This window comes from Prunus avium, chromosome 1, assembly GCF_965620075.1.
Source record: "Prunus avium chromosome 1, drPruAviu1.hap1.1, whole genome shotgun sequence".
Taxonomy (NCBI): domain Eukaryota; kingdom Viridiplantae; phylum Streptophyta; class Magnoliopsida; order Rosales; family Rosaceae; genus Prunus; species Prunus avium.
Genome location: NC_142284.1, coordinates 55,367,224 through 55,435,485, shown reverse-complemented (window position 1 = coordinate 55,435,485; position 68,262 = coordinate 55,367,224). Strand labels below are relative to the sequence as shown.

General features: G+C 37.5%; 8 protein-coding genes and 1 pseudogene across 11 annotated transcripts; 6 read left to right on the top strand and 3 right to left on the bottom strand.

Moving 5' to 3' along the window:
* Positions 1 to 5,924: 5,924 nt before the first annotated feature.
* On the top strand, positions 5,925 to 7,986 carry LOC110753716 (GRAS family transcription factor). Its single transcript, XM_021954666.2, has one exon. It carries the CDS (start codon positions 6,055 to 6,057, stop codon positions 7,594 to 7,596), a length of 1,542 nt encoding a protein of 513 aa, XP_021810358.2. The 5' UTR covers positions 5,925 to 6,054; the 3' UTR covers positions 7,597 to 7,986.
* Positions 7,987 to 12,653: 4,667 nt separating this feature from the next.
* Positions 12,654 to 15,502, top strand: LOC110753440 (Pyridoxal phosphate (PLP)-dependent transferases superfamily protein). Its single transcript, XM_021954355.2, has 2 exons — positions 12,654 to 12,975; positions 14,212 to 15,502. The coding sequence occupies exons 1-2, from the start codon at positions 12,754 to 12,756 to the stop codon at positions 15,358 to 15,360; spliced, it is 1,371 nt and encodes a 456-aa protein (XP_021810047.2). The 5' UTR covers positions 12,654 to 12,753; the 3' UTR covers positions 15,361 to 15,502.
* Positions 15,503 to 18,331: 2,829 nt separating this feature from the next.
* Positions 18,332 to 19,984, top strand: LOC110753831 (inorganic phosphate transporter 1-4 pseudogene; annotated as a pseudogene).
* Positions 19,985 to 23,267: 3,283 nt separating this feature from the next.
* Positions 23,268 to 25,786, top strand: LOC110753963 (uncharacterized). The gene is made up of 3 exons (XM_021954960.2): positions 23,268 to 24,477; positions 25,092 to 25,320; positions 25,431 to 25,786. Exons 1-3 carry the CDS (start codon positions 23,573 to 23,575, stop codon positions 25,593 to 25,595), a joined length of 1,299 nt encoding a protein of 432 aa, XP_021810652.1. The 5' UTR covers positions 23,268 to 23,572; the 3' UTR covers positions 25,596 to 25,786.
* A 10,292-nt stretch (positions 25,787 to 36,078) lies between these two features.
* On the top strand, positions 36,079 to 38,357 carry LOC110753904 (RING/U-box superfamily protein). 3 transcript variants are annotated; one of them, XR_015833016.1, is made up of 4 exons: positions 36,079 to 36,572; positions 36,716 to 37,396; positions 37,751 to 37,888; positions 38,032 to 38,357. XR_015833016.1 is itself a non-coding variant. In XM_021954891.2 (3 exons), exons 1-3 carry the CDS (start codon positions 36,203 to 36,205, stop codon positions 37,783 to 37,785), a joined length of 1,086 nt encoding a protein of 361 aa, XP_021810583.1. In that variant the 5' UTR covers positions 36,079 to 36,202; the 3' UTR covers positions 37,786 to 38,357. The 3 variants fall into 3 exon arrangements, 1 of the variants encoding a protein (XP_021810583.1); XR_002526214.2 differs by having other exon boundaries at positions 38,029 to 38,357; XM_021954891.2 differs by having other exon boundaries at positions 37,751 to 38,357.
* Positions 38,162 to 42,427, bottom strand: LOC110753916 (YbaK/aminoacyl-tRNA synthetase-associated domain-containing protein). The gene is made up of 12 exons (XM_021954906.2): positions 42,270 to 42,427; positions 41,572 to 41,631; positions 41,418 to 41,471; positions 41,227 to 41,287; positions 40,987 to 41,063; positions 40,731 to 40,780; positions 40,256 to 40,338; positions 39,555 to 39,625; positions 39,322 to 39,478; positions 38,868 to 39,010; positions 38,692 to 38,790; positions 38,162 to 38,480 (listed from the first exon to the last, which is right to left on the bottom strand). The coding sequence occupies exons 1-12, from the start codon at positions 42,306 to 42,308 to the stop codon at positions 38,406 to 38,408; spliced, it is 969 nt and encodes a 322-aa protein (XP_021810598.1). The 5' UTR covers positions 42,309 to 42,427; the 3' UTR covers positions 38,162 to 38,405.
* Positions 42,428 to 45,259: 2,832 nt separating this feature from the next.
* On the bottom strand, positions 45,260 to 46,526 carry LOC110753571 (ethylene-responsive transcription factor ERF012-like). Its single transcript, XM_021954504.2, has one exon. The coding sequence runs from the start codon at positions 46,336 to 46,338 to the stop codon at positions 45,598 to 45,600; it is 741 nt and encodes a 246-aa protein (XP_021810196.1). The 5' UTR covers positions 46,339 to 46,526; the 3' UTR covers positions 45,260 to 45,597.
* A 5,176-nt stretch (positions 46,527 to 51,702) lies between these two features.
* LOC110753256 (Peptidase M20/M25/M40 family protein) lies at positions 51,703 to 54,758 on the bottom strand. Its single transcript, XM_021954124.2, has 4 exons — positions 53,730 to 54,758; positions 53,497 to 53,634; positions 52,267 to 52,506; positions 51,703 to 52,184 (listed from the first exon to the last, which is right to left on the bottom strand). The coding sequence occupies exons 1-4, from the start codon at positions 54,579 to 54,581 to the stop codon at positions 52,095 to 52,097; spliced, it is 1,320 nt and encodes a 439-aa protein (XP_021809816.2). The 5' UTR covers positions 54,582 to 54,758; the 3' UTR covers positions 51,703 to 52,094.
* Positions 54,759 to 63,485: 8,727 nt separating this feature from the next.
* LOC110752966 (Thioredoxin superfamily protein) lies at positions 63,486 to 68,054 on the top strand. Of its 2 annotated transcripts, XR_002526090.2 has the most exons (4): positions 63,486 to 63,811; positions 63,912 to 64,001; positions 67,550 to 67,708; positions 67,835 to 68,054. XR_002526090.2 is itself a non-coding variant. In XM_021953751.2 (3 exons), exons 1-3 carry the CDS (start codon positions 63,539 to 63,541, stop codon positions 67,910 to 67,912), a joined length of 441 nt encoding a protein of 146 aa, XP_021809443.2. In that variant the 5' UTR covers positions 63,488 to 63,538; the 3' UTR covers positions 67,913 to 68,054. The 2 variants fall into 2 exon arrangements, 1 of the variants encoding a protein (XP_021809443.2); XM_021953751.2 differs by lacking the exon at positions 67,550 to 67,708 and having other exon boundaries at positions 63,488 to 63,811.
* The last annotated feature ends 208 nt before the right edge of the window (positions 68,055 to 68,262 follow it).

Genomic DNA, 68,262 nt, shown 5'->3' with positions numbered 1-68,262 from the left:
GCATGTACTAGTATTGTACTATAATTTGCTTCTTGATTGATATATTATTGTATTGAAGGGAATCTCATGCCATGGGAACCGACAAGGAATCTACATCTCTCCCATATAGCTTAGGGTATATACGGGTGCATATTTCTATTGGGTGAATTGTTTAATTATTGGATCGGAGTTGACAATAATTAAGTTCAAGAACCAATATATTATTCCGTATACGTCCATATATATATATATATATATATATATATATATATGCACGTATACGGAATAATATATTTGTGGAAAGCGGCCAACAATGGAGTGCTTTGACTTGAATTAATATAAAATGGCTTTTACCATGTTGCTCTCGTCACCCTCCATGCTCCATCAATGTACAAGTCAAAAATAAGATGTCTGTTTTATGAATTGGAAAATTTGAATTCATAACCTCTTTCAATATTGGGATCTAATATTGAGAAGAGAAATACTATTAGACTGTTAGATTATCAGTTAGTTGATTGAATAAATTTAAACAATCTAAAGAAAATGAGGATAGTCAATTTTGGACCTTTGGGTATACATGCATTCAAATATGCACAACTCTATTGAATTCGGGTCAGTTTAGGATTGTTGTCATTTTAAAAAAAAGATGTTTATGCTATGTTTTGAAAATAATTAGCTATAAAATAAAGCAATTCCATGTTTGGGCAATAATATTTTTAAAGTGTTGTTAGTATAAAAAGCAATACCGAAACCATTTGGTACCTTTTAATATAAAACTGTTGTAACTGTGGATGATGACTAAAATAGACATGATGCTTAACGTGTTGTGTGCTAACCATGTGGTGGCGGTGGTGGTGAGTGGTGGTGGGTGGTAGTGGTGGCGGTGATGGAGATGGTTTTAGAGGTGGTGGTAGTGGTGGTGGTAGAGGTGCATGTGCAGGTGGTGGTAGACGTGCATGTGGAGGAGGTGGTGGAGGTGTGGTGGGTGGTGGAGGTGAGGTGGTGATTTATGTTTGAATTTATAGTCCAAATTAACAATCCAACAACAAAATTTGCTATATATATAATAAGAGAACAATACTCAAGAATTGATATATACGTACGTTGATATATTTTAGAATTCATGGTTAACCGAAGATTGGCTGCAAATAACTAACAAGGTTTTGTAACAATAATGATAATGCTAATAATAACAAGGAATCACTCCAACAGTAGCATTATATTTAAAGAGAACTCCAATGACCCAACTAGAAGATCATGCATCCCATTGGTTAATTTTCAGAGCAATTTAATCCCATGGAACATTTTTAATTTTTAATTTGGAAAAAAGAAGAAGAAGAAGAAGAAGAGGGATTTGGTTTGGGGTGGGGTAATTTTCCCCTGGACAACCTTTAGAAGTGTCTGCCCTGACCTTCCATCCTCATCCAATTATTTTATGAACTCTTGATTTGAACATGTATAAATTAAAGAGACTTTGGGATTTAGAAAAATAAAAGCACTTAGTCTACAAAAAATTTCACTTTCTTCGATCTGCTCACCTACAAAATTGCAACATCAACAACTCACAAGTTATATATATGCAAATAACTGTGTCTCCATTTTCATCTCGAACTTCCTCTCATTCAAAAACACAAATAAATAAATAAAACCTAGAGAGAAAAACTGATGTTTTAAGTCTCTTTGACCAATCTCTCTGCCGTCCCGTAGGTCTAAGATTAGCGTCCCCGAAGAATGCGCGTGCTTCTCTTTCAGAAACATGCAGGCCTCTGGATTATAATAGAATTGTGATCCAATCAAGCAACTATTGATCTGGTCACTTATGACGTAATTCATGAAAGTAACATACACTTGTTTTCCTCTTTTTAGTATAAGAGTCACTGTCTTTGTCAAAGGATTGCCAAGCTGACTTTCCTCATTTTCATCTGTTGACTTTCTGCTGCGACTTCATCTACAAAAATCCTGGCCGTCGATTTAGTTGACTTTATTGAGCAACTATCACTTCCATTCGTTGGTCATGAGGGATTTACAAATTGGAACAATTATCCACACTCAAATATTCAATATCTTTTTTGGAAGGGGCTTGTAATTCAAGTGGTAAAGAGCAATTATCCCTGTACCTGAAGCTCTGTGTTCGAATCTCCCTCTCTCAATATCGCTTGCATAAAAAAAAAAAAATTCAATATATTTTTTTTCAATCAATAGGGATTCTTTGGCGGGTCTAATTAAGAGGTAAAAAAATTTGCTTTAAAACAAATAATTGAAAATACAAAGTTAAGGCATGCCTTGTCAACAAAATCCTCAATACAAAAACTATGCTTACCTGAAAAATCCATGCCACTAACAATCAGATGCCCAACACCAGTTTTCGCACGGTAGAGGAGACCAGGTAAGCATAATTTTTGTATCGAGGATTTTGTTGACAAGGTAGAGGAGACCAGCCTCGAGGGGTCTCTAAGATCTCCCTAATAATTCTCCTATGGAACGTTCTTGGGCTTGACAATCAATGAATGTTCCTACCATGAAGATCTTTCTTCGGAATTTTCTTCAGGCTAAGAGGCCAATCTTCGTCTCCCTTACTTGTCAGCTGGGGTTTTGGATCAAGAAAATTGGAGGTGGCGGTTGGTATTTGGCTGGATCTGCTATGATGCTCACAATACGTTTTTGACTCTGTACGAAGAACTATGATGCTTTCTTTAGATCATAGGAGGTTTTCTTGACAGTATCTGCGTAGTGATGGGATGTGTTTCAATGGTTTTTGCGGTTGGGTGATTGGCTGGATCTATTCTGATACCCATAGTACGTTTTTGACTTTATACGAAGAACTATGATGCTTTTTCTAGATCATAGGAGGATTTCTTTGATAGTAGCTACGTAGTGATGAGATGTTGTTTTAAGGGTTTTGTGGTTGGGGTTTAGGTTGGTTTGTTTTGTATAAGTTGTTTGACTCTTCTACTTAGTCAATAGCATGGGTGGTACTTTTTCCTACCTCAGGATTTTGTTTCTCTGGCAAGATTTTAACGAGGCCGTCGTTAACATGCTAATTCTTACCATGTAATGTTCGTTTCAATTGAATGAAATACCATCTTTTCTAAATTAAAAAAAAAAAAAAAAAAAGTTAAGGCATGCATTAGTAAAGTAGTAATGACTTCTAAAATTGCCTGGTCATGTTGGTTTTTTTTTTTTTTTTTTTTTTTTTTTTTTTCTAATCGTAAAACTAAAACCATAATTAAATGCGTTAACTTCTGTTTGGTTGTGGTGGTTCGATTCGGTGGTGCTGGTGGTTGAGCTGGGTATGTGGTGGCTGGTGATGATGGTTCGATTGACTAATTGGGTGATGGTGATGGTGATGGTTTGATTGGGTATGTGGTGGCTGGTTATGGGTTTGATGGTGGTGGTCTGACGATTGTGGCATTGTGGTGATGGTGGTATGTTTGATGTTTCGGGCTCGTGTGTTTGATGGTGGTGGTGGTATTCAGCCGGACTCGCGTGTTCAAAATATCACTGTCGCTATTTTGTGAATTACGTTTCGGGCTCGCTATATTAGACAAGCGAGTCTGATGTTTTTTTCTCCCATTGGACTATACAATCCCATTTAACTTAATCCCCTCCCTTACCAAACATAAGTTTCAAAGATTATTTAACCTAGTTCCGTGAGGCATAGTGACGCATGGCAAACAGGTCCTTAGTGTTATCCATCCAACACACAAGACATTCTTAGTGTAAAATTTGCAATTGAAAGTGAAAGAAAGGGAACTTAGTGGCTCAGTGGATAGCAGACAAATCAAGATTGAGCAAGCCTTAATTTATTTAATTCAAATTAATAAAAACTCATCTCTCTCTCTCTCTTGCTCTTTTGTTTTGGACTGATTAAATCCCATCTCTTTCTCACCAAAAAAAATTTGAAGTAAGTTGAGCTGAGCCGGTCGAGCCGGCAAGATTGAGGTGGCAAGGATGCTGATATGGTGAAAAAGCAGGGCAGTCAAACTCTGAGAGGAAGCTTTTGAACTGTATGCAGCAGCTGAATCGTAAGTGACACAAACAAAGGCTTCATGTGTTGTGGAGTTTAATCTGTATATGGTTAAAGCTTTGTCCAAAGGCCCTTTTCGCAACAGAGCTTTCACTTTGATGATTTCTACGCGAATTTAAGTGGTCGCTCTCCTGAAGTTCGTAATTGGTTGTCGGGAGCTTCATTTTGCTGCCATGCACTTGTTTTCTCTCATATCTCCACTTTTTTCCATTATACTTTTTTATTTTCAACACTTTCCCAATCCAAGATTTTTTATTTTATTTTCTTGTATTCTCACGGGGGACGAATGTACGTGAGTTTAATTACGTAATACATGTAGATTGCATATAAAATTTTAATCAATATGAGAGAAGAGTTTTGAACTTTTTCTTAGTACAAGCGAAGCAATAGTCTAAACTAGAGAGAAGAGAGGGGGATTCCTCACACACACACACAACTATGATGTCGTGAAGATTTGAACTTAAAACCTTTGGTCTGCAAGTCAAGATCTTTTTCATTGAGCTAGACTCCATTGGCAAAAGAGTTTTGAACTTAAGATCTCATCAAATATTACAAAGAAAATATTACTAAACTACAAATTGGTTGAGAATTTACGAATGATTATGTATGTAAGATTCATCCTAAACCTCTTTGTACTCACTACTCAAATTGGCCTGCCGTGAGGTTGATCTCATAGCAAAAAAAATGAGGAGTTATTGGATATTAATTTGGTTTTATTAATTCTTGCATTTTACTTATTGTATTGGGAAGCACATGTTGTTTGAGTATATAATCTTGCAGAAAATATCTGTTTTGTTTATTGGTGGTACTTTTATCGAAGTTTGAGGAAAAATGCTTTAATTTATCCTGTATATAATACTAGTTATCTAGACTCCATTGACTGAAGAAAAAGGTACTTGCTAGCTAGACTCCCTCGTACACGTTTTTTTATCGGATTTTGAAAAAAGATAAGAAAAAAAAATATACACGTTTTTTCTGTTATTGATCTTCTCTTTGTACACGTTTTTGGTATGCTTTTGCTATATTATTTAAAAAGATTGAAATGATAAAGGTTATGTTATTTAAAAAAAATTATTCAATAAATCAACGAGTACGTCTTCACTGTAAATTCACAATGTATACAAATGATAATCATAAGTCTAATCTTCAATACAAAAGATGAACATCCAACAAGTAACAAGAGTACTATTCAAAATTAAATACAGGTTTGCATTGTACAACTTTGCAAATGAACATCTAATTTCAGCATTGTTGAAACCCCATTTAACACAAAACTTGTAATATGTGAATTTATTTTGTAGAAAAACTAATTGAACCTAACAATGAGTGGAAAGGAAAGAGTTGTATTTGGTGAACTTATTACCTCATCCAATCCGATTACATCAATCAAACCAAAACGATGTCATGAATTTGAATTGAAGTTTAATTCACTAAAAAATAAAAATAAAAAATAAACTTTTGTTTTCACCAAACCCTGGAATTGTAATTCGAACTTTATTGTTACATCATAATGTTTCTCAAATTTTCTTTCCTTAAATTGTGATTGAAATGGATGCAAAGAATCTTGTGTTGGCCACACGCATTAAGAATCTTGTGTTTCTTAGGGTTGTTTGTTTAGGCTGCTAGGAGAGAGCCTATATAATACATTGAAGTAAAAATAAATAAATAAATAAATAAATATATATATATATATATATATATATTAAAATGAAATGATTAACTAAAAAAGATACCCAAAACCCAATTACTTAATTTAATTAAATTAATTAGGGGTTGAAAGTTAAGAATGTTAAAACTTAGGGGGCAGCAGAGCAAAAAGTCTTTAAACATATAATTAATCAAACATGATTAAGACCTGCAGTGTATAAAACCAAACTGAACCTTGGGTTGATGATCAGATAAGCCCATCAATTAGTCGATAATTAAACTCTTAATTATTAGCTTACATACTCCAAACTGTCTCTGGCTCTAGCTCCTTCTTCTCTCCAATCCCTCTTTAAATCTACCATTTCTTCATCACCCAACTAAGACCCATTAACCCAACTCGCATGACCCAGTTGCTATTAAGTTCAGCTATGGCTATGGCCATTGATCAAACATTTGGTGGGCATGCGTTCGATCTGGATTTATCTGGGTGCAGCAGCACCACCACCAACACCATGTCCTCCGATCACTGGTACGACTGGTCGCCGGTGGTCGACTGGGACGCGCTGGCTCCGACGGACCAGCTCGCCGGCGACGATTTCCACGAGCTCATCGAGTCGATGATGGAGGACCAGGACGGCAATGAGCTGAACTCGTCGTCGGCGCAGGACGAGGTTCACGAATTAGAAGCGTCTAACGATACCACGTCGTCGGGCGAAATTATGATGCTAACGGAAGAAGACGGAGGCGCTAACGGCGAGGACTCGAAGGGGCTTCGGCTCGTCCATCTGCTGATGGCGGCTGCTGAGGCCTTGACCGGCGCAAACAAGAGCCGAGATCTGGCTCGGGTGATATTGGTTCGGCTCAAGGAGTTGGTCTCTCCAACTGACGGTACTAACATGGAGAGGCTGGCGGCGTATTTTACTGAGGCCCTTCAGGGTTTGCTAGAAGGCGCAGGGGGTGTTCAGGGTAAGCATTTGATTGGGAATGGGGCCCACCGCGATCATGGACACCATCCGACGGACGTGATCGCTGCGTTTCAGCTGCTCCAGGATATGTCGCCATATGTTAAGTTTGGGCACTTCACAGCCAATCAGGCGATTCTAGAGGCTGTGGTCCATGATAGGCGGGTCCATGTTGTGGACTATGACATCATGGAGGGGATCCAATGGGCCTCTTTGATGCAGGCCTTGGTATCCAGGAAGGATGGCCCACCAACCCCGCATCTTAGGATCACGGCGTTGTCGAGGGGTGGGAGTGGGAGGAGATCAATCGGGACCATCCAAGAGACAGGCCGCCGTTTGACCGCATTTGCCGCGTCAATTAGTCAACCTTTTTCGTTTCATCAATGTAGGTTGGATTCAGATGAGACATTTCGACCGTCCGCTCTGAAGTTGGTCAAAGGAGAGGCCTTAGTGATCAATTGCATGCTAAACCTCCCACATTTTAGTTACCGGTCTCCGGATTCGATTGCTTCGTTTTTATCCGGAGCCAAGGCCCTGAACCCGAGACTAGTGACTTTGGTAGAAGAAGAGGTCCGGCCGGCGGGAGACGGAGGCTTTGTGGCCCGCTTCATGGACTCATTGTACCACTACTCAGCAGTATACGACTCACTCGAGGCCGGGTTCCCCATGCAAAGTAGGGCTCGGGCCTTAGTTGAGAGAGTGTTCTTGGGGCCCCGAATAGCCGGGTCATTGTCCCGAATATATCGTGCCAACGGGGAGGTGGGTTGCTCTTGGTCGGAGTGGTTAGGTGCGGTAGGGTTTAAGCCAATGCCAATAACCTTTGCCAATCATTGTCAAGCAAAGCTCCTGTTGGGTTTATTTAATGATGGTTATAGGGTGGAGGAGGTGGGCAATCATAGGCTGGTTTTAGGTTGGAAGTCTCGTTGTTTACTATCAGCTTCTATTTGGACGTCACCCCCAGAATTTGATTGTGTCAATTAGCTTCTTCAACTTCTTTATTTGCTTTTCAGCCCCCTGTTTGTTTTTTTCTCTCGCTGATCTTTCTTCTTTCCCAATTTAGCTCCCAGTCCCTAGAACCCTCAACTTGGTTTTCAAATTGTAGCAAAGTTTTGAACCAAATGTTGGTCAAAATTGTAACCAAACACAAATTTGGGATTTCGTTTCAAGCCAGTGTAGTTGAGCTCTTTTAAGTGTGTCTTACGTTGTTGTGTTTGGGACTTTTTAAAGTTTCAAGAAAAAAAACATGGTTCTCTTGAGAATAATGTGAAGGACATTTGTAAATATAAAAAAAGTGCAGTTGCCCAATGTACTTGTAAATATAAGGTACGTTTTCAAAGCTTGTTATACATGTAACTTTCGTAAGCTAGAAATATATGTTAAATGTTATCGTCAGTTGTTTACGCTAATAATAAAAATAAAGAACTAATTTGTTAGTCTCTGAAAAGGAAAGTAAATAGCCTTTGTCTCTTTAGTTGATTTTCCTTAAAATACTACTAACAAACATTCCCACACACAGGTCTTGCAAATAAGCTAGTAAAACTTTGCTCTCAATATTCTATCATCTCAATGGGTTAATATTCTATTTCATTCCTGTCAGCTTTGGTCATTTACTATTGACTTCAAAACTCCCCCTCTACTTCCATGTTCACATTAGGGCCCGAGAACTTTTCCCCTGTGTTTGTGTGTAAGTATATCTGTGTTTTTCTTTTTCTTGAAAAATTCATTTTTGATTTGGCCTTTAGCTCACAGAAGGAGTTTTGCTTTAGCAAACACATAACTAAGAACCAGTGAAACAAATATATATATATATATATATATATATATATATATTTAAAGTACAAGCGATAATCTAAATTACAAGGCCAAATAATCATGGAGGTTCGAACCTGAGATCTCGAGTCTGTAAGTCAATATCATTTTCTACTAGGTTGACCTTGTTGGCCATATTTTAAAAATAAAAGTAAAGAAAAGTGAGCAAATGGGATGAAGCTTCAAACGGCAAAGATTTGAAAATAAAACTGAGTTTTGAACCTAGACACACAATAAAAGATTGAGACAACTAATATAGGTGCTGGTGGTTGGCACATACCAATCTCTTCCATGTGTAAGCCATCCTTAATTATGGGACAAATGACGTAGGCAAAGAAAGATTATTCTCCAGAATATGCATTTAAACAAATTTAACTTTTGGATTTTCATGGTACATGACAAAAATAGCTTGAGATGCTCTCTTAGTCTCTCATCATCCAAACCCTATATTTTATATAGGCTCATGTCGTAAGACGTCGCCAGAAAATTGTTCACCTGGACCATTGTTCAGAGAGCCTGAGACATTGCAGTGCGCAATCTCCATAGATTAATGGCAATTTGGGGAAGTTAAATAACTTATATTGTTGACGTCGAAATTTCGTCAACTGTAGATGACAACAACCCTAAAGTACAACGTACATATAGCTCTCTTCCCCATTAACAACTCGTATAGAAAACGAAGTGTGGTGTAAGCCGAAGAGCCTCTGACATTTAGGTTTTGCATGCAAATAAGTATATCTTGAGAGCATGGTGACAAAGTGCATATATAGTACCAAAGCAAGGGGGAAATTGGTATACAAATGATGGGTTTTTATGATGTTTGTTTTGAGGGAATGCATGTGGATTTCACTCCAAAACAAGGCTCCAAGTGTGCTTCCGACTTGGGGTCTGAGCTCAAATGGAGGTTGAGATGCTAAAATATGTTATGGGGCTGATGTCGGTGAAATTAGTTGAATGACTAACGTACCGATCTAAGGACAACGCCGATCTGTTAAAAGTAATCTCAGTACTTTTTTGCTTGGATGATTCTTAATATGTACAAATATAAAGTGTCTTATTTTTATACAAATGATAAGAGTGAAGCAAATTCTTTTAATCACTAGAACTACAAATATCTTGCATGAACCTGTTGTTGTATTAACCATTTTAAGTACTTGGAATATAATACCTTATTGAAATGATGATAATGTGCATGTAAGAATGTGAAGGTAAATAGTCCCATATCTGAAAGTTGAGAAACCTAGAAATAGCTTATAAGGAGTTGGGCTACTCCCCTCATTGCCAATTGGTTTTGGGTTGGAATCTCAACTTCTTTTATGCCTTAACATTGCCTTTTTTTTTTCCCCTTCTTCTTCTCATGTTCAAGTGAGGTGGAGAACGAGGGTCGACTGTATAATGAGTCAAGTGGATGCAATTAAGTATTCTATCATTAAGGTTATAATCCCTACATCTTAACATGCAAAACATAATAAAATACATGCGTACACTTGGACTTGGTTATGTATATAGAGATAGGTATATATATGCTAAGAAATAAATTATACACATCGTCTTCAATAATACACAAATTAATTGATTCTAATTTCTACACACGCACCTATGAATCATCAACAGGCCATGAGCCCAATGTTTAAAAATGATATAATTTATCGAGAGAGACAAATTTTATATTAAAAACCCAATATTTATAGATTATTTTAGTAGCAAATTGCAAGATTGTTATGCAAATCTAATTAACTATGACGTTGTTTGGGCTATGTACACATTATGAAACTCATTTGGGTATTAGAGAAAATATAAAAACCAATGTAGGGACTGTTCATTTATATCTTATTGGGCTTTGCCCTGCTTTCAACCAAAAATAGAATAAATAATTAACTCCATCTATAAATTATTAGGGCCTAGCACCGCAATATAGAAGAAACCTTTTGCTATCATCATGTCATAATGCCTAGGAGAGAGAGAGATACCATTAACGTCTCACTGCAGAATCGTAATATTGCAGGAACTGCTTGCGCCACGTACCTATGCTATGACATATCCATCACCAATTTTCAACGAGAAAAAGTTGCCCAACCAAAGTCCAAACAACTAGACTTGCCTGTGCTGCCAGTCTCAGTAGTAGGCCGTTGTAGGCCGAGTGACTTCAAGGCCTATGACTTTGTCTTGTAAATGGTTGGTTTTTCTTAATCTCAGGCCCAAAGAAGGCAGGTGAGATTTCATAATCATGTGAGATATGCGTCACTAATTTTGTTTTTTTTTGGTCGAAAAGCAAATTCATTGATAACCCACAAAAGGGCATGGAACACAACAACAGGGCCAAGTAAGGAGCACCCGCAAAGGACAAACGCAACAGCACCAGAACAGGATCAGATCTAACTAAATCCAAAGCATAGGCATAGCATGAAGATCATGATCCCGTCCGAAAGAAAATTAAACAGGCATAATGCCAACAGTAAAACGAAATCCACACATAACATGTGGTAGCAACACCAAATTGAAACAAGAAAAATTACAGATAATACAGACCCACATCACAGATCTAACCCAAAAGCCAGTAACTCTCAGAGCAGTCCAAAGGCACAAGAATAGTAACCAAGTAACAGGAAGGAGGTGGTGCAGGCACCAGAGTCGGAACGTTGTCGCGGCTCGACACACCTTCCGAGGGGTACGCGAGAGCTCGCGTTTTGAGTTGTCCGTTGAATCCGGATGATGAATTCGGTTCGAAAGGGAAGTGGGGGGATCTGGGTTTTGACCAACAACAACCCAAGAAATCGCATCTTCGCCGGAATCGTAAGCACCGACGCACCAAGGGAGACCCAGCAACTGAAATGACAACGGCCAAAGAACAGCTCTGTGAGAGATGGAATGAAGGAGAAATGAGGGATCTAAACAGATAGGAGGCATGAAGCCTTCGATACAAGCAGGGAATGCTCGAACGACGTCACCGGCTCTCATCCAAGGAGAGAGCAACTGGACCAGCAAAATGGGGACACCAAATGCCCGAGAGAAGAACTCGGTAGACCGCGGCAGCCACAGGGGAAAACCACCCAAGCCACCGAATCACCAATGCAATCCCCGAAAAACTAGATCCAGAATGGATCTACCGGAGATGCCAAACAGGAGAGCAACGAATCCACCCTAACCCAAACACCCGCACCCTGTGAAAATAAGAGAAAAGCCCGAAGACAGAGCAAAAGAAGAGGGAGAGATGAAGAAAACTCAGGGAGAGTGGAAGGAATGGACGGAACGCGAGGGAAGGAAAGGAGAAGGGGGCAAGAGGAGAGGGAAGGGGTGAGAAAGAGACAGGGGAGGGAGGGTGGAGAGCAAAAGGAACTCACCCACCCCCAAAGGGGGTGGCGGCTAAAACTCCAACCCTTGTTTTTCTTTCACAGGGAGAGAGAGCAAGGAGAGAGAGCTAGGTCAGCAACCCAAGCGTCACTAATTTTGTACAAGAAGAAATTATAAACAAATTAATGTTATTTTAAGATATTGTTTAAAATTAGATTGACATTTTGCTTTTGATTGGGACCACATACTACAACCCTATATGTTTGCCATAGAAATTGAAGCCTTGTAAACTAGTGTTCTTTTAAAATAACCTAAATTAAACTGTAATAAAAAAAATCGAGCCTAGTAGCACCGGCTTGCAACTCCATAGAGCATTAAAATGGCTGATTTATGTGAGTGAAATGTAACTAACAGTATATTTGACAGAAAAACAAGTGATTTGGAATCATAAAAGCATTTTCTATCTAAAGCAGTGCCAAACGGACTCTAAGTGAGGTGTGGTAGTCTTGATTTTGTTCGTTTTGGTGAAGTCGGACAAAGTACGCCTTTGTATTGTACCCACATGGTAGTAGGCCCATAACCACAATGGGTTTGTAGCAAACCTTAAAAATTGAATTATTTATTCATGCATAGCAGCATGATCCATGCGTATCCAATAAAAATTCTTAGTAGTCCACTAAATTTACATCATTGGATTTGGGCCAGTGACTACGAAACCATTCCCGGCAAACCAAAAGGGGAGCTTCTTTAATGAGGAGGTAGAGTGAAGAGCTTATTTGAGGAGGCACATCTCACCATCAAAAGAGGTGTGGACCCCCCAATGCACCCCCCATGTACTTTGTTTTTGGTTGTTGATGGTGAGATTTCACTTCCTCAAATAAGTTCCTCACTCAACCTCCTCATTTTAGCCTTTCCGAACCAAAAGAATTTCTCTCACCAAAATAGTCGTGCACATCTGGCTCTCACCATCGCTTAGAATAGAAACCCTTTCACTTTTGGAGACTGTTTTTGCCTTCGTTGCCATTGTGGTTTTTTATCATGCAGATTCAATGCACCTGGCCAGCCAATGAAATGCGCTTCGGCTCTTCCTCATTGATAAATTTGTCCAAGCATTTGTGCGCAGACTTTAGATTTGTTAAGACTAAAACAGCAGCCACTCCTCGCCCATCTTTCTCAGCCACCATGTCCACCGTTTCCACCCAGAACGATGTCGTTTCAGGTCAAAGCGAGTCGATCCAGAAGACCCAGCAGCCTTTACAGGTATGTCATGGACCCAATTTGTGCTTAATTTCATGGCGTACTGTAAATGGTCGTGGTTTGAATGGAATTGGGTTTTGGGGCTTTTAGTTATTGGGTAATTTACACATAGCCAAAAGGCTTCATTTTTAGTTTTTTATTTTTTGTATAGTTTGGATGAGATGCCTTAGGTATGTAGAAATTCATAGGTTTTCTTATGATATGCAGTAGGATCTGTCTGGTGAACTTGAATTTTGTTTACAATTTACTCAATGCTTGTAGAATGATTGTCAGGCTGTAGCCACTGTACTGCGATGTCTAACTATTTTTTGTTACATTTTCTTAATTTTTTAATTTTAAGTGTTTTTAAAAGAAATGTGGAGAAAAATAAGTGATGTGAGGCTGCTTAAGAAACCACCTGAAACTCAATTGTAAGGAATTGACAGCAATCCAAGTATGTTTTGTAACTTAATTCTGCTGAAGCAATGATAATAATAATGTAATTACACGATGCACTTATATTATAATATAAGTTTACCATTGGATAATGGGTTATAACTTATCAGTGATGTATATGCTTAATGTGACAGAGTCCAAGATTCCATTTTTAATCTCAAGTGAATGAAGTGCCTGTTCTGTCAACTGTAAGGTCAAATGTGTTGAGTAAAAACTAAACAGTGGTGGAAATAATAAAAATAAAGCATTAAGTAAGATGACAATTAGTGGTCACTAATTAGAGTTATAGTGCAGTCATTCTGGGTTTTACAACTATGTTATAATACAGCTGCTTTGATATTAGAGGGTGGAGTTTTATGCCTCCTAATTTGTTAGTTTGCAACCTGGTGAGTTTTTATCTTCTTTTGCTTATTCTTATAGGCTATCCCTCTTTTTTTCCATCCCTTTTTCCTGCCTTTTGGACTTCAGTTTTCCTCTATAAAGACTTTAGTCGTGCCTCATACAGTATATTCAATTGTTGCTTTTTCTATCTATATATCAGTCCATGGCTGCTTCCAAAAGCTGTTGACATGTCTGTAGTGCCAAGTAATTGGCTGGGGGTCCTAGGTGACAATGTCATGGGAAAAGTGGTATCCAACTGAGGTGAAATATAGGCGGTGATCATTGACTTATACCATGTCTGTTTTGATCCGGCATGTTGCATATTCATATATGATTGAGCTACATTTGTATATACTACTTCCTCGAGTTGATCAACAGTTGCAGAGTTTAAGCCTCCCTAATGTTTTGGTCTTTGTTTGTCAGGTGGCAAAGCGCTTAGAAAAATTCAAGACGACAATCTTCACGCAAATGAGTAGTCTCGCCATTAAATATGGAGCCATAAACCTTGGGCAAGGCTTCCCCAACTTTGATGGTCCTGAGTTTGTAAAGGAAGCAGCAATTCAGGCCGTCATAGATGGGAAGAATCAATATGCTCGTGGATATGGGGTTCCAGACTTAAACTCTGCCATTGCTGAGCGATTCAAGAAAGATACTGGACTTGTTGTGGACCCTGAGAAGGAAATTACAGTTACCTCTGGGTGCACCGAGGCAATTGCGGCAACTATGCTGGGCTTGATAAATCCTGGTGATGAGGTTATACTCTTTGCTCCTTTTTATGATTCTTATGAAGCCACTCTATCCATGGCTGGTGCTATAGTAAAAGGCATCACCTTACGCCCTCCAGATTTTTCTGTCCCCATCGATGAGCTCAAGTCCACAATCTCAAAAAATACTCGTGCAATTCTTCTAAATACTCCTCATAACCCTACTGGAAAAATGTTCACTCGAGAGGAACTCAATGAAATTGCATCTCTCTGCATTGAGAATGATGTGTTGGTGTTCACTGATGAAGTTTACGATAAGTTAGCTTTTGAAATGGATCACATTTCACTGGCCTCTCTTCCTGGGATGTACGAGCGGACAGTAACCATGAATTCCTTGGGGAAAACATTCTCCTTGACCGGGTGGAAGATCGGTTGGGCTATAGCTCCTCCACACCTGACATGGGGAGTGCGGCAGGCACACTCTTATCTCACTTTCGCTACCTCCACTCCAATGCAGTGGGCTGCTGCAACAGCTCTCAGAGCCCCAGACTCCTACTATGTGGAGCTGAAAAGAGATTACCAGGCAAAGAAGGCGATTTTGGTGGAGGGATTGAAGGCTGCAGGTTTCAAAGTGTATCCATCAAGTGGCACCTACTTTGTGGTTGTAGATCACACTCCTTTTGGACTGGAAAATGATGTTGCTTTCTGTGAGTATCTGATCAAGGAAGTTGGGGTGGTGGCAATCCCAACCAGTGTGTTTTACTTAAACCCAGAAGATGGAAAGAATCTAGTCAGATTTACCTTCTGCAAAGATGAAGGAACTCTTAGGGCCGCAGTTGACAGAATGAAGGAGAAGTTGAGAAAATAATTCGAAGGCGCCCGGTTAGAATAAGTGAAAACTCAGATTTGTAATCAAGTCTAGACATCTGGTTGATAAGATTATTTAGCTGTGTAGCGTTTTATTGGCATATGTTGGTTTTTCGCTGGAAATTTGGATTTTCTTTTATACAGACTATAGGGTGTGTACAAGATACCATTTGCAACGGAAAAAATGTACCACAACAAAACTACACTAGCACTGTAGCACAATGCCCTAATTAACTACCCTACACTAATGGTTGTAAAATCTTTTTTTTTTTTAAATGTTTGTTTGAAATCACCTTCTTAAATTCGTTAATTATTTTGAAAAAGGAAAATTGTATACAACCCACGGTAGTAACTCAAGTCCAATACGATTCCAAAAAAAAAAAATAAGTCCAATAAGATTTCAAAAATTCCAAATATTATTGTGATTCCGTCTCATCATGATTTTGATACGATAGAAATTTCGTCCAAAAGAACAACTCCAAGCCCAAGTTTTCAAGTCCATAAAAGAATTTAAAAGAATTTAATACTATTTATTAAGTAATTTCTGAAATTAATTAAAATATTTAAATACTAGTTATTCACTAAAAAAATAATAACTAAAAACTAATTACTAATTAAAGTGATTAAATAAGACTAAGATATTACTTAATTATAAATATTAAACTAATCAAACTAGACAAATTTTTTTTAAAAGCCCACAAAATAATTTAAAATAATTAATTAGTATACATTGAGTAATTTGTGAAATTAATTACAATATTTAAATACTAATTATTCACTAAATAAATAATAATTGAAATATAATTATTAATTAAATAAGGCTAAGATAAAATTACTATATTTTTTTTAAAATAAAAATAAAATAGGTATATTCGAATAAATAAATAAATATTCGATGTCTAGCCGCGCGGCTGTACTATTTAAATATTCGAATATATTAAAGAGTATAGCCGTCAGCTGTACAATTTAAATATTCGATTATATTTAAACCGTATAGCCGCGCGGCTATACTATTTAAATATTCGAATATATTATAGAGTATTGCCGGGCGGCTATACAATTCGAATATATTTAAACAGTATCGCCGCGCGGCTGTACTATTTAAATATTCGAATATATTAAAGAGTATAGCCGATCGGCTGTACTATTTAAATATTCGATTATATTTAAAATTATAGCCGCTCGGCCGTACTATTGAAACATTCGAATATATTACAGAGGATAGCCGCGCGGTATACCGTTGGAATATATTTAAAGCGTATAGCAAATGGCAGCAAATCACAGCCAAATAAAACTTTTAAATCAACCACAGGTAACCCGAAAACAGCATCTGTACTATTTTGCATATGGTTCGTGGACAACGAAGATGCCCTCTTCTTAGAGCTTCCTCCTCCTTAAGACCAGATGAGAAAAACAAAACTACATCTGATAAAATGGCATCAGCAGATCTTGCTGCGCACAAACCCAGAGCTGACAAAATTGCAAGCTTCACCTCCTCATTTCCTGGGAATTAAAACATCGGATAGAAATATAAATAGACAAGGAAGAAACGTAAACCAAAATGAAGTACTCAATCAGAAAGCGAAGCAAAAATTTAAATCCAAAAGATTTGATTACTCATACAAAAATACGAGAAAGAGTTCAATAAAATAACGTAACAGGACAAATTAATATGTAAGACCACAAGTTCACATGTTACCCTTATCCTTGTAACAAGATAAAAGGAAATTGCATAAGGTTTGTGACCGGCTGTTGAGATGTTTCCCTTTCTGGAGCATTACACATTTCTTTCAGTGCATTGATCATGCCAATTCTCTGGTAAGGAAATGTAAGTCTTCCCTCTAACCCTGTTCAAATTGATACCTTCCTTTCTCATTCCATTCGCTCTTCATTACGACTTTCCTTTCCATTCCATTCTTTTCAAAACCCCCAAAATAATAAAATAATCAGGAACAAATCTCCAATTACAGATTTGACAGCATTGAACATTGCTTCTAAAGCATCTGGATTACTAGACTTTTGGCTCACACATCGTATAATTGCCAGCGCCCCAACCCTTCTGCCTTCAACTGCATGCCGAGCCTGTGGCAATGCCACTGAAATAATTTCGACTGCATACTTACTTAAATCAAGGTTGACTGAATTCAAGAGAATCCCAACAGATTCCAGTACAATCTCAGGGTTACGTTTCAGCATTTTTACAGCAGATGGAAGCACAATGTTTTGGAAATCTTCATGTAACATATGTCTAAAAAGTGGATGAAAAGCATCACTAAGACCCTTCGCTGGCTTTTCCCTTGCATTTAAAATTGCCCTAAGATTAATATCCAGAAATGTTGGCTGTGACATAATTTACATAAATATTCACACAAAAAGAAAACGTAACTTTTTGTTCTCAAAGACATAATTTACATAAAAAGTATTAGTTCCATATAGCATTTCCGGAAAGAAACAATTATTTATAAAAACGAAGAAAATTGATGTCCCAAATTAACAGAGCTGATGAATTTTCTAGAGCAATAAGGACGGAATCATGCATTATACCTGATTTATATATATATATATATATATATATATAATGAAGAGGAAGGCTTATGGTTAGGGTTCGAGGGTTTAGGCTTATGGTTAGGGGTCAAGTTACGTGAAAAACAAAAACAAAAAACAAAAAAATCGTAGGTTTATTTAGGGTAATTATATATATTTTTTAAAGCATTTTATTCAACTTGTACAGATTCTAGAGGCAGTTTGACTCGAAATAGGAGTTAAAACCCTTATGTGCATTTGATTCAACCTATCCACATCCTAGAGGCAGTTTAAATCCAAATAGGAGTTAAAACATTTATATCCTAGTACGTATTGGACCAGGATTAATTTGCCTCCCAAAAACCCTTATAAATTCATAAATCACAACCCACAATTTTTTTTCAAGAAGTTATAAGATTAGTAAAGAAGAAACTTGATCGAGAGAGAAATTCACAAACTCCAACCATGGCGAAGGAACAGCAACCTGAGGTCCTAAAAGTGCTGGATGTAGCCAAAACCCAATTCTACCACTTCACTGCGGTTGTGATCTCCGGCATGGGCTTCTTCACCGATTCTTATGACCTCTTTTGCATCTCACTCGTCACCAAACTCCTCGGGCGCATTTACTACCACATCGAGGGGTCAGCAAAGCCCGGCAGCCTACCGCCAAACGTGGCAGCCGCAGTCAATGGAGTTGCCCTATGTGGTACCCTAGCCGGCCAGCTCTTCTTCGGGTGGCTCGGGGACAAGCTCGGGCGTAAGGGCGCTTATGGCATAACCCTAATGCTCATGGTGGGTTGTTCCATTGGCTCTGGCCTCTCTTTTGGTAGCTCGCCAACTTCTGTCATAGCCACTCTTTGCTTTTTCCGATTTTGGCTAGGTTTTGGCATTGGTGGCGACTACCCGCTTTCGGCAACAATTATGTCGGAGTATGCCAATAAAAGGACTCGCGGGGCATTTATAGCGTCGGTTTTTGCAATGCAAGGGTTTGGGATTTTGGCTGGTGGGATGGTGGCTATTGTTGTTTCTTCTATCTTTCGAGCCCTATACCATGCTGACCCCTACTCAGATGGTCCGATTGGATCCACTGTGCCTCAGGCAGATTACGTATGGAGGATTATTCTCATGTTTGGAGCAATTCCTGCCGCATTGACTTTCTATTCACGGATGAAAATGCCGGAGACCCCTCGTTACACTGCCTTGGTAGCCAAGGATCAAACCAAGGCTTGCCAAGACATGGCCAAAGTGTTGAATGTTGAGATCAAAGAGAAACAAGAAGTAGCGCAGCCACAAAACAACAGGTCCTCGAAGTTTGCTCTATTTTCCAAGGAGTTTCTTAGGAGACATGGGTTACATTTATTGGGCACGGCCTCCACATGGTTCTTGCTAGACATTGCTTACTATAGCCAAAACCTTTTCCAAAAGGACATCTTCAGCGCTGTGGGATGGTTGCCATCAGCAAGCTCTATGAGTGCCCTAGATGAGCTTTACAAAATTGCTAGGGCACAAACCCTAATAGCCCTATGTGGCACAGTTCCCGGGTATTGGGTCACTGTCTTCCTCATCGATCACATTGGCCGATTTGCAATTCAGCTAATTGGGTTTTTCTTCATGACTGTTTTCATGTTTGTCTTGGCAATTCCATACCATCACTGGACCAGACCTGAAAACAACATCGGATTTATTGTCATATATGGTCTAACATTTTTCTTTGCCAATTTTGGACCCAATAGTACAACATTTGTTATTCCGGCAGAGATTTTCCCAGCAAGGTTCCGGTCCACGTGCCATGGGATTTCAGCAGCTGCGGGCAAAGCCGGGGCGATTATTGGGGCATTTGGGTTCTTGTATGCATCACAGAATCAAGACCAAACTAAGACTGATGCAGGGTACCCACCTGGCATTGGAATGAGGAATTCTCTCATTGTGCTTGGTGTGATTAGCATTTTGGGGTTCTTCTTTACGTTTTTGGTGCCGGAATCAAAGGGAAAATCACTGGAGGAGATGTCAAGAGAGAATGAAGATGAAGGTGATCAAGTGCAGCCCAACAGAGTTGAGGTTACTGTTTAGGAATGCGGTGTATTAGGGTTCGATATTTGTTTCTTTTTCCCCCCCTTAGTTTTGCTTTAGTTTCCTTTTGTTCTCAATAATTTGATTGCACAGCTAGAGTAGTATTTTTGAAGTTAATGAATGCAAGTTTTAATTTTAATTTTTGTATGATGTTAATTGTGCAACAAGTCATGAAATTTTTATTTTCTAACTTCAAGAACCAAAGTGATCGCTTACGAAAGTTACAATTGCATATCAAACAATCTTGAAGCATCTATTTATTCGGTCAAAGATATGGTCTAATGCCAGATGAACCAGAGTCTAGCAGAAAGTACTATATCTGATCAGTTTCAACAAGTCATATTTGATTTCGTGTATATTTATATATACACGTACAAATTTGGACCACCGCATACCTTTGACCGAAAACAACCAATATGTGGGAATTAAATAAAATAAACCTTCTTCTATTATTTGAAATTTCCTTACCCATAAATGAAATGAACCTCGTAGACAAAACAGAGGTGAACATGTGGCATGATACCTTTCTTCTTAGAACACTAATATGGTTGAGAGTCTCTCAGAAGTCTATATGGTGCAGTACGGCGCATATATAGAGGAAACCCATCAATCCTATAATAATGGAGTAGCTCGGACCAGTCTAGAAAGTTTAAGCTACTTGTACTAGCCAACTAAGCGTAATATATGTATTCAGAAGAAGATGAAAAGTTGTTTGGTAACTGATTTAAGTTTCCAATTTTATGTGAAACTTGGAAATGTAATTTTTTGGGTCAAATTGTGAATTTGAGATCATAAAATGAAAATGCATGTTACAAAGAATTCGTAGCATTTTGTCGGTGAATTTTTTAGAATTAAGATGATTTTTTTGGTGAATTTTGCATATGGAGTTCTTGAAGCTTGGACTGGGTATGTGGCCAAACATAAGAATCGAGCGGCCAAGTCTAAGTTGGGAGATCCCAATTATTGAGTTTTGGTAATTGGTGTGCATTTCATGTGTGGTGATGTAAAATTAATGAATGAAATATGAGCCCAAAAAAAATGAAAAAGAAAACTAAAAACTAAAAACACTTTCAAGATGTTTTAAAAAATAAGGGTGATTTTGAAAACTACCAAACATGTTTTCAGTTTTCAAGAAAAGTGAAAATGAAATGGTTATCAAACAACCCCTTAGATTTTTCTTTTTCAAAATATTTAATCAGATTGCCATTTTAAGATGAGGACCGAACCCTTATATATCTTAATCTGATTTTTGTGTTTGTGTATTTTTCTTTGATAAATAATTAATTACTATTGCTATTTTCTCAAGAAAAGAACTAAAGCGAGTGATATTTTTAACGCACCACAACATTGATGAAAATATAAATAGTTCTCATCAATTTTATGTATTTCGGATTTGGTAAGATAAAAAAGGAAAATGACGTGTCAGGTGATAAACATTATTAGTTAATTATCTGTTGTAATTATCTTTGAAAGCGTACAAGTGATAGGTAATATATGGCCGAGTAGATGCCCACTTCTTCTTCCTATACACCACAAGCACAACTAACAAAAAGTAATTTGAAAATATGTCACAGATAAATACATAATTAATTGTTAGTGCCAGATTAAATCGTGACCGTACATGTAATTAGCATGACGCTACTTAAAGTAACATCAATAGTTGATTTGATGGTGATTTTTCGATGAGTTGTGGTGCAGGTTAGCGGGTAGCGGATAGCCTGCAAATTTTGACAAACAACATCTGCTTACATAATTATATATACCAATAATTTTCGTAAAAAAATAAAATTGTCACTATTTTTCTAGTCAACTAAACTACAATTCTCTACCTCGTCACTTTGTAGAAAAAATAACAGGAAAAGGTTGAAAATGTTATTTTTGATGATAAAAGGTTAAACCGGATTCATGCATGTGCAATAATTCTTTTAGGCCCGTGGACGAAAAAAACTAGGTTTAAACAATTTGTTCTTGTATTTATCCAGCGCATTACTTTGGTTACGCAAAAGGTTGAAATTCATCGTAAATATATTGAGTTTCATATACGCTATTGTGAAAGCCCGACATAGTCATGACAATTTGCAAACGCGGGAATTCTCTCTCTCTTTTCCAATTGGCTCATTTGGACCCTATTTTTATTTCCTTATTGGATGGTTCATATCCTTACGCCTTGTTGTCATTTATGGCTGATTTGCTGGCTGATATATATGAGGCACAATGCTCACCCTCGAATTGGCTCATATGGGGAAGTCTTCGGCTCGGACACGATTTGTAATCATCTTCGTTGTTTTACAGGTTGTTGGTCTTAATTGTAGGTGGTCATTTTCTCTATAAAATATGCTAAGAAAGAGAGAACGTACGAAGTGGAAACAAAGCTTTTCTTTAGTTTTTAAGAAAAGAAAGGTTATGCGATCTATCTACCCCTTCATTGGGATATGTCTTGAGATGAACTCCAGATACGTGTACACGTATCGTGAAGTTACACGTATCAGGTAAATTCATGTGTTTGCATATTCTTGAATGTTTAAATTCAGATTATTCTAAGTTTATGAGTCATCCATTCTCATTCTATTCCTCTGTTAATTTAATCATGCAAAATTAATATGAAGAAACTATATATTTTGGGTATAAGGTAGATGCAAATTGGTCTCAATCCTCATAGGTTGGGGGCTTTTTAAGTAAATAACAAGAAACATGTATGGCAAAACTAGACAGGATTTGGGAGAATTTTACAAGAAGGGCCATTTTACTTACCCAATTTTACTTAAAATGGGTGGCCCCACAGGCATTGCATTTACAAATTGAAAGGTTAAATATTTTGGTGCAGTCCATTCCATAGAAAGATCTTAGGTTGTGAGTTGTTGTGACAGATGTCAAATTAAATTCACTTTATTTTTTCTTTTTGATGCAAAAAGTAACACTTGAACCAGTGATAAAATCTTAACCCCATGCATTGCATCTCCAAGAACCAGTAACATCAACAAATCAATAAATTAATAAATTAATAATTCATCAACAATAATAAAATCATCAAGCCCTACTCTAACATATCATGGGACTGCATCACAGGGGAACATCGCTCAGGTAAATGCTGACGTGGAACTGGCACGTGCCGCCCTGCACAGTAAAGCGAAAAGGAGCCGAAGCCGAATCTAGATCCGACGACCACATCTTTCCCGTCTAGACCGGAACTTTCCCAATCCAATCCAACGGCTACTACCACATATTCATTCTCCACCGCGTGATGAAAATCCAACGGTGAAGATTAAATATCACTCCCTCTCTCTCCCCAATGCGGCATCAATAAAACCAAAAGCCCGAAGCCGGTCCAGTTCTCCAGACTCACTCTCTCTCTCTCTTTCTCTCTCTTTCCGCTCTGTTTTGAATCTTCAGAGAGTTGGTTGTTTTTCAGTTGGTGCTAACTTGCCCCGGTGGTGGGCCCCAGAGGTTAACTTACGCAGGAGTGGCTTTTGTGTGTGAGATGGTTCCGGTGGGCTCGCGGCCAGCGACGTTGGTGATAACAATCTCGCGATACAGGAGGTCGGTTTAGAATAGCCAGAGAAAGAAAAAGGAAGACTCGATCATCGGACGGTTGGGGTTGAATCAATCAATCATTCTCTGAAATGGACGGTCAGAAAAGCCAGGCGAAGCTCACGAGGACCCAGTCGTCGCTGCTGCGGTCGTCGCCGACCATCCGATCCTCCATTCACAGCCTCTCTTCGGTGACCGAGGAGGACGTCATCGCCGCCCAGCAGCAACAATACGACGAAGAAGAGCAGAAGCCCAAGAATTACAACCCCGGTTCGACTCAGAAATCCGGTTCGAACCGGATCAGCCACCAGCACCTGGCGATGGCTTTTCTGACTGTCTTCACCCTCTTCAGCTTCTCCGGCTTCTTCTTCTTCTTCTACCTCCGAAGAGAAGAGATACCCACTTCCGAAAATCTCCTCCTGGCTCTGGTCTTCGTCGCGGTCACCCTTTTCTTGGCCAACAAGAACAGGGGCCTGATCAACCACAGCGTATCCGTTCTGAAACACTCCTGGGACGAGAATGCGAAGCGGTTCCGGTTCTGCAAGACGAACGGCGGGTCGAAGCCGGTCCAGTGGTTCATTGGGTCCGACCCGAACCCGAACAAGGCCCGGAAGGAGAAGAAGATTATAAGGGAAGGGGTCGAATTTTACAGCAATGGAGATTTCTACGAGGGGGAATTTCACAAGGGGAAGTGCAATGGGAGCGGAGTTTACAATTACTTTGTGAATGGGAGGTATGAGGGCGATTGGATCGATGGGAGGTACGATGGGTATGGGATTGAGGGGTGGGCTAGAGGAAGCAGATACAAGGGTCAATATAGGCAAGGATCGAGGCATGGGTATGGGGTTTATAGATTCTACACAGGGGACTCTTATGCAGGGGAGTGGTGCAATGGGCAGAGCCATGGCGTTGGAGTGCAGACTTGCTCTGATGGTAGCTGCTATGTTGGTGAATTCAAGTATGGCGCTAAGCATGGCCTTGGTTGCTACCATTTTAGGTAAGTTCTTCAATTCTTGTTTTCGAAATCTTTATTGGGTTGCTTTTGGTTGGATTTGTGGTAACTAAATTTGGGTTACTTTCCTTTTTAGTTATAGTACAGTAAAGATTCATTCTTTTTCCATTTTCTTGATGAGAATTCTTGGGTAGCTTCAATTGGGTTTTCTTGGGTTGCTTGAGGTTTTGAATTTCGTGATTTTGGTTTGACCTGGATTCTTGTGGGATTTACTATTTGTGAACTGTTCATGATGAATAAAACAGTGGAATTTGGTTGTTGTGTGGTTGGTTGGTTTGCAATTAATACATCTAAGTAAGAATCCATAAAGGTCTCTGTTTTTCAATTATGGCTTCCTTGATGATTTTGTCATTTTCATCTCGAGAATTTCATTTTGTTAGTCAATTTATTTCCTTATGTAGAATGCGTTTAATGGTGTATTTTCGTTTCCTCATTTTGATATTATGCAATTCAATTGTGCACCTCAGTTGTCTGGCATTCAGTTGAATTTGATGCTGAAACTACAAGTTATTTAATACTATGCGTCTTTTCTTGGTTAAATTATTCATGTACTTTGACGGAGGAACCTGACAATGATGATAAATTTGATTTTGCTGCAGAAATGGAGATAGATATGCAGGAGAATATTTTGGAGACAAAATCCATGGATTCGGTGTCTATCATTTTGCTAATGGTCATTGTTACGAGGGTTCATGGCATGAAGGCCGGAAGCAGGGCTATGGCGTCTATACTTTTCGAAACAGTGACACAAGATGTGGTATATGGGATGGTGGCACCCTTAAGCACCCTCTTGCGCCGCTAACGGATGCAGTTGTTCGAGCAGTTAAGGTATTTTATAGTCTCATTCAAACTAGTACTTAGCACATTTACCGTTACATGACAAAATGGGTTTGAATAACTAATTCCTTGTTCATTCTTTTGTTGTTGTGAAATTGCAGGCTGCTGGGAAAGCTGCAGAGAATGCTGTTAACCTCCGGCGGGTAGATGAACATGTGAACAAGGCAGTCATGGCGGCAAACAGAGCTGCCACTGCTGCCAGAGTTGCTGCTGTCAAAGCAGTTCAAAACCGAATGGATGGAAAATTTTGTGATACAAATGTCTAAAAGACATCTTTTGTTTTGTTAGTGTAAATTTTACTAATTTTAAGTGCTTTCGATATGTCAACCCGGTGAGCAAAAGCTCATCGGAGGTTGAGAGAGAGTGAGTGAGGGAGCATGTGTTTGAGGCTTCGATCATCACACTGTAACTTGTAAATACACCATGTAAATCAATGGAAGATGAAAATTTCAGAGAATTTTTGGCCTTTTCCCATTCTGTTGTTTGTGTATTTGGAATCAGTAGTGGCTTGTGGGGTTCTTCTTTCTGCATGAAGTTACATTATTGTGCTCTCTAGACTGCAATAATGAGATCAATTGCTTGATCCCAATTTGTCTCTTATTCTATAACATCATCATCATCATCATCATCAACTTATCTGCAACAAACGAGAAAAAAAACAGCCTTATCTTCAATTTGGGGACCTCACAACCATTGGAATGCAAACTGTACTTGCTCACCCCAATATATCTATCTCTGTCTGTCTCTGAGCCTCAGGAATGTATCTATCTGTCTTTCAAACTTTGATCCACTGAACATAAATTGGCAGGTAAAATAAAGCTGAAGTGAAGAACGTATCTATCCGTCCGTCAAAACATTAAATATTAGATATTGTAAATCTAAACAATATTTGACTTTCAATTGTCCTAATTCAAATAGTTAAGAATAATGCCAGAGTCACGCGTAGGTGAATGCTAGTCGTTGATACACGAGCAGTGGTTAAAGACCGCTCACTGATCCATAACAACTCACTTGTTCACTGATCTAAAGATTATAAGCCTCAGTGAGAGTGTTTGTCTGGTAAGAGATTTCCTCATATGCATATATTCCTTTCTTTTCAATTTATAGATATGTTTGTGCTAGCTCAACCTTTTCCGTACAAAGAAGTTCCCGACCAATTCATAGCCATACCCTTACGACAGAAAATGTCAAACAAAGAAGTAACGTGAGAAGATGGGAAAGATCAAGGCACCATAACTGATCACACTATTCCACTATGCCAAGTTGCCAACACCACCACCCCACATATGGCCAAAAGTGACTCTTACTCAGAACACCCATCCCAACCCTCATCTAAAAACTCTTTTTTCTTTTTTTTAAAAATACTCGGTTCGTTATTTGTAAATCACAATTTAACATATGCTCATAATTTTATTTATTTTAATTTTAATATTTATCATAAGTTTTGTATCTATTTGAATTGGCCGGACTATCTTTTTGAGCAAGAACATAATTTACTAGAATTCCGATAGGCTCAACACAGATTTGATTAAATTAATGCTAAGTAGCCATGTGCACTCCTCATCCGGTAGGATAATGTTAGGAGATTGTAATATTTTTATACGAAAATAGCACATCATGTGGGGGTGGTGGGTGGGGCTCTTTGTCCTGGTGTAAAAATCTTTTAACTTTTCATGCTTGCTGGATCCACAATCTCTGTTGCGTCCAATATAAAAATGAACCCAAAAGACCAGAAGAAGAAGAACTTTCTCTGTTTCTTTTTATTTCTTTTTTTCAAATTTTAAAATATAGTATGTGAGATTCTTTTTCTCTTTGCTTTGTTTATTTTTGTCACAAGGGTAATAATACCCCCTCTCCAGATTCAAATGTCTTCTTAGGTTAATTTTCTAACAACTCCCACATGCATTATATCACAAAAGAGAGAAAAAAAAGGCACTATTTTTCAAACATTTTTAAAGGGGGTTGAATTTTTTACAATCTTTGACCAATCCTCTAGGGTTTTGGTTTTAAAAAAAATCCCAATGGATAGGAGCTACATCATCCCTGACCTAACATATATGCTGCTAGCCTGGTTTTCATTAATGGTGGGGATTTGGGAGAGAGAGAGAGAGCTACAATAAGATTATGCTTAATTGTTAATTTATTGTTTTTTTTAATCTCTTGGAGTATGTTATGTCTCTCCCATTGTTATTTAATAGGCTCCCATCTGGGTGTGTCATAATTTGGTCCACATATAGTTATAAAATTGCAAATTTTCTTCTTTTGGTTTCCTTGGGAGGGCTCAATTTCTGACCCACTGTGGGAAGAGATTGAAATATTATATATATGCATCTCTAGGTCTTCGTTTCTTCCTTCATTTTGAACCAATAATCTAGACTTCTATAGTTTCCAGTCAAATTTTCTTTGGATGAATCCCCAGAAAAGTGTTTTGTTCAAGACTGAAGTGCCTGTGTAGTTGGTGGGTTCATGCCAATAATCAAATCACAGAAAATTAAAATGCCAAAATTTTGAATGACCGTTATCAAGTTGAAAGCTCGAAACTGATGTGATAGTGTTTGATTTATTATATATGAACTTATTACGAGCCGATTAAATATGTCGTTAGGTAATTAAAATTTGAGAAAAGTTGTGATGGATATTAGTTTTAGTATCCTAGATCTTCCTTTTTTGCTTTACTATTTTCTCTACCTCACTTGTTGATGTTGAAAGTTTAAATAGTAAAGATGCATGTGGATCTTAACTATTAGCTTTATTATATTCAAACATTTATTCTTTTGTATCTAATAAGACACGGGTCAAGTCTTGTTTTTGTATTCTAACCAAAAGGTATGTTCAAATCTACATCTCAAGATCATATATGATCTCAAGTACATTAACTGGGTAAGAATAGGACATAGAAAACCTACAATGCTTATAGACGAAGGGAAAAAACTATGAGATATTAAAAGGGAGAGGGACCCTCTTAAGCATGGAGTGGTGTTCATGGCAAAACTTCCTCTAGAAAGCTTTTCAGAGATTTTCCCATCAGATTCTGTAATATATTTTTTTTTTATAACAATGGACAAGATATGAAAGGCATGTCTGGTTCATGCATTGATTATCCATTATCACACTGGGCAATCCTCCATGTCCATTGTCCCCCTCAATGTCATGATTTCTTTATAATGTTTGAATAATAATCTTGGTAATAAATTCCTTTCTGATAAATTTGACCTTTCTTTGGGAAATTGCATCTTCGATTTGGTCAATCAGTCATCTAATAGATAGCTCATCTTTAAGTATCATGAACTTATTCTGCAAACCGTACAATAATACAAATTGTGTGAACCTTTTTCTTTTCTTTTTTTGTCTTTGGAAACACACAATGTGTTTAAACATCAATAACATGGATGGTAAAGTATGATTTGTGAGGTGGCATCATCATCTTGGCCAAAACTCAACAGAACATGAACAAGTGACTTTACTCATACAAACTTCATTTTTCTTTGTTATTTGTTCAAACAGTAGAATGGTGAGAGTTCAACTATTTAGGGTAGGTGTAGGTGTGAAGCTATAAGTCACAACTAACTACAACATCATCTTACTTGATCTTTTAGTTGGGGAAAAATTTATCTCTTTCACGTTAAACCTTCTTGTTCATATTTCACACATTTCAACGATATGGTGTGTGAAATTAGACATGCAAGTATTTCTTCTTAATAAAATGGTTGAATTTGACGGAAAAACATACATATATCAGTGCACATTAATTGAGTGACTACTCAAGTAGTATGTTTTGAGAAGAGGGATATATGGTAAGTACCCCTCTCCAAACTTGAGTCTTACTTTTGACCAATTAGTGACGGGTTAGCTGCCCACCTGTTGTAGCAAAATCTTAATGATTAAATTTGTAATACAAAATCCGAAATATAGAAAAGATTTGTGCACATAACTTTGTCTTGTAATTTTATCTACATGCAAATTGCAATAGCAATTGATTGATTTGAGAAAGTGCCACGTTCAGCGAACCCTCTTTTGGTCTAAACAGCAATTTCCAAAACGATGTATAAGTCATACGGCAAGTGCCATAGTTGTAGCAAGTGGTATAATTGCAGTGACAAAGAGAAGAAAGAAGAAGAATTATATAAATTATAAAATCAATTAATGTCCATATCGGCTTCTCCTTTCTTGTTTGACTCCAAATCAACCACACCATGATGTAACCTACATCTTCTTTTTGGTAAAGGACATTTCTATAATGGAGTGGCCAGCTAGTGCGTTTGGTTCCACAATTAGCTTAGCCTGCTCTCAGAACAATTTCCACACAAAGTAATGTTTCCAAGGATAGATTGGAAACCCATGTTATCTTTTTTGCTGGTTTTGTAACTTTGCTGCCATATATAATCAAAAAGTGTATTTGTTGCTTTTATAAATTTGAAATGGCAAATGGTATCTTTGCCATGCAAATGACTTAATATGACAAAAGCTTATATACTATCACCTTTTTCTTTAAAGTTTTAAACTAGTGGTGCTTACGTTAGCTTATTTCCCTTTTTTCCTCTTGATCAAATATTGGGTTGCATTTTGTTGTTGTTGATATAAGCGATATTGGAAGAGATGGATTTTCTCGCACATACGTTGTCAAGGTATTATGGGGTTCGAATATGAGACTACTAGATTTGCAAGTCAATGCCCTTTTTCACTGGACTATAACCTATTAACAATATTAGGTTGCATTTGATTTCTAATTTTCTACCATAACTTTATACACAAACAAAGGTACTTGTCCTTATACACCAAAAGAGAGGAAATTAAAAGAAAAAAAGATTTGAGAGAGAGAGAGAGAGAGAGAGAGAGAGAGAGATGTGATGAACATATCAAAGCATGACCTTGCTCTAGTCTCTTAGAGTTGCCTTCAAATTTCAAACACCAAAAAGGTCCTGAGTCTCCCGACCTTTGATCTTCAAAACATGCTAGCGGGGTCCCATGCAAACACCTAAACAAATTTGACTTTGAAACCTCTCTTGTGATTTAATTAAATGCTACACCTTAAAAGGAAGTTGCAAATATATATATATATACATATCCTATTGAAAGCCAAATGTGACGTTTTAAACTGTACTTGGTCATTGGGAAATTTATGGAACAAGTTGCGAGAGGTTTTAGTCACCTAATCCCTGTCTTCTTTTTTGACTTATTAGTGCCTATGTTTTTTGTTTTTGGGCTCAGAATTAGTGCCTACGTTGTTTCTCTTTGTTTGGATCCTAGTTTTTAAGTTTCTTTGTCTTTGGTCATTATCAAAGACAAATGTCCACATCAAAAAATCTCAAAACTTTGAGTTAAATTTGAAACCTACACGTTAGTAGGAGGATACGACGTGAGATACTTGTATAATATTGTGATAATTCGTTTTTAGAGATATGAGGAGATTTTTCTATGAAAATGACAAGTTTAGAAATTAAATATTTATATGTAGAATATAATAATATTAAAAAAGGTCTTGAACTACGCCAACTTATATATATAATTACTTAGTTGAGTTAATTGCATATTGTAAATATCGCACACGGGTTTAAGGGAGTTTGCAAAAACCTAACACACGCCAATACGTCATCAATGAGATGTTAGTTGGATGGCCATACCTTTTGGTGTACTCCTAAGTGGTATTGGGTTCAAACCCTCCATAGCCAAGGGCGGAGCCACACTGGGACCAGTGTGGTCACGGGCCCCCCCTCAATTTGTTTATATTTTAAAAGTAGTATACTGTTATATATTTCTATATGTATATTATTTCAAATATTTTACGTTTTGATATGTACCCACATGCATTGTGACAGACCTATTAAGGCACAATGAGGTGCTTCAAATTGCCCATTTGCTCAGCTAGTAGTATTGGACTCCAGGTGTACAGATTACCTTATTTCCATTTTTAACATTTAAGTAAATGTCTTTGTCCTTTTACTTTCATTTATTTTTATATTAATCCATTTACTTAAGTTTACAATGTAAATAAGGAAGTACCACCTATTTGGATTCAAATAAAAATACTAGAAAATCAAATTCCCACCAAATCAAAATATGAAAAATCGGTTTTAGTGCAAAATACGATTTAGGCTAAAAATGATGGTTCATTAAGTCAATATAGAATTCATACTAAAATCCCATAAAATCAAGTTTTCTTATTTGATGTGTAAGGAATAAAAGCCGCCAAAAATTATATTGAGAAAATGATTATTCCGAAAAATTATTTTTCATACTTAGTCAATATTTTTACATAAAACATTTTTTCATATATGATATGAATGCATGAAGGGACATAAGGTTTTTTTTAGTTTGTGAAATTTTGATTTTTTTTTCTTTCTATTGGGTTTAATGGGGGGGGGGGGGGGGGGGGAAAGCTTTAAAGATATTTGCTAAATCGCTACTATTTGTCTATTCTTGCAATTTTTCTTGCTCAGAATGTATTTTTCTATCCCTTTGTTGAGGACAATTATGATTGCAACCAATAAGCAATATAATTCTTGACATATGTGATATATATACTATTTTTCGTATATATTGTGAGTTCGAATTTTTGATTCTTTAGAATTTGTAAGAGGCCCCCATACACATGAAATTCTGGCTTCGTCACTGTCCATAGCGGTACCCGTGTGTGTGAGTTTTCCCCTCTCCTCTTTACTAACTTTGACCCCCAACAAAATACGCATGCCATTATGTCATTTAATGTGTATATATAAATTCAAGAATACTCTCCCAAAAAAAAAACACATATGATATGCACATGTTTTTATTATTATTTTCTATTTCATGTTGAAATTCATTTCTCCAACTATAGGGTTGAATGAAATGAAAGGGCACCATATAGGTGTGATGGTCCTGCCGTCCAACTTGAATAGAATGATTGATGGAACATTATTTGTAAATTCAAATTATCTATTGAATTTTATGAGAAATCGTATTCAAAATTTATGGTGATCATGAAACTTTGTCAAAGGGTTGGTTTGCATTATTCAAGTGTACCTTCATTAAATATATATATGTTTCCTTGGTATTTACTTGGGAAAGAAGCTATACAGGGTCAGTGGGAATATATATAAATTATTTATTAGGTTTTTAACTGTAGAGGTCCCTAAATTTTATTTCGAGTTTCAATTGAGTCCCGAAACTTCTTTATTTTTAGGCAATTACATCCTTTAATTCCACAAGTAGTTGCAATTAAGTCCTACCATCAATTTGATTGTCAATTTAAGGGTTAAAATCGTCCATTTAGATTAAAATATTTTTAAAAAAGTTTGCAATATGAAAAATCAACTAAAGACATGTTGTCCAAAGTTAGAATTACCCTTCAAATAAACGGCTGAATTGACGGAATGTAACTGTAGGACTTAATTGCAACTACTTGTGGAGTTAAAGGATGTAATTGCCTCAAAAATAAAATTACGGGACTCAATTGAAACTCGAGATAAAGTTCAAGGACATCTACAGTTAAAAACCCTTATTTATTTATAATGATCATGCATTCAAAAACATGCATGAGATTGTATGATAAAAATAATTATTGTTCCCAATGAATAGAAAGATAATTATCTTATTGTCGACCATTCCTCTACATGTTAATTCTTCTTTTGGTAAAAATAATAATAATAATTAAACAAGTTGGGGAAAGAAAAAGTAAAATAATAGAACTGAACCAAGAGCAATGATACTCGGTTTGGACAGACTTTATATAATCTGTACAGATGAGTGCACTAATCTCTAATTATGCCATTGTTTGGGTTCATAATTAAGCTCACTTTTATCTCGTGGTTGCGAACAGTGAGGTGAGCATGACTTGTAACTATTTTTCCACTGAATAATGTGATTATTAAGGCTGAATTTAATTAATCTTTTAGTGGTGAAAATAGGGCTGAATAAATTTGTGACCTAAATGAAATTAGCCCCGTCTTTACTGGGCTGGATATAAAACAACGGCTTAATTAAGCACATTATGGCCCATTTTTAAGTCCTTGACCCACACATAGAATTCATCATGGGCCTATGGTCCATTTTAGTGTGATGAAATACAAAATAAATTCGAATCAAGATAGTGGGATCATTACTTGACCCAGAAGTGTTACAAGTCTCTCTTTTCCCTTGGAAAATCGAAATCAAGCAAAATTCCCATGTTGTATCCCAATCGTAAGTTTTTGTTCCTTACATGCTAGTAAAAGGTTTTTGACTGAAATGGTCACCAACTATTGCTCTAGTATCATTTTGGTCCACCAACTAAAATTTTCATTTCAATAGTCCTTCAACTCTTTATTTGGTATCAAATCGGCGTGTGTGGTGGCTAGGATTTTTTGTGAGGGCTGTTAATGGGGTGGGGCAAATAAGGGGGTGACGAGGCAATTGGGGTTTTTTTTTTCCTGTGGGTAAAAAGTCCAATTTACCCCTAAATTTGGAGCATGTGCCGTCCACGTGTTCCAATTTAACAAAAAATATTACAGAAAGACCATTTTGATACCAAATGAAGAGTTGAATGACTATTGAAATGAAAACGTTAGTGGATCAAAATGATATTGGAGCAACAATTGAGGGACCATTTCGGTCGAAAACCCCGTTAGTAAATATAGGGAAGTTAGTAATTGTAATATGTGTTAGTAAACATAGGAAAGGACTCGAAATACATTTACTCCTCATTTTAACTTTAGAGTAAGTAAACATGCCATAAGAGCACTTCCACCCATTTGTCATGGCAAAGGGCAAGGGGAGGCAATGGCAGTCCTTGCAAAAAGTAAGGTGTGTTTCCACCCATTGCCATGACAAAGGGCAAATACTATTCACTTTTCGTTTATAAAAATAAAATAAAATAAAAAAAACCTAAACAATTAATTTGGAGAAGATTTTTGGAGTGAAGAAAATTTTGTGTACAAAGTGAAAAATAATATAAGGAGAAGAAAATGTATGAGGATTTGGTGTTGAAAGTGATCAACATTGATGGGTATTTATAGATAAAATTCCAGAATTTTTTGTTAAATTTTTTAAAAAATTTCAATTTTTTTTAGCCTAAAAAAATGGCAGCCATTGAATTTGAAGGAAAAAATGATTGGAGCGACCAGAACATGCCACATGGTGTATTACCGTTGGAGGACGTCAGGGTTGACGCCAGCCTGGCGTTAGCGCACGGTAATTCAAATCACGCGCCAACGTTAAAAAAAAATTGAATTTACGCGCTGACATCAGGCTGGCGTCAGCACTGATGTCAGTTGCCTTCGGGCTCCAGCTCGGGTTGGTTTCGCATGCAGACTGGCCCTGTCTCGTGGGACCCACGGCTTGCATAGGCAAGCTTGGCTTGCTGGAAGCTAGCGCCTGGGCTTAGGCCTTGTCCTATCAGGGCTGGGGGCAGCGGGTTGAGTTGCTCTAAATGAATAGTCGGAATCCGAGAATATTATACACTCGCAATGCATAGGATAATATCCTTTCCACGAAAGTTAGGAGGCCTTTGCATGCCATGCAGGGAGATTGAGGCCTATAAAATAAGGACAATACTTGGCTCCTGATATATCAGGAGCCATTCCTCCTCAATACAAGATGTGGCCTTCTTAAAAAACGACACATGTTGTTTTTTATTTATTTTTTGTTTTGGTTTCATAGACTTTTTTTTTTGTTTTGTTTTGGTTTCACATACTCTCCCTCTCTCTTCTCACCCACTCTCCTCTCCTCCCCCAGCCCTCTCTTCTCTCATCTCCCCATCTCTATCTCTTCTCATGTTTTTTTTTTGTTTCACCGACTCTCCCTCTCTCTCTTCTCACCCACTCTCCCCAGCTCTCTCTTCTCTCTTCTCTCATCTCCCCATCTCTGTCTCTTCCCATGTTTCCTCTTTTTTTTTCACCGACTCTCCCTCTCTCTCTTCTCACCCACTCTCCTCTCCTCCCCCAGCTCTCTCTTCTCTCTTCTCCCCATCTCTGTCTCTTCCCCTGCAACTCTTTAGAAGAAATTTTCAGCCCCTTTCTCTTCCCATCGCTGCTCCTCCATCATCATCACCCAAACACTATGTATTGATTTCTCTCCTTTTTAATTTTTAATTTAATTGAGCATTTATTTGGGAGTTTTGGAAATTTTGGGAATGGTGGAAGAAAGAGATGGAGAGATGGAGAGAAGAGAGAAGAGAGAAGAGAGAAGAGAGCATGGGAAGAGAGGAGAGGCGAGTGGGTGAGGAGAGAAAAAGAGTCTCTGAAAGAAAAAAAAAAAGAAAAAAGAAAAAAACATGTGTCATTTTGTAAGAGGCCACCTTGTGAAACCAAAACAAAACAACAACAAAAAGTCTGTGAAACCAAAACACAAAAAAAACAAAAACAAAAACAAAATGTGTCGTTTTTTAAGAAGACCACATCTTGTATTGAGGAGGAATGGCTCCTGATATATCAGGAGCCAAGCATTGTCCATAAAATAACTAAACAAGGTGCTACAAAATCAGATAAGAATAATATAGCAAAAGGGACTTAAAACATCAAACAAGAGGCCCAAAGCATAAGAATATCCAAATTCCCTTCAATCCAAATTTTTTTGTTTTAGTTTTATTTATAAGAATCCCCCCTCTCTCATACTAGGAAACCTCATTTGCATCATTTTGCATCCATGATATTATTGATACCCAATATCTCACTCATCCCTTTCTTTGTTACAACGAAAGTGTGAACCCTGTACAAACCCATAAAGAAGCAAACTTGATGCATCAGAATGCAGAGCAAGAAAGAAAAGAAACAAAGAGGATTGCTTTGTGTACCCTAAAAGCCATTCTTTGTTTTCACTTCTACTCATACATCTTCAATTTCCCATTTGATAGTTCCAAATAAAACCCCATCTGAACAGAACCATCTAATACTTTTCAATCTCCCACCTCTCCCAATCAAACATGTCTCTGAGCCCACCTCCCGTAAGAGACATTGACATCAACAATGGCAGCACAACCTACCAGCTCTACTGGTGCTACCATTGCAATCGAACGGTGAGGATCACCTCCACCACCAACCCATCAGAGATAGTCTGCCCTCGTTGTTTTGGACAGTTCCTCTCGGAGTTTGACATGTCAATCAGGCCTAGAGATCTCCTAGACTACACCAACTTCGATCCTTCCCCAGAAGCTCGTTTGCTGGAAGCACTTTCTCTCTTGTTCGACCCTCCTATGGGGGCTTTCAACCATGGATTGGATGACCCAGAAGCAGATGCAAGGGAACGTCCCTGGTTTGGGCGACGCCAACTTGGTCACGAGGGAAGAGGCATGGGTACGTATAGTTTGAATATGAACAAATTCAATGGTGATCATGCACCTACTATGAAAAAGTGCGTTCCACAAAATAAATTGAGAATTGTTTAAAAATGTTTGACTACAATTTTTTTCGATATTTTATTATTTTATTTTAAACAGAAGCTGAAACCCAAGAGTCGAGGACAAATAGGGGCAGGCGACGCAACCCTAGCTTTGATGGTAGAGAGAATTGGGACCCAGAACCCGAACCCCGTGCTCGAAATCGTCCTAGGACTTGGATTATAGTCCGTCCCATCGAGGATCCTCCTAGTTCAATGGCCCCCACTCCCAGATCACGAGAAAATCCAATACTACCAGTGCCACGTGGAGTCGATCTTGAAAACTACTTTTTTGGGTCGGGTCTCCAAGGACTAATCGAAGAGCTGACCCAAGACGACAGGCCCGGCCCACCTCCAGTACCAGAAGCAGAAATCAACGCATTACCAACAGTGAAAATCACAGAGACCCATTTGAGCACCGACCCTTGTTGCCCAGTTTGCATGGAGGAGTTTAAAGTTGGCGCAGAGGCGAAGGAGTTGCCATGCAATCACATATTCCACAGCGACTGCATTGTTCCATGGCTGAGGCTGCACAACTCTTGCCCAGTTTGCCGGCTTGGGATTCCGGTTTGTGGCAACGGGTCGGAGGAGTCGGAGGGTTCGAATTATGAGAGTCGTCCTCGGAGGTGCTTGAGTTGGAGTAGACTGAGGTCTCTGTGGCCATTTCGAGCAAGGTATAGAAGAATTCAACCACAGGGGGATAATGAGCAACATAGTGCTGCTACTTCTGCTTCTAGAGTTGGTTAGTGTTGAATTCCCCAAAAGCTTATTCTAACAAAACATAATCAAACTATGAGTTTCATTCATGATTGTTATGTGCTTGATTTGTATATTGTTAGTTTAGAGTATCTGTACCTGTTACTACCAAAAAAATAACAAAGCTATTGCAACTCTCATTTCTTCAAGTCCATGTCTCATCTCTACTTTATTAGAAATAAACTGTTTTTTTTTTTTTAAACGACAGCTTTTGTTAGTTTAAATGCCTTCAATTTGATGATAAAGGTGGGCCATAATTCATTCTTTACGGAAGCTTTAAACTAACAAATGCAAATTTGCATATATTCATTCTTCATGCTGAATTCAAGTTTCGTTGCAGCTGAGCCATGGTGGCGTTCTTGCACTATTCTCTAAACCCGACGTGGCTGTCTAATTACTCTGGATCTGGACAACATTACATCAGAGATTCATGTTCCAATAATTTTGGAGGCTCTTGGCGCTCACCTCTATCTCTCAGGTGAGCAGAACAACGTAACCACCAGCACACATTTATGTTTCAGAATATTGGAATTATCACACACAACAGAAGCAAGGGCTTCCCAAAACTTGCTTAAAAATCAAACTGGCCACGTGTTTAACCCATAATAACTTATTCAGCAGGAGCAGACTGGTCCTTCACGTCGTAACTGACACTCAGCACTGCAGCAATAACCTTAAACTTTTCACCTAAATACCCTGTATCTAAAGCTCTGACTATTTGTCTGATATTGTTGTGAATGTCTTAACTATGTAAGTAATTAGATGTACATAAACAACAGATATACATAGATTCATGTTCTAATCCTCCAAATATGCTGTTTTGTAATTGAAAAAAAAACATAAATAATTTTGAAAATGAAGCATCCCAGACAGTTAAGATGGTTATGCCTATTCCATCGAATGTAGTAAAGAATATTTAGTATATCAGATCATAAAATGGATTGAAACCTGGAAGGAACATTGGAACAGTTTGATGCTGAACTCTAAAACAATCATCAATATGTACGCTTTGCATGATGGTGCACACCAGCATGAAACCCTTCAGTATATGCTGAGTTTTTGAACGTCATCTGCAAAAAAAAAAATGATCTTGTGATCATGGATTTGAACAATTCTTTCAAAAACTTCAGAATTGGGCATGCACCAATGACAGTAAACAGCCATGCCTCAGCATGCAATCCATGTGCTCTATAAAACTGCCATTACACACTAAGAGCTTTTAATTAATAGGCAATAAATGCTTCAGAATAGAGCATTCAACCATCAAAGCAAAATACATACAATGGTGCTCTCCAACTCTGCACGAAGATGGCTTCTGATACTATTTGATATTGCAGCTCCCAACTGTGGTCCGTGTTTCTTAATAGTCTCCTCAGTGGTCTGCATGACTTGATTCCATGAGCCAAACAAAGTACGGCAAAAGTTGAAACTCAAGAGAACCATAGTATTTTTCTAACCTCTGAAAGCAGTAATGCAGATGTTTTATCCAGTAAATCTTCAACCAACTTTCCAACATCTGTTACGGACTTTGATACATGAACACCATTGACTGGTTTGTCCTTAGTATTTTTTGCATTAGTGGATGGCTTAGTAGCATTTGCTGCATCACGAAAGAATATTTTACTGGTTAACATGAATAACAAAAAGGAAACACAATCTATACATACCCAGAATCCCTTAACAAGAAAATGCTAATATTTAAAAAAAAAAATCATAATCATTTAAATAAGCGGCTTAAATGTATAAATAAAATAATGCAATGGCGGTTTTATCATAAAGAATCAATAGAATAGAACAATATTGACAAGTATAATTCATCCGGGCCAGCCTTGCAGAGGAGAAGTTAATCTAGAATCAATTCTCATTCTATTTCTACATATCTACAATGAATTGCACTTTTTCTTGATATACCTGTACTTGTCGTTGACTTTTTACTGACCGAAACTGGATTTTCGATGGAACCTTTTGAGGAAGCTGCTGCTTCTGGAGGATCGGCCAACACTGTGGAACCGGATGGAACAAGAGAAGCAAGATCTGGCGGTTGATCTTTCCCAACTGAAGGGTTAGCCTGCATGAGCCGAATAATGTTTGAGGAAATGATCTAGTGTTCCTTAAACATTACTGACAAACTTAATTCTAATTACCTCCAAGTCAACATATGAGGGGTCTCTCCCAATTGATTTAAGGAACTTATCGAGATCATGGGTGCTAAGCGCTGGAAACAGAAAATTTTGTCATGAATCAGGGATAAACTTATTAAGAACAATAACATAAAATATTCATACTGAGTGCAGTTTCTGAAAAATCACACTTTCTTTTTTCTTTTAAAGATGTGGGTGACATGATTAAAAATTAAAAATTCAACAAATTATACCAGAATCAGAAAGTCTTCACAAACAATATATATATATATATATATATATATATTTTAGTAAAAAATGAAAATCCTGACACACAACATAGTAATACAGTGTAAATTCTAATTAAGGATGAAAAGCATAAGTTAACAAAAATGGAATGTTTCTCTAACACAGGAATTAAACCACAATAATTAAAACAATAAGATCAGGAGAAACTTTACAATTCAAAGTGTGTTCCTTGCCTAGACTATTCCTAACCTATCCCAAATAATGACTCATCCAGCTAATTTCCCGCAATTGACTTGGAACATCATGCTCAATCTATAAGAGACATCCAAGGTAAGACTATACGCATAATAGATATGAGGTTTATAAAGTGAAGAACCCACAACTAAACTAGTAAACAACATGAAAGTTCATCAGAATATACGAAAGAAGAGAAGACAAATATATCATTTTCGCTCATCAAAACCCTTATCACTTACAGATTGATGTGTCATTCGACAATGGGTGGAAGAAGCAATGTTCCTGACTTTTAAATTTTTGATCCAACAACAGAGAGACATGCCTTCACCGAAAAAAAAGAAGACAGAAGTCAACAAAAGAAAAAGATATGAAAAAAAGGAGTAAAGTATCAACATGCACAGGCTAAATAACATTAACTCCGCTGGAAAGAAAGTTATTCCCACCACCTAAAATGGTAATGCTGGTCATGGAATATTTTCCCACAAAATCAAAATGGTCAGAATTACGACTTTTATTCAGTCAATTGTTGATTAATGTAAAATTACATAGGCAAAACAACATCAATCAAATGGTAAGAAGTAACTGATTCAAATCATTTCACAAGCTTTATAACTTCAAGGCCAAGAGTAACAAATGATAATACGTGAATGAAATATCAAGAAGAGAACCATATATAATTTTAATATCTTAATTAAATGAAAGGGTAATGTATACCGTGCAGATTCATTCACCAGCGAAAATGGAGTAACACAACCCAGTGGGACCTTGCAATAAGAAACAGAATAGGAAAGGAAATTACATATTACATGACATTTTTCGTAATAGCATATCTCTTTTTGTTTTTTTAAATATACATATGAAATATAGCCAATAAATTCAAAAGCATAAGCTGACATGCCAGAAGATCTTAGAAATCAAAGAATCAATATCATTTTTAATCTGATTAAATTGAAGATTAGCATATGCCAACCTGAAGTAATTCTCCGAGTGCTTCTTCAGGAGCCATTCTCAAACCACCTTTTCCCAAACCAAGCCTTATAGATAGAACTGCTCAGCTTTCAAGTTGTAAATAAAGCTTAGAAATGTTCAGGCACACTCCAAATGGTACATAAGTAAAAAATCATTTATATGATAGCTCAGAACCACTAGTTTGTGACATTCAAAATGCTGATACATAACACAATGATCAGAATCAGGAATACGTGCATACCTTTCAGATCTACTTTAGTATCTGCCAAAGCAGAAACAATATAGAACCTGTTCTTCTTGTCCTGCATTTAATTAAGAAACAAAAAACTTTAGGTGCTGTTCCGCACAGTGGAGAATGGAAGAGAACAAAAACTGAAAAATTTACTATTATGCAATGCAAATGCTGTTTCCCAAAGTATTAGAATACGATACCTTCAAGAATAAATTTTTACTCAGTCCACCTCCCAGATGTCCAACATATTTCGCCTGATGGAAAAATCATATGCTTGCCTCAGAATACATAAAACAATTGACACAAAAAGATGGAAGATAAATTTTTTTTCCCCTTTCTTTTATCTTCTTTTACCTGAGCCTCAACTGTCAAAACAACAGGATGTTCATACTGGGAAAAACCAATTTGAAGCTCCTAACAAAACCAACAGTATAAGTTAGTTCCAGGAAATTAAAGAGATGCAGCAGTTAAAGTTTAAAAACATAGCCATACGCAACAATGCAAGCACATTCTAGTATCAGAAAACAATTTTCTCTGTAGTTTCAGAAATTCACATCTTTAGCTTTTCATTCACAAGATGAACCAAATGCAACTCCAATATATATAAGCCCAAATAGTTGCTCCACTAAGTATCAAATTGTTACCAGACGCTTATATCTTATGATTTGATATACTCTGAACCTCAAAGACATTGAAGCAACCACAGTAAATAGAAACTGTTGCAAGCTATGAAATTGTTTATCATCACAGCTAAACAAGGCATGGAAGAGTGCTTAGCAAAAATATGGAATTGTAATAACTTTCACTATTCTTCACAAACTTCATCTGGGTTCTTTTGGTTAACACTCAATATATGGCCTATCACATAAATTGTAAAGAATCAAAGACGCCCGTCAACGACTGTGACTATTCTAATTCACCTCGAATATTGAACTCTTACGCAAAGCAAAGAATTCCCAGATCAAATTCAATGGCATAGTCCAATATACAGAGAAGTACACTAAAATGAAACACCCAGAGAGAGAGAGAGAGAGAGAGAGGGAAGGTAGAACCTTTAAACGAGCAAGCAACTGTTCCTTGGAAAGACCCATAATTGCTTCACCGGTTTTGCAGAGCCAAAGCCAAACCAGAAAGAGTTTGCAAATAGAAGACGGCGATGAGGCGCAGAACCAGATTGTGTGCTCTTAACTCGGAGTCGGGTTGTCAAGATTATTCAAATGGGTTCCTGGATTGGAATTTGATGAGAATTTAGGCCCCGGAAAGGCTACGATGAGGAGGGTGCCCAAGCCCAATACATATTCTTCTGCGTTATGGTTTGGTTTGCTTAACAAAGGCCTCAAAGAGTGTGGGCCTTTGAGCTAGAGCTTGTTCTTCTCATTAGATGCAAGCGATATTGCAGGATCAATGATTCGAACACATAATCTCAATTTCAGGTACAACTGCTCTTAACCACTTGAGTTACAAACCGTTTGTTAGATCACTGTAAGTAAATAATTAATGAGTAATGCTATTTGGACACACAACATTGACACACTTAATTGACACCCGCTGATGTGTCAATGTATCATTCGCTGAACAGAAAACGAGGAGAATGTTGTGTGTCCAAATAGCATTACTCATAATTAATAATATTATTTCTCACTTATTATTACTTACTTAATTTCTTTACACTCAATCTCTCAGATTATTAATAATTAATGTGTTGTTTTGGATGCAAAGAGACATTTGACTGAACGCGTTAATGAGCTGGGCTTTGGGGTGAAAAGCTAAACATCATTTTCAACGCGTCAAATGTATCAAATGAGCTGTATGAGTAAACCATGTACGCATTGAGTTTAGCTAAGCATAGAACACCAGTAATGAAATGCGCAAGGGGTTTGTAACTCAAGTGGTTAAGAGCAGTTATCCTTACATCTAAGGTCATGCGTTCGAGTCCCCCTTTCCCAATATCGCTAGTAAGCCATGTATATAAAAAAATTGGTAATGAAATGCCACATCTATCGGTCCAAGTTTAGAGCCCTTAAAAAAATTTGTATGTTTTTATGGTATTGCGAAATCTGTATATTTGTGGCTTAAACAAACCCTTGAATTGATTCTCCAAAACTAAAAAATAGAAAAGAAAGAGGGACAAACACTGGAATTAATCAATCAATTATCAATCTTCATTTGGTTTTGTCCTAATGAGGCCAACCCTAAATCATTGAAGTCATGCCAATGTTGGATCTGACCCCCATGAGGCTACATATTGAGCAACATCATAATTAATCATTCTAATTAAGAAAAACAAAGGGCATCTCCCTCAATGATCATTAATTAGGTTAAGATTTTCAGAGCCAATGAAGGATCAACCAAAACAAATCCCAAATTACATAAAATGGAATCAATTAGAACGAAAATATAAACAAAGAACAAAAACGACAAACTTATTGATCAACATTCAACACCCAAATTTTGTGTCATTAGTTTTTAATTGTTTTGGTCTAAAGTGTCATTAGCTCGTATAACCCAAAAGAACAAATTTTTTTTTTTTTTTTTGGAAACCATGAGATGAGATCACATGTTGTGTCGTGAAATGTAGTTCAAGAGAATTGTCATTTAGGGCTGATCATGTGCCTCCAATTTTTATATAAATGGGTACAAAACAATGCAGTGACCCAAGGTGCTGAATTTAATTTTTGAGGGCCCAAAATGCCCATATTATAATTTCTAATAATATTAAGAAGTTATAGCTAAAAAAAACACATATTTCCAAAATGGTTATGGCCCATTGAGAAGTTTGTGAAGAGACCAAATACAGTGTAGAGGGAAACAAATGAGGATGGGACCCCATGCTGTGATCTCTCTCTCACTCACCCACTGCTCTTTTGGACAGATCATGTGCAATCTTGGGTTGAACCACTACCTCCAAACACTTGACCAGATTCAACTTTTGCTCACAAAGTGTCAAATTTGTCGATTCACTCTGTTTTGATTGGACACTTCCTTTTCTGAGAATAACTTTGTAAAGTTGTTCGAGTAAGTGCTAAAAACGTCTGGTTAAAAAATGACATGTTATAGCTATCATTCAAACAAATTGTTCAGTCATTCGATATTATCACATAAGAAAAACAGTTTCACACACATTGAACTCAGTTTGTTATGTTTTCATATTGTTAACCCTCGAATATAATTTTAAACACATTTTATTTTTATTTTTTTCCAAACAAAGAGAGTTTTATTAAAAACGAATAGCAAGGTTTACATCACTAGCTAAAATATCAAAAATTCACTCAAGTCATACTTGGTCCCAAATGTGATTACCTCCTACTTTAGACACAAAGGCCGCAACCTCATGCTCTGCCTTATTACACTGACGGGGAGTAGCTATAAAAACAACATATTGGAGCTTGCCAGCAAGCATCTTAATGTCAAACACAATAGCTTCTACCGCAACATCTACTTGACGCTCATCCCGGAACATCTGAATCAATTGCATTGAGTCAAATACAAATTCACTTACTCAATAGTAATATGATAATATTAACATGTTAGACTGTGTGTGACAACAAAATTGGAAGGCAGTTTTAAATGATCATTAGGATTCTCCAATTGAAACTTGGGCATAATAAGCTATGACTCAGATATTATGGGTTGGCACATTTCACATGTAGTTTGACTTATTCTTTGAATCAAAGTAGCTTCAAGTTCACAACAACACTGTTTATCATATGACTTGCATCAGAATTTTTAAGAGTACCAATACCCTTTTGCGGGTGCTAACTGGTGAAATCCCATTCTTTTTGGCTCTGTTATTAAGGCCATGGGATTGGGTCTCTCCCTTTTCTCATCAGATTGATTTCCCCAAGGAGCAAAATAAAAGAAAAAGATATTGTTCCTTCAGATGAAAACAAATTCAGATGGTTTCAAGTTTCCACAACCTCCTCCTGCTCCCAACTGAGATAGGCATCTGTGAGCTGACACTTCCATACACAATCAATGAGCCTCCCGCATGAGACAAGAGACATAACATGGGAGGAGTACATAGATGAAATTGGAAAGAATATAAAAGAAAAAATTTCCACTTCTTATTCAATATATTGATGTATATGTAAGACCATTGACAACAATTGCATAATATTACACACTTAATTTGCATTTATTGATAATACATAAATCAAATATAATACAATATATCTTTTTTTATAATAGAAACCCATGTGATGAGATAGAGTCCAAAAAAATGTCTCAATCTCCCTTTGGAATTTCTTCACCTATCTCACTCACTCATATTATAGAATGTAAAATTTGTGTCACTGTCAGTAAAATCTCCACGCAAATGGCTTGGAAGATCATGAATGAATTTGAATTTGGATTAAAAAAGAATAATATCAATTGGGTGCATCAGCAGAAGCTCCACAAGGGAATATCACTTTCCTCATAGAAGTCATAAATCATGGGTGGATCGAAGAAGGCGCCATTGAACATTTGGTCAATGTATTTTGGGGATTGTAGGCCATCATCAAAGTTGTTCCATGGTTCCATGCTAGACATTGGTAATTGATCAATTGCCTGTTGGTGATGATCATAAGTAGGAGTGTAGGGCTCAAATGACCCCATCAGTGATGACATGTCGTCGTCTAGGAGATTATTGGACGGGGACGAAGACATTGATGGGGAGGAGACCAAGGATGAAGATGAAGAAGATTGAGGAGGGGGTGAGGGCGGGGAGGCAATATTTGTGGTGGTTGGGGTGGTGGCATTATCAGTGGCAAAACTATTGGCAGCAGCTGCAGCCACCCTCTGGATGGACTTAGGGGACATAATGGTAATTTCCCGAGGGATAAAATGAGAGGAGGCAGTGGAGGGGAAGTTGAGGTTGGCTGAGGAGCCCTTGAGGCACAAGAGGGCAGCATCATAGGCTCTGGCTGCTGCCTCTGCTGTAGAATATGAACCCAACCATATTCTTGTCTTCTGATTTGGGGCTCTAATCTCTGAAACCCATGAGCCCCAGCTTCTCATTCTCACTCCCTTGTACTTCTTCTTCTTGCATGCTGATGAAGATGCTGATGTTGATGATGTTTTGGATGATGGCTCTGGCTTTGATGTCTCTGTGAGCTGAACCCTTTGCTCTGTCTTCACCATGGCTGATAAGAAAACACAAAGCCTTTGTTGATGAACTTGGAGATTTGGATCAAACCAGTGTTTTGCTGAACAAATTAGGGCAACAAGATCAGTGAACAAAGGTGTTTGATATTTTTGTTTTCTGTTTCTGTGACTTGTTTTTGATACTTCTTGTGCAGCTGAAGAAATGAATGAATGTGATGGGAACTCAATGGGATGGAGGAAAGGTTGCTGCTATTTATAGATGCGCGTTTGGGCTAAAAAAGCTAACACACAGCCAGGATCTCTCTAGCTAGTCAAAGAAAACAGTATGGCTCTAAAATGCTTTTTAAAAAAAAAACAAAATGGGTGACAGATATTACCAGTTTTATATAAAATAAAAATTATTATTTATCTCTGAATTTACTTTTCTGTCTTTTTTCAGTCAAAATACTCCACATGGTCTAAATTTATTGTGGGTAGTGAAAGATTGTTTCTTAAAGATTAGAAAGAAAGAAAAAAAAGATATTTACATTTACATTTTTAATTTGCTGGCAGTTGCTTTCTTAGGCTCAAATCAGAAAAAGCCTTCGACTTTAAAAGTGTAAATTTTTTCCATCGTCAACGAATATGGCAACCTGGACTGGGATCCATAGGCTGAAATCAGAAAACCAGCATGGAAAGTTTTCTTAATTATTAAAAGTAAATGACTGTTTCTTTCTAGAGAGTTTTTGACTTCCACAACAAGTCACCCCTTCTGTAAGTTGACACCCAACAAATATTACTTAGCAAGTTAAGCACCCACTAGTGTAGGTCCTATGTTCGAGTCTTAACATCAGTGTAGTGCGTGTAAGTTTAGCATATTATCGTCATTTTTAATAAGAAATGTCCTTAAAAAAAGTGAACCCAGAAAACGAAACCAAGGGCAAAATGGTAATTGCACATCCATGTTTAGTTTAAGGCATCATATCTTAATAGAGTGAGCATGATGTAGGTGATGCAATAATGCATAGAGAAGAGATCAGGGAGAGAGAAACATAGGATTCTTTTCTAAAAAGAGGCAACTTCCAGGATCCGCAGCTGATGCTTATAAACAATTATAAAATAACCAGTTTCATAATTTGGGCTGTGAAACACAAAACAAAATGTTCATATATATTTTTTTAATTACCAAAAAGAGAGAGTACGTAGTTTCATTATATAAATATTAAACACAAAAACTAAAAAACGTACGCGCAGTCTACAGTAAGTAAGTCATTGCAGATGTAATATATACAGACACACACACACAGCTGTAACTTGTCTGTCTTGCAGAGCTCTAAAACCGCGTCCCATGGCCCTCCTCCTCCTCCTCCTCATGCAAAAATATATAGAATTAAAAGTACAAACTTGAATTTAATAAAATTAATTAAACTCTCTCTCTCTCTCTCTCAACTGTTTGATGGCTACGCCTGCATGTCTTGACTTTGCTCTCTCTCTCTCTCTCTCTCTCTGTTTTCTTCGTTCAATGCCTAAAATTTTGAGTTATTCGATTTGGTACGGCCACAAACCAAAAACAGCAACTACAACTTTATTTTACTTTGGGCTAAAGATGCCAGCATGCACACACCACCACACCACAGGCATGGAGTGATGACGATGTGGCAACCAAACACACGCTCTTTTTTTTGAAACAAACATTTAACTTTTGAAAGGGCTAAGAGACCAAGCAAGGGCCATTTGCCTCCCTTTGCAAAGCAGTGCTCTTTTCTCTCATGCAGCATGCAGATACTATTTTATTAGCTCTTTCCAGCAAACTTGTCTCCATTGTTGTCAGGTTATCTCTCCAGTCTCTACTCCACCAAAGACTCTTAATTTACAAGAATTGTAATGAGCAATCTATCCAATAATCCCTTTTCCAAAGTTTAACTAAGATTAATGTCAATCGGGGGAGTACGTAACTGCAACATACATACTTTTAACAATGTTCTTTTGTTATGTATAATATGTTATATTGTTATACTGTCAATTTAAGTCATGAATTCGAATAAGAAAAGCTAAATAAAAAAAGAAGTTGATTTTAAAGTGTTTTAACTTGAGAAAGTCAGGGTCAAAATGTAGGTCCAAATCAGGGTGCAGTTGTGTTAATAAACTGCCCACATGTAACCCCTAACATCATGTACAGTTAGTTCTAGGTTATATATGCGACTATTGTGAACGGGGGTTTTCATGCTTTTCCACAAACCACCCTGTCCATGTGATCTCTAAAGACTTGTCAAGTAATCTATGCAGCTAGCTAGCTACTTTTCTCATTTGCAGAAACTAAGGAGACCAAATTAATTAATATACTTTTTTCTAATTCTGAAATCTGAAATATTATTTGAGAGAGAGAGAGAGAGAGAGGGGCTTAGGCTTTCTTGAATGTTGAGTTGAGCAGCAGAATTGGTTTGTCCCAATGATAATACATGTGTGTGAAAAGAATAGTGTCGTCAATCCGTACAAATCCCCCTCTCCCTCCTTCCCATTTATTTATTTTTTGAGTCGTTCACACACTTAACATAATCATGTTAGCATTAAAGGCATCTCCTTTCTTAAAATGGATCAGCATTTTATTTTATTTTATTTTATTATATATAAAATGTATAATTTACCACTCACGAAAATATTCATTAATTTTGATAATATTATATAATTATAAATCAGGTGGGGTGACAGTATGATTCTCCATGAATAATGTCCCCATATTTTTAAATGACGACTCTCACATGCCAATCCCACACCCTCTCATCTTTCTTTATTTTCAATTTGTCAGAAATCCTGGAAAAAGCATAGACTTATTTGTTTGGTTGGAAATTAGAAGGAAATTTCGTCACTATTAAAAGCTCATCATCCCATGACTTAAATTTGTTTTGACCCAACTAGGTTAAATAGGGTTTATTATTCCACCAAGTTCACCTACTGATTAAAAATAAATAAATGATAGAGAATGTCAAAGGTAAATTTATTTGACATTATATATGATCCTCTTACTAGGAAGCTGCGTTTCAGATGGGAAAGCATGACTTCACATCAATTTTGTTGGTCTGGATGTGAGTTGTCTTCAATATTCATCATCATGGAACGATGTGACTTCAAAATAAGCATTCAGATTAGATGAGCAAATACATGACTTCACACTTACAATTATTTTGTTTTGTTTTACATTATGGGAGACTGGGAAATTTTTATTATTTTATATATATTTTTCACTTTTTAAGGTTATTAAGTACCAGTCAATATTTCTATGTTTGGAACTAAAGTCTTTTGACACCCGAAGACAAAGTAACCTCTTTATTAGTCAATATATGGAAGACAAATACATCTATCAACTTCAAAACTTAGCTTGGAGCTCACTACCCTTTTGTAAGAACACTGTTTGGCTCCTTACATTCTTATACAAATATAGTATTAATTCATTAAAAGTCCGAAAATAAAAGTTTCTACGGATCATATCATGTATCCGTAGGTAAGCATAGATCTATCTTTCCTGCAAGTAGTTCAAGTGGTTAAGAGTATTTACTCTTGTACATGAGGTCCTAATTTCGATTCCCCTTCTTCCAATATCGTTTGTATATAAATAAATAAATAAATAACTTATCTTCCTAAGTAAGGAGTGAAATATTTTTCTTTTGTTATATATGCATCCAGATGATTCTAACTACCAACCAAAATATATGAATGAAGATTCATTGCTTCTTTCCTTATCTATATTCTATCTCTTAACTGGCATACACCGTACCAAATGGCTCTCGCTTTCCGTACTTTGCATATCAATGAAAAAGACGTATCTAATACTAAAATCCCGCATTAAATCGATGCAGGTCGAGCCCCGAGGAGGTAGGGACCAAATTGGTTGAGGCCAAAAGAGTTAAACATCACACTACTGTTGGTTTAATATACATACATATATAAACTACGAGAAATGACTGCTTCACGAACTGTGAATCTGAATTATCGATCGATCGCTCGCTGTTTGAGTATTCAAGTAAGTATGTGTAGTTGAAATTCATAGTCTGACAAGATAAATATTTATCTATTTAACACGAGTCTGTAAACTATAAAGATATATAATATGAGGAAAGAGGATTGGGTTTATGATGAGAGGAGGGATGGGCATAGCCGCATAGGAAAGTGCAGTGAAGGTTTGCGAAGGTGGGAGTATGTTGGATAATGAAGAGGCAAGATCCATGTGGGTGCATAACATAAGGTGTAAATCAAAAGAATCAAATCCCCTGTTTTGGTATCTATATGAAAGTTCCAGGAAAAGGATTCAAATTCAATCGACCACCATATCCACAAAATCTATAATATAATGGCTTACGTAAATGAGTAATTAAATGTTTGGTGGATGTTTTTTAGTGCACCAAATTATAGTCCAAAGAGAGAGACAAAGTTGTTGACTTGATATCATATTACAGCTAGCTAGATATAGAGAGCATGATAGCAACTAATCTTTGATGAGGTATGCATGTATGTAAGGGACTGTGTTATCCAAAAAGGCATGAGGTGTGAGGTGTGCAGCTTTCAATTCCAACTAGTGCTTTAAATGTATTTGAGCATGGCATGTCCCAAGTCTCGATGTGATGTAATTTGGAGCTAAAATCTTTCGTGTACTAGTAGCAGCATTAAGATTCAAGTTGCTATCCCATTTAAATAATTAGTCAAGTGAACTTGGTTGGAGCCTTGGTGGAGCTATAAATGACCACAACCATCACTCTGGGCTCTGGCCTAGCGGGTTTGGCAACTGGTCTCTTTTGATTGAGTCTTTCAACATTTATGGGTGGTGGTGACCCAATTCTATACTTAGTCGGCTTTTGAAACTTTGACACCTATGGTTAGTGATGGAAACTTGTACTTACTTAACCGGCTTGTAAGAGAAGGGTGCTCAAGATACACTATTCTTCCAAGTAGCTTTGGGAGTTTCCGTGACAGCTCGAGTTTCTTTTCTTTCTTTAACATATTAAATTTGTGTTTTGAGATAATTTATAGGGGCATAAAATTGGAACTAATTTTATTTCTCAAGTGATGAAATGAGCGTTTTGGAAGCGGTAATAGAAACACAAGTCTAAAAACTGGGGAAAGACTCACCTTATTAATTTTGTCTTTCATTTTCATCTAATCCAGATCCAGATAATTGAAAGAGAGAAGACGAATTTCCCCTTCATCTAGAAAGGCAAATAAGTTGAACCAGAAACAGTGCCTATAATAAAATCAACGATTAAGAGACATCTTCAACAATTCGTATCACTAACGTGAGGCATGACATTGACATGTACATAGCATGACAAACGAACACCATCTGCTAAACACTTTATTTAATTTCCAACCAATAATAACACAAGCTCTGGTTCATTGAACAAAAGTAAAAACGCCATACTCGACTGTGACTTCAGCAATAATATATGCCATATATTAATTTGTAATCCCTCTTATTCAATCACATACATCGTTTCAAGGAATGTACAATAAATGTCATTACAGCAAGACACAATCACAGCAACAACAAGAACGTCCAGGGCATCTAGATTGGCGGATTCAGGACTTTTATTCAGTGTGGACAATTTATAGAAAATATTTGCAAAGCTTGATCAGGACGATTTATAATAATTTGTAAAACTGTTCAAGCATATTAAACCAACAACTTCACCTTTCAGATGACGCTCGCTTTGAATCCACCCCCGAGTGCCCCGAGTGCAAAACGCCACTTCAAAAGGTGCAGCACTACTACCATGGCAAGTTTAATATGCAATCATTGTTCTCTCCATTTAATACTGTGGTAGCTATTCAGATATTTCCACAAAGGAACTCAAAGCACTGATTACAGATTCATATACTTTTATGCCCTTCAAGAATACGGTATCCTTTAGGAACTGCAAAAAAAAAGAGATGAGTGAGTCAGGAAGATAATTTGATAATAAGCGCATGTTAAAAAGACTGGTAACAATACTGAACCTCGTTATGGTCATGAAGTAAGATGGGAGTATTCGTCATTGGGGAGAAACCAAGAGTAGGAATGCCCTGCTGTCTCATGAATCGTGCATCGGTAGTTGATGCCAAGATTTCAGGCTTTGCAAGTTTGCCTCCAGCCGATGCGATAGCTTGTTTGAAAACAGACCACCATGGATTGGAATCATCGGTTGGTGTTGCTAAAGGGCGACCCCTAAAGTCTCTAGTTGGTCCTTTCTCAATTAGCTGCCATATAAAGTAAGTCATTAGTCATTTCTCATTTATGCTCCTGTTAGTTGCAGAGAAGATAGAGGAAACGAAGAGAATATTCAGATCAAAGAAAAAAAAGACAGCATAGTGGTCATCAACAATACATTTGAAACTCGAAACCTATTTTTGGCGCTCTGAAAAGATTATGCATATGGATTTGGATAAGTACAGGAAAATATGCAATAACAAAAATAAAAGGGTTTGGCTCCTATGACCAAACCCCATAACGCAAACCTGATTTAGTGATTTAATTGTAGAGCAGAATGTTATAGAACTGGTCTCAGATGATATCTTTCAAATAAGATAAAGAAAAAAAATCTCATACCCAAAATGTTTCAGGTAGATTATTAAATGTTAACAGAGGCCATTATACAGAATCAGCTCTCTTTCAAGCTGATGCAACGACGACAAGTAGCCATTTACCAGCCATAGGAAAGTTGTAATATTGGTAACCGCGTGAGGAAATTACGATAAGTAGTTGCCATATTTGTTGTTTACCCAAATCAAAGTTCAGCACATTTTCTAATTTGACGTCCGACTTTAATACCGATTTCCAAGTGAAAAGCCTTAGACATGGTAGCTCACTATCAGTAAAGATGATAACCAGAGATGAACTGCTTGAATTTCATAGTCTGAAAAACTGGTTTTGAAATTTAGCATATCAAATCTTGAGAATCTATTTCACAGCCTGCATGCAGGGTTTATCTTCTAATCAGATTCATGCTAACTAATTTGCAGAGAAACATATAATTAAGTTGATGGAGTATTGTATTTAACAATGGAATTAGAAATTAGGTTATCTACACATAAATTCCTAACTCCTATAATTTCACATTATACTAAATGAATGAAAAATTCCTATCTCCTATAATTTCACATTATAGTAAATGAATGAAAACACTGAAGAATCCATGCACAAACTCAATAGACAAAATCAATGAAACTGAACAGAGCCAAAAAGTTCACCTGGTATGTCAAATTCCTCGCCTCCGGTGCCCACTCCTCAGCAATCCTCTTCCTAACAAGCTCGGGGTCCACAGTAGGCGGTATTCTTATATCAAACCCGGCCTCGGCCTCCGAAGGCTGCACATTCATCGCAAACCCCTACACAAGCATACAATCAAACACCTTATGATCAAAACACCAAATGACCCATCACAACACAAACAAACACGCAATAACCAGTACTTCAAACTCACATCGCCAGAAGCAATCCCAGATTTCAAATAAACCGGATTGACCGAAATAACCTCCGAAAGGGCGGCCTTCCCGGCTTTGACCACATCGAACTGGGCCGCCCGAAACCGAGTCATAACCTCAACGCTCTTCATCAAATTCTCCATCGCTCCATTGTCGTACAATCTGGACCCGTGCCCGGGAGCGCCCTTCGCCTTGACGATCAAATTCCACGGAGTCCGATCGGCGTAGAAAACCCTAAACTCGTCGCCAGGGTTGGCCTGGCCTTCGTCCAGCATAAACCCGACGTTCAAATCCCGAAACTCCTCGGAAGCCGCGAACTTGGCGACGCCGTCCAGGCCGCCGATCTCCTCGTCGGGGACGAAGGACAGGTGGACGGTGCGGATTGGGACAAAGTCGGCGGCTTTCAGGTTTCGGATGGCCTCGAGGTACTGGATGGCGATGCACTTGTCGTCCTGGGCCCCACGGGCGAATATGCGGCCGTCTGCGGTGCGGTGGGCGGAGAAGGGGGGGTGGGCCCACTTGTGTGACTCGGCGGGGACGGAGTCGAGGTGGGAGTTGAGGAGGAGGGAGGGGAGGGAGGGGTGGGAGCCAGGCCAGGTGAGGAGGAGGAGGGGCTTGGATTTAGAAGGCGTGAAGTGGAGGGTTTGGATTTGGAGGTTTAGGGTTTGGGCTATGGCGGTGAGGAAGGAGACCGGGGCGGTGTAGTTCGGGTTCGGGTGGGCCGTGTTGATCCGGAGGTAGTTTTGGAAACGACTGATGGGCGTGTCGTGTTGGTGTTGTTGTTCTGAGTGGGCCCCTCCGGTGGCGGCGAGTACGAGGACGATTGCGAGTGTGAGGAGATGGTTGGACATGGTGGCGGTGGTTGGGGGGGCGTGGCCAATATAACAGTAATTACCGGTTTAGTCGTTTGCGTTCAGTAACTCTACAGTCACTTCAGCTCTACATTTTGTGTTTTTGGTTGGCGCGCTCCTCGACAAAATAATAAAAAATTAACTGTGTCTGATGGATTCGGCCTTAGGATCAACTAAAATGCAATAATTTTTAGAATTCTGCTCCGATTTTTCATATTTTAATGTGCTTAAATCTTGGGATTAAACTTTTTTCATATTAAGCAGATAATACAAAAAATTAAGGTCCATATTTGTTGGGTAACGTTTTTGGCACTTTAATTTTCCCTTCTAACACACGTATGTAGTACTTATACAAAGACTATATATAATTGTAAGGGATTTATAATTTAAGTGGTTAAGACTATTTTCAATCATGGGCCACATAGGTTAAATATAGCTCTAAAATAATACAAAATTCATCTCCAACCATGGGATAAAAACAAATTTGGAGGGCCACATTTAGTTACTTAGCCCTCTAACCAGGCCACTTGTAGCCCAGCTATAGCCCATACCAAATTTTCTTGTGGGCCTAATACATGTGCTTTTCAAGAAGAGAAAGTATCACGCATGGGTGTGAGTACATAACATCTTGTGCAACTACAAATCCAAAGGCTAACATTAAAGCGCAATGACATCATCAATGACGTTAGCTAGCCTTTTTATTTATTTTAAAAATAGCTTTTTTAAATGTATTTAAATACGCTTTTTTTTAAATTAAAAAAAATGGATTTGAAACGTTACTTTTTTTTGTTACAAATTCTATCACATTCTCTACTTCAATTGGATTTGAAACATTACCTTATTTTATTGCTGACTCCTACAAAGCCTAGGTTTTCATAGCAATACGATATATATTATAACACATAATCTATTTCAATAATTTTTTAATATATGATTTTGGGCCAAAATCTAAGGCTTTATATATTGGACCATATGTTTATTAAGCCTTGGGCCTTGATATTTTCAATGTAGGAGAGGTTTTGGGCTAAAACCTTGAAGGCTTTACTTATTTAGGGTTCTGAGTAGGGAGTTTGCATGCAAAATATTAGCCAGTGTCTTATTTCTATTGGCAAAGTGTTTGGCTAGATGGGTGAAGAAAACACTTAGTGCATCTCTACCCATGTAGGCTAAGAGCATTTCCAGCAACAAACCCTTGCCATGGCAAGGGGGGCTAGGGCTGACACTATTCACGTGAATAGTGGTTGCCCTTGCCTTTTTTAGCTATGTGTGTTTTCAGCAATCAAACCCTTGCCATGGCAACTACTATTCATTTTTTTTGTTTTTTTCACAATTTTTTTTACTTAAACAATTATTTTGGATAATATTTTCGGGTAAGATTTTTGGGTTCCTACGTGTCAATACTATTCATATCAGATAAGATTTTCGGTTTCACATTTCAGATAAATTTTAGATAAATTTCAGATACATTTCAAAATTCAAATTTCAGATACATTTCAAAATTCAAATGTCAGATAAATGTAAAATTTCAAATTTCAAATGAATTTCAAATTTCAGATAAGATTTTCACCCTCTAAAATTGCGCCACGTGTCATCTATATCTGCCTAAATTATTCTATAAAACCAGAGGCTCACCTTATACCTCCCACACCATAACTTCTCTACATTTCCATTTCTCATATTTTAGATTTCAATCTCCATTCTCAATGGAAGACATGGAAGAGGTTTTGGAGAGACAAGAGCGAAAAAATTAGAGAAAGAATGCGTAGAAGAGCTGCAAGCAAGAGGGTGCAGAGAGAACTAGATGAGCAACTTGGCATAGCTGTGGCTTTGCTTGAGGAAGAAAAACAGAGCCGCCGTGGTTCACGTGAAGGTCGTCGCCCGAATGTGGACAGACATAGACATTCTCGGGGTAAGAATCTTCTAGAAGATTATTTTATCCCACAATCTCTATACTCTGATGTTGATTTTCGAAGGAGATATAGAATGCAACCCCATTTATTCAATAAAATCATGCATGATATTTGCAATTATGATGAATACTTTGTTCAAAAGAAAGATGCTGCTGGAAATTTGGGACTTCTTCCCGAGCAAAAGTTCACAGCAGTGATACGAATGTTAGTGTATGGGTCATCTGCTGATCAGGTGGATGAGGTTGTCCGTATGGGGAAGTCCACTATTTTGGAGGCCTTGGTGCGATTCTGTGATGCAGTGGAAACTCTATACACAAGGGACTACTTGCGCAGACCTACGCCCAGGGACCTGCAAAGGCTTCTACAAAAAGCTGAGATTCGAGGATTTCCTGAAATGATTGGCAGCATTGACTGCATGCACTGGCAGTGAAAAAAATTGTCCAACTGCTTGGCAAGGGGATTACGGAAACAAGAAAGGGCAGAAATCAATCATCCTTGAAGCAGTTGCTGGATTCGATACATGGATTTTGGCATTCTGAGGTCGTTTGGCTTGCCAAAATCGCATTCAAAGTTTGGTAGTTAATTTTCGGAATAAATTCTGTTTTTCAGTTTTAATGTAATAACTTCCCTAGCAGTTCAAGGGTTGAGAGATGTGTATTTAGACATATTTGGTGAATGTTTTTCATCATCTCAGATTTTAATAAAATTATCCCAAAAAAAAAAAACAATGAAATGAAAGGCAAGCAAACAAAGAAATGAAAGGCAAGCAAACTAACTTAATGGTTTTGATCATTTAACCAATCCGTGTTGCTAGGTCCATCGTCACGAAAAAGCTTTCGTCTCATAACATCCCTTCGTTCTAGCTTCCAAAATTGTTTTGATTCGGGGGACATATGGCTTGTATTCATGGCCATGGTTTCCTGATCCTTTTTTTCAATGTTTTCTTGGCGTACATACTACTTTTCTTTGCGTATATACTCCCTTTCTTTTGCATATTCTAGTTGAATTGCCATATCATGCTCTTGTTGTTTCATATCCATTTCAATCCTCATGGCTTGGTGCTTTGAAATTTCCTCCAAAAATTTAGATGCATTCTTCGTAGAATTACTCCCTCTCTTCGCCTTCGCCGCTTACCTCCCAATAGGCCTAGGCTCCCTTTCGATAGGTGAGTCTTAACTCATCGGGGAATCCATAGGTGAATCCGATGTCGGTGTCTCATGGAGTGGCGTTTCGTTCAACACCACCTCTGGACCCGTTAGAATAATTTGGAATCTCTTACAATTCTTCACTGCCTCCCAACATTGGGTATGAGTGAAGCTTTTTTTGCCTTGCCCAGTAGCACCAAACCACATTTGTGCTTGCATAATCTATAAAAAAAAAAAATGGAAATGCAAGAAACTTTAAAAAATATTGTCAATGCAACATGTATAAAAAAGAAAATAATGGAAATGCAAGAAACTTTAAAAAATATTGTCAATGCAACATGTATAAAAAAGAAAATAATGGAAATGCAAGAAATTTTAACAAATTATTAGAAATGCAATAAATATTAACAAAATATAAATATTGCAAGAAACATTTAAATAAATATTGGAAATACAAGAAATATCAATAAAATATATAAATTGCAAGAAACATTTAAATAAAAATTAATGACATAGAAATTAATAAAACGAAAATTACAAATAATTTACCTCATTGCTAAGGTTTTCCCCACTTCTATGGTTGTTCATCGCTTTTGCCAAGGCATCTCTCCATTTCGCCAACTCTTTATTAAGAATTTTCCACCTACTAGATAATGCCATTTCCGTACGGGTTGAACCCATTGCCCTTTCACAAAATTCCTGATGAATTTTTTTCCACATATGACAGAATTTCATTTCATTACCCGTTACGGGACAATGACTAATTTGGACCCAACACTCACACAACAAAACATCTTCCATCGTGCTCCATGCCCCTCCGATTTCATTAGAAGAACCCATAATATTTCCTAGAGAAAAATACAACTTGAAAGGGAAAAAACTTAATATTGAGTAGAAGGAGAAGAAAATGTATGAGGATTTGGTGTTAAAAGTGAAGAGTATTTGTTGGTATTTATAGAAAATAAATTCAGTATTTTTTTGGAATTTTAAAAAAAAAAATTCAATTTTTTTTCAATTTTTTATTGCACAAAAAATCGGAGCCGTTGGATTGCTGGAAAAAATTGAATCGGAGAGCCCAGCTTGCGCCACGTGGAAGAGAGCCGTTGGGGGACTGTAGCGGGGCGCGTCAAATTTTTTTTAACGTTGGCGCGTGTGCTACACGCACCAACGTTAAAAAAATTTGAACGTCAGGGCTGACGTCAGCTCAAAACGAGTTTTGGCCCTCGGGCCAGCCCAGTTCGCTGGGTCCCACACCTTGCCCGGGCTGGGTTTTGTTGCTGGAAACGAGTTTTTGGGCTTTCCCCCCCTAGCCCTCCCCTTGCCCTTGCTGCTGGAGTTGCTCTAAGGCAAGGCAAGGGCTGGTACTATTTACATGAATAGTGCCAGCCTTGCCTTAGTTGGTTCCACCCTTGGAAGGCTTGCCCCGGCAAATACTATTCATTGTACTTTATTTTCTATTTTTTTTTTATACTTACCATTAATTTTGATAAGCTTTTCAGATAATATTTTCGGTTGCCACGTGTCACTATTTATTATAAAATTATCACCTCAAATTTCAGATAACATTTTCGGATAAAATTTTCGGATAAGATATTTGGTTGCCACATGTCCATGTCAGATAAGATTTTAAGATTTTTTTAAAAAAATTTATAATCTCATATTTCAGATGAGATTTTCACCCTATAAAATAACGCCACGTGTCCCATGTCAGATAAGATTTTTATATTAAAAAAAAAAATTATAATCTCATATTTCAGATCCACGTGTCATCTCTATCTTCTCAATCCCTCTATAAAACTACACCATCAACTCATACATCTCACACCACATCTTATCTATTCTTTCAATTCTCAGGTTTTACAAAACATATTTTACTCTCAATGTCAAACTTGAGGAGGGTGTTGGAGAGGCAAGAGAGAGAAGAGGAAGAAATCCGGAGGAGACGTGCTGAGGAAGATCGGGAGGCCGATGAAGAAGAGGAGGAAATGCTTGTAGCCTTTGCTATGCTTAATGAATCAAGGCAACACCACCGTCGTCATGCCCAGAATGTGGATAGACGTAGGCAGTCTCGTGGTAAGAATCTCATGGAAGATTACTTTATCCCAAATTCGTTATATCCTGTTTCTAAGTTTCGAGAGAGATATAGAATGTAGCCACATTTGTTCCAAAAAATCATGCATGATATTTGTAATTACGACACATACTTCATTCAGAAGTATGATGCTTGTGGAGTTTTGGGTCTTCTCCCAGAGCAAAAACTTACAGCTGCTTTACGGATGCTTGCTTATGGGGCATCTGCAGAGCAGGTGGATGAGATTGCAAGGATGGGAAAATCAACTATCCTAGAATGCTTGGTGAGATTTTGTGATGCCGTAGAAAATCTCTACACGAGGGAGTACCTTCGCAGACCTTCTCATGCGGTCCTACAAAGGCTTCTAAAAAAAGCTGATACTCGAGGTTTCCCAGGAATGATTGGAAGTATCGATTGCATGCACTGGCAGTGGAAGAATTACCCAACTGCCTGGCAAGGAGACTATGGGAATCGAAAGGGCAAAAAAAGTATAATTCTGGAGGCCGTAGCTTCATTCGACACTTGGGTTTGGCATGCATTCTTCAGAGTTGCCGGATCTCAGAATGACCTCAATGTGCTTGGTCAATTCCCAGTATTCAACGATGTATTGAGAGGTCATTCCCCCCAGATCACGTACCAAATCAACAACACTGTATACTCTGGTGCGTACTACCTTGCCGACGGAATTTATCCTAGGTGGACGACATTCGTGAAAACAATTCCGAATCCTCAATCCCAGAAGGAAAAAAGCTTTGCTGCCTTTCAAGAAGGTTACAGGAAAGACGTGGAAAGGTGTTTCGGTATCTTGCAAGCTCGTTGGGCTATTATTAGGGGCGCTGCTCGGATGTTAGATGAGGAGGTCATGCGGAGCATTATGATGACTTGCATCATCCTCCATAACATGATTGTGGAGGATGAGTATGATTATGAAGCTACAGAGGAGTTTGAATAGGATCCCATGAACACATCATTGACAAGAATTTATGAAAGGCCGATGGGACCAAATGGACATCCATTGGAGCATGAACCATTAGTTCGAGATGGTCGATTCAACAACCCCATGATTGATCATTACCAGGAAATGCAATCTTCGTATGTTCATGAGAGGCGTCAAATTGACTTGATCGAGCACTTGTGGGAGATGAAAGGCAATCACAATGGATGAAGACAAGATTAATGCTTTGTTTTTAAGATTGCTTTATTTTGTGTGTGGTGTGTTTGGAATTATGTTTTGGTCTTAATTATGCTTATCTGTGTGTTGTTTGCAATAAAATAAGGTTTGTTTTTAATTAAACTTTGTTTTCATTTGCAAATATTTTTAATACATATTCTGATGTAGAACAAATGACAGATTTTATCGCGGTTGAGCTAGAAAAAGGACGTAATGGGAATTTGCAGATTTGTCGTCCGAGCTCCGATTAGGACGCAAAATACCATTTCGGAAAGGGAACGACGCCACGAGTCAAACTCACCTCTTAGCTGTGATGTATGATGGATTTTGGCATTCTGAGGTCCTTTGGCCTTCCAAAACCGCATTCAAAGTAATTTTCGGAATAAATTCAGTTTTTCAGTTTTTCTTGTTACTCAGTTTTTCAGTTTTTCTCAGTTTTTCTTGTTACTCAAGGTTTTCGGAATAAATGCTTTCTTTATTGAATAAAAGGGAAATAATACAACAATTCTTAAAACATGACAAATCTTTTAATCCAACCTAATGGTTTCCATCATTTAACCAATCCGTATTGCTAGGTCCGTCATCATGAAAAAGTTTTCTTCTCATCACATCCCTTCGTTTCATTTTCCAGTATGACTTTGTGTCAGGAGACATATGGGTGGTATCCATGGCCATGATTTTCATCTCTCTATCCTCCATGTCTTGTTCTTCTGCCTTCGCCCTTTGAATTGAAAATGCTTCTTGTCGTGCCTTGTCCACTTCTTCTCTTTTCAACTCTCTCTCAAGTCTCAGTGCACTATTCTTAGCCATTTGCTCCAAAAATTGTGCACATTCATTGTTCGAAGTGCTCCCTTTCTTTGCCTTTGCCGCTTTTCTCCCAATAGGTCTTGGCGCATGTGGGAGTGGTGAGTCTTGATCCATTGGGGAGTCCAATGGCGAATCGGTTGTCGACGAATCGTGGAGCGGCGTCTCATTCAACACAACCTCCGGAACAATGCAAAAGATTTTGAATCTCGAACAATTCTTCATAATTTCCCAACATTGGTGACTTTGGAAACTTTTTTTGCCTTGTCCCGTGGCACCGAACCACATTTGTGCTTGTATGATCTATTCAAAATAAATAATTGGAAATGCAACAAAAAAATGAATATGCAACAAAATATAAACAATTTAGAAATGCAAGAACTAAAATGATTATACAACAAAAAAATAAATATGTAAGACAATCTAAACAATTTACAAATGCATGCAAAAAAATTATTATGCAACAAAATATAAATAAATTAGAAATGCAAGAAAATATAAATTTAATATGCAAGAAAAAAAGTTATGTTCAATTGAATAAAACGAGAATTATAAATATTTTATCTCATCGGTAAGATTTTGACCGCTTCTCATGTTGTCCCTCGCTTTTGTCATAACTCTTTATTCAAAATTTTCCACCTGGATTGCAAGGCTATTTCCGTCCGAGTCAAACCGGATCTAGCTGCAAATTCTTCATGAATTTTCTCCACATATGAGAAAACTTCATCTCATTGCCTGTTATAGGACAATGACTAACTTTCACCCAAGACTCACACAACACAATATCTTCCACAGTAGTCCAAGAGCCTCCGGCTTCGACAGAAGAGGCCATTTGTTTTTTGATACAAATGGAAACTAGTAGAAAAATGTGAGTGAAATGTAAAAAATATTTGAAGGAGAAGAGTGTGTATGAATATTTGGTGTGGAAAGTGAGTAAAATTGATAGGTATTTATAGGGAAAAAATACAGTATTTTTGGGTATTTTTTATAAAAAATTTAGACTTTTTTTGGAATTTTTTTGTCCAAAAAAAAGAGGGCCGTCAGATTTCTGTGAAAAAAGCCATCGCAGCGCCCAGGAAGCGCCACGTGGCATTTTTCCGTTGGGCCCTATCAGGTGCTGACGTCAGCGAACGAAAGTCAAATTTTTTTACCATTGGCGCGTGAAATTCATGCGCCAACGGTGAAAAAATTTGAACTTACCGCTCGCTGACGTCATGCCTGACGTCAGCGCCTTTGGGCTGCTGCCCAGGCAAGATCTGCCCGTGGGCTTGCCCAATTTGATGGGACCCATCATTTGCCCGGGCCATTTTTCTTCCGCTGGAGCATCTTTGGGCTGCCTTGGGGGGCCTTTTGCCCAGTCTTGTGCCAAGGTTGGAGATGCTCTTAAGTGTGGGCAGTTGCCCATAGTAGGCATGTATTGGGTCCACCACTGCATGATGAGGACTGTGAATACTAGAGTCGTTCTATGGTGAGAGTCATATATGCATCATAGATATGAACCTTCATATTAGCCACAAGATTCATCTGAATAATAATTGCACTTAAGTTTAATGAAATGATCTTGTGGCTAATATGGAGGTCCACATGAGGAGTCCATATATGGCACCCTCACTATAGAATTTCGAGTGAATACCATTATTTGCCTAAAATAGGTGGGCTTAACCAATGTTGGGCCAAGCTGATATAGCTAGATCAGGCCCCAGACCGTAAAAGGAGCCGCAGCCTCATCGCCCCACCTTCCGATACAGAAGGTCAGAGAAATGGGCCTTGTCCCATTTTGAAAAAGGATTGATTTGGGTGTTTTTGTCGCAGGATTGATTTGGGTTTTTTTCGGTCGCAGGATTGATTTGGTAGCCATGGCCATTGCCGCAGCAGCAACAGCGACAGTGACAATGGCGCTGGCGAGGCCAACGTCGAATGTCTTGCTGACAAGACACAGGGCTAGGTGGGTCTTCACTCCATTTGCTGTTTCTTCTTCCTTTACTTCGTCTTCTTCTTCTTCAAAGCCTTCAAGAGCCCTCATTCTCTACTCCAAGCCCGGGTGCTGTTTGTGCGATGGCCTCAAAGAAAAACTTCAGGCTGCCTTCTTACTCGCTGGCCCTGATTCTCTTCACGACGTTGATTTACAGGTAACCCAATGAATATTTATTTAGTTTTGAACTTTTAACATTTGTATTTCAAGCTTTTCCTCTGTTTTCAATAAAGTTTGTTGTATTGGGTTTAATTCAGATAAGGGATATTACGAGTAATCCAGAGTGGGAAAGAGCTTACCAGTATGAGATACCAGTGTTGGCAAGAGTGCTTTCTGATGGCACTGAGGTTAGTCCCTTCAATTTGGTTTTCTTGGGTCGGCTTTAATTTCAACTTTAATTCCTGTAATGTGCTGTTTTTTCATCCTGAAAGCTTCCAATTTCCGTAATTTATTGCTGTACCAAGCGACTTGGGAGCTTTTTCTGTATTATTATCCTTTAAATAGAATACCGCTAATTTCACATGTTGAGGGAATGACACTCAAATGACACTCAACTTAAGCATAAACATATTCTAAGCTTTATCATTGTACTTCTGAACTTGACCCTGTGTTGGAGCAACCCCATTTTATGTTAAGTGTTGTGCCTCAAAAGAGGTTTCTTTTAAAAGTTATAAACTCGCAAGCGCACGAATCGAATATAGCATAAGCGTGTAAGAGCGAGATCGTACCCAAGGGATTGCGTGTAAAGATAGAAAACCAATTATACCCAAGTTAATTTCATTGCCAACCTAGTTGATTTAAATGGTGATTTGTTTGTTCATAAAGAAAATTAAATAAAGCATAAAACAAATATGGAAATGACAATAAACTGAAATTAAGATTTACATTTATAAGAAAAATAACTGAGGTATTAGAATCCACACCATTATTCCATAAGATCCTAATTATTTATCTTTCAATTCCCATGGAGTAGCAATCTAGAAATCAATCTACTGCTTTCTCAAGATTTATCAATTAAGCTTGTAATTTATATCATAAGTAAATTTTCATTCCCTTCATAAGTACAAATTCTAAGCATAAAATGTAAACAAAATTATTTAACTACAAAGGATCAAAGTTTCCTAAGCATCCTATGTGAAAAAGTTTATTTGAATAACAAAATATCAAAGAAATTTGTAAACTAAAAATATAAACCAAGGATGAATGAATAGATTAATCCAAACTCTTAACTACCACAAATACATGTTATATGTCACAATACATGATAGAAGTGGTGAAAAGAAGATTAATCTATTAATCATGTGAAGTGAAAATTATAATCATTGAACACCACAATATTTGAGAATTGAAAATAAAAACTAGAATTTTATTTAATAATGGTGTTTCATCCAACCTTAGTTAGGTAATTTAAATAGACATAATTAATATTTAAAACAAAACAAAGAAACTAAAATACATAATTTACATGAGAACTAGGAAAGGAAGAACAAGTTTAAAAGAGTTATTAGCTCTTGGTTCTTTCCTTTCCATCATTGTTCTCTTTCTTCTTCACTCTTTCTCTCTTTCTTTTTTCCTTTCTTTCCTTCCTTCTGCCGTGTATCACTTCTTGAAATTCTCCTCTCCACCCTCTTGAGTTGCTGCCTATTTATAGAAGCATGAAGTCCCTTTCATTCCAGCTGCATGTGCAAGCTGTCTTCTAGAACCTGTCTTGGTGTGTGACAGCCTGTGGATTGAGTTTTTATCCAATTGCTCCAATTTTTGGATATGTGTTAGTCGACATCTTAATGAACAAATTTCATGAAGGATATTTATTCATTTGAGTATGGGAGAATTCGGTTTTCAGGCCTGCAAATGGACTGTACAGCATGAGCTGTAAAAGGCAAAGTTCTAGAACCTGTCTTGGTGTGTGACAGCCTGTGGATTGAGTTTTTATCCAATTGCTCCAAATTTTGGATATGTGTTAGTCGACATCTTAATGAACAAATTTAATGAAGGATATTTATTCATTTGAGCATGGGAGAATTCGGTTTTCAGGCCTGAAAATGGACTGTACAGCATGAGCTGTAAAAGGCAAAGTCATCAAATCCAACTTGAGTTCTTCTCTCTTTTTGCAACACATTGCCTATTTCTCCTCCTTCTCATGCCATTGGTGAAAGACAATTAATATCTACAAACAACCACTCATTAAATACAAAAACAAAGATTGGAAATCACCAATACAAATACTCTAATAGATTTACATAATACAAAAGAAAATACTAACAAATATAAATTTAAGGATAAAACTTGTATTAATTTTGTGCTCATCATTAAGCATCAACCCCATTTTAAGAGTAGCAATAACTTTTAGAATAATCGGAACAATGAAATGATCACACAAGCACTTTAACATATTTTGACAAAGAATTATATAGAAAATGTCCAGTGGCCAACTTAGCAACGTGTTGCCTCATCCGAGATCACTAGGGATGAACTTGTGCAAACTATCCTGGCCAACCCAAAATCTAGACTGGACTATAGAAGACTTTGATTTGGAATTGGATAAATCTGTGGCTGCTTTGGTTTGAACAATCCCAGCCAGAATTTAGTTTGGGCTGATAAGGGTTGAGGTACCTGCAGCCTAAGCCTGATAGGCTGATCCATAGCACAACATGAGGCCTAGTTCCAAAGTATACTACTTCCCTTCTGTAATAAATTGAGTAAGGATTGTATGGATTTTCTTATTAGTTGAATTGTTGGGGTTTGATATCATTGTATTTTGTTCTATCCTATTTAGTAATACAATGAAAAGCTTCCCATCCACAAAAATCTTTTGATGATGCTACCTTGTATTGGATTATTGTACCCTCTATATTAAACTTCGCTTTGATAGTAGTTTTCCAGTAACCATGCGCAATTAGGCGCAAGTTCTAATGAGTTTGATGGCCATCATGACACCAGAGACAGATTTAACATTCTTTTATTGGCAATGATTGATTGAGTCAATTCTTTGAAGATGAAACTATTTTATTGGATTGGCTGTATAATGCAGTCAATTGAGAAACAATAAAGAAGGCATTAAGATAAGATTATAATGCCTGGATTTTGGCTTTGGGTGTATGTGATTTGATGATTCTTATTAAACTGTCTTATGTATCCTAGGATTAGAAATTGTAGGAATCATGTTGCTCTAAAGACTGGACATCCCATCAAATTGTACTGTAAAGTTATCAAGTGAACCATGTCTCATGGGAGTCAATTGTGTCATGGCTTGTGGGCTAGCCCTTATAATTGAGGCAAAGGCTCCATTGAGTTTGGTTGGGTTAATGCTATGCTGAGTGATGGGTGATTGTAAATGGTACCTATGATTCATTCTTTTTGTTGTGGAACTTAAATCTAATTAACTTTTCTGTGTAAACATTGCATTCAATACCAGCTGATTAAACCAAGTTCATTTTTTAACATTGGAAAAGGCTTCGTATGCACATGCCAAAATCATATAATGTGTTCCATTATCCTTTGATATTTGTCTTTTGAATCAATGTGGACATGCCTTTATGTTTCCCATGTTGTTTGTAGTTGTCCTTCACTACATATTACCTTTTCTAATAAATTCTAATGGGATGATTTTCAATTTTCATGCTTTATTTTTGCTTTCTTGCTTTTCTCCTGCACTTGTGAACTGTCTTGTCGCACATACAATTCTGACTCTAAATGCTTGCTGACAGATGCAGATCCTTTTTACATCTCTAGTGGCGCAGATTTTTTGTTTTCGTAATAGCCACGAACAAATTTTGCCAGTCATAAATGTCTGATTATAGTTTGCTTTTTTCCTTGTGCATCATTGCGAGGATATGGTTTCAGTCGTTAATCTCTTTTAAAAATATATTTTTTTGGTGCTTTGCCATGTTTCAAGCAATTACTTTGCTTTAGATGGTGGATTGACAATCAAATAAACAGCCAACGCAATTATTGATGGGATTGTCTCTATGAGGTGGCCTATCATGCTTGAAGCATCTCAAGTTTTCTTACCCTTACTGTTTCCTTTTAGCAATGCTGAGAATTTGTGTATATGGTACAATACTTCAACTGCATTTCCTCAGTCTGAAACTTCAAAGAATTCAAGTTAGATCTTTTTTGTTTTGTTTCGATGAATCACATTTGTGGTTTCATCTGACGAAAATATCGAATTATTTTCCAGGAAACTCTACCTAGATTATCTCCTCGTCTCGGAGTGGAACTGGTTCAGAAGAAAATAGCTGCTGCCTTAAAACATTAGTGGGTTTTGGACCCGGTGTAGAAGTGAAGTTTTGTCATTGGCTATTTGGCATATATCTTGAATTATAAAGGAATTTGTAGTTCACATCAACTTTGTAGCCAACTTATAGTGAATGGCCAGACAAATTTTCTTTTGACCCTTCTTTCTTGATCCCTTTTTGTTCTTCTGCCTTTATTTCCGTTACAGTTGACTGTGTTTTCTATCAAAGAAAAATGTAGATGAAACTACATATGCAAGATGGACACTTAACCCCTTCCTTTCTCATCCTTTCTCAATAATTGGTCTCTGGGGGGGTCTGTGGAAGGAGACATTAGACTAACCCACAATATAAAGCAATTTTATATTTCTCG

Coding starts and splice junctions, on each gene's coding strand:
- LOC110753716 (XM_021954666.2), top strand. CDS start 6,055: ATGACCCAGTTGCTATTAAGTTCAGCTATGGCTATGGCCATTGATCAA.
- LOC110753440 (XM_021954355.2), top strand. CDS start 12,754: ATGCAGATTCAATGCACCTGGCCAGCCAATGAAATGCGCTTCGGCTCT. Junction 12,976..14,211: donor AGACCCAGCAGCCTTTACAG/GTATGTCATGGA, acceptor TTTGTTTGTCAG/GTGGCAAAGCGCTTAGAAAA.
- LOC110753963 (XM_021954960.2), top strand. CDS start 23,573: ATGGACGGTCAGAAAAGCCAGGCGAAGCTCACGAGGACCCAGTCGTCG. Junction 24,478..25,091: donor CTTGGTTGCTACCATTTTAG/GTAAGTTCTTCA, acceptor ATTTTGCTGCAG/AAATGGAGATAGATATGCAG. Junction 25,321..25,430: donor CAGTTGTTCGAGCAGTTAAG/GTATTTTATAGT, acceptor GTGAAATTGCAG/GCTGCTGGGAAAGCTGCAGA.
- LOC110753904 (XM_021954891.2), top strand. CDS start 36,203: ATGTCTCTGAGCCCACCTCCCGTAAGAGACATTGACATCAACAATGGC. Junction 36,573..36,715: donor TCACGAGGGAAGAGGCATGG/GTACGTATAGTT, acceptor TATTTTAAACAG/AAGCTGAAACCCAAGAGTCG. Junction 37,397..37,750: donor TACTTCTGCTTCTAGAGTTG/GTTAGTGTTGAA, acceptor GTTTCGTTGCAG/CTGAGCCATGGTGGCGTTCT.
- LOC110753916 (XM_021954906.2), bottom strand. CDS start 42,308: ATGGGTCTTTCCAAGGAACAGTTGCTTGCTCGTTTAAAG. Junction 41,632..42,269: donor AGTTGCTTGCTCGTTTAAAG/GTTCTACCTTCC, acceptor TGGTTTTGTTAG/GAGCTTCAAATTGGTTTTTC. Junction 41,064..41,226: donor TACTAAAGTAGATCTGAAAG/GTATGCACGTAT, acceptor AAAGCTGAGCAG/TTCTATCTATAAGGCTTGGT.
- LOC110753571 (XM_021954504.2), bottom strand. CDS start 46,338: ATGGTGAAGACAGAGCAAAGGGTTCAGCTCACAGAGACATCAAAGCCA.
- LOC110753256 (XM_021954124.2), bottom strand. CDS start 54,581: ATGTCCAACCATCTCCTCACACTCGCAATCGTCCTCGTACTCGCCGCC. Junction 53,635..53,729: donor CTGGGATTGCTTCTGGCGAT/GTGAGTTTGAAG, acceptor ATGCTTGTGTAG/GGGTTTGCGATGAATGTGCA. Junction 52,507..53,496: donor CGAGGAATTTGACATACCAG/GTGAACTTTTTG, acceptor TTTATATGGCAG/CTAATTGAGAAAGGACCAAC.
- LOC110752966 (XM_021953751.2), top strand. CDS start 63,539: ATGGCCATTGCCGCAGCAGCAACAGCGACAGTGACAATGGCGCTGGCG. Junction 63,812..63,911: donor TTCACGACGTTGATTTACAG/GTAACCCAATGA, acceptor GGTTTAATTCAG/ATAAGGGATATTACGAGTAA. Junction 64,002..67,834: donor TGCTTTCTGATGGCACTGAG/GTTAGTCCCTTC, acceptor ATTATTTTCCAG/GAAACTCTACCTAGATTATC.